Below are 72,089 nucleotides of genomic sequence, written 5' to 3' on the forward strand. Positions count from 1 at the left end.
AAGCAAGAACAAAATTGCCTCATAATCTAGGTACATCACAATGAACAATATTATCCTGCTACACTGCTAAATTTGTAGGCCCAAAATTAAAATGTGTATATCTTTTATGCAACCTTTTTATTAAGATTTACTTTGAAATAAGTTGATTTATTTATTAACAGGAGTAATATCAATTACAGGAAAAACAGAAAACTCAACACACTCTCACATTTCCAGAGCTATTTAATGACTTCTACTCATCCACTAATCTCATTTTATTGAGCAAACATTCAGTCTATGGTTTTGAATTCTTATATTTAAAAGGAAGAGGATCATTTCATAAAAGAATCTTGTGCTTAATTAAATTATAAATTTCAGTTGTAGTTCATTGTGTGACACAGTGGTCTTTATCTCTCTGATTCTCTAATTTAAATTGAACTCACATAAACATTCCTAAAACCCAAAGTGATATCTTGTTTGTAAAAATGCACTTTGGAAAAAGATGTTGTAAATGTCTTTAGCTCATTTGAAACATAAAGCAGTTCAAGTGTTTCAAAAAATTCAGAATAACTTACGGTTTCAATAAGTATTTTTCATTTGTGTACATGAGTTACGACATTTTTATTTCAAGAAAGTAAGCACTTTGTAGAGTTAGCACTTTATGAAAGCTTTTAAAAGCTATCAAATTGTCTGTTCTAAGATTCTGAATAGTGGGAGATAGTCCAGAATAATCACTGTGAACGTGAAATGTGGATTAGAAAACCGTGGAGCACTATGGCACAGAAGTTCAACCGTGATCTTAATTTTTGATTGCTTTTGCCAGAAATTCTTTAATCAGTCTATGGGAGTGATTTATCTAGAAGGAAATTTATGATTTTAAGGAGAAATGCTTTCATATCCTCAGGGAGTCTAGATAATATTTTGTGTATCTGAAGATTGTGACTGTCATTGGAAGGGCCAATCTAGGCCTTTCTCCTGGATAACTTAAGCCTCAACTTGCAGAAAAAGAATGTAAATAATTTTGTTTCTGGGGGCCTAGAGCAAAAGGAGGGTGCTCAGAAGAAATGGGTGGAGGAAGAGAGGGTTAGAATCTCACGATTCAGAAGTAAGGGTCTTCTTTCTGAGAGGACCCTCATTCACTTCCTCAGTTTGAGACTTAGAAAACACCAAGTCCAGTAGATGAAAAAAGACTCCCATGTGAGAAGCACAATCTGAGACATCAGGATCCATGGTAAATAAAAAATGCCAGCTCAAAGCTTTAGCCAGGAATGATTTTTTTTTAAATTTTAATTTTATTGGAATAGTTGATTTATAACCTGAAAGGATACACATAGCCATGAGAGGAGTATTTCCTTCTCATCATCCTGGGTGACCTTTTCTGGAAATAAATGAATTATCCACAAACTAGGATGCCAAAAGTATTTTTGAGACTTGGAGTGGTCATGTATCAAATTCATTGGCTACCAAATGGGATGTCCTATGCCTTCATCCAGAAGCTGGTACATTTCATGGTAAAATGTGGAGGGAGAGCAACTTCCTAACTAGAATCTCATGGCTGGAATAAGACAATTCCGTGTAACTGAGAGGGGGACTTAGGGAAGATAATTCTACTTCTACACTATTGTTAGCTTATGCTCTTTTCCTTTCCATATCAACTAGGAATAGCAAAAAAAAATTGATGTTGCACATGAATAATGCTGATGGAAATCTCAAATCACTAATATATGTGAAATAAAAGGCCAAATTTATTTAACTTTTTTTTTTTTTTCTTGACTAAGGGAGAAGGGCTTGTACATATAGGAATTCTGCTTGTAACTGAACAAGATGAGAAGTAATTTAGATTGGGGGGAAATGTGGAATTTGAATTAGATTTCAACAAAGCAGGGTTTTAATTAGAGCTTATCACCGAACAAGTGCATTCCACAATCCAGAATGGATCTGTTCCTCGGGTTTACTGATTGAGAGGGATTCAATGCAAAACAGACTTTTACAGCTTCCTGCATATGTATAAGTCACATCCTTCAAGAAGAGCAGGATTTACAGGTTCCTCTGTGTGTGTGTGTGTGTGTGTGTGTGCAAAAGAAGTCTTCAGGCAAGTATAGAATTCCATTGTTTTCAGTCCCTCCATTTATCCCTCTTTGACCAGATCACAGAGGAGACCATCAAATATTGCCTAGATCTATACACTGTCAGTCACAGTTGCACTTAGGAAAACGCCATATAACATATAGAAAAGGGTTAAACAAAACAGAAAACAGGTAGAACAAGCGATTCTGGAACTTTCACTTTTCTTAGTGAAAGAAGGTGACAATGTGGACAGACAGTACTTCAAGTAAGAGCAATTTTTATCACAATTTTCAATTTATAATTGTGAAAGTCTCAAGGGTCAAACAATGCACACAGAAGTATAAAGATTAAAAAAAAACCTCACAAACAAACAAAACCCCCCAAACTGTAGACTTAAAGCCCACAAAATTTTAGGGTAACAAGATAAATTTAGCCAGATTCAGTTGATATGACTCTACAGACTTTTTCTGCGATTTGAATTACCATGTAGACACCCACCACCTGGGATGGAGACAAGGGATGGTTGGATTGTGATTACTAAAGGCTCAGGAAATGTATGTTATGTTTGCAGGTCTCTCTTTTCCAATGAATGAATCAAGTAAATGTTAGTGGAAAACCTCACAATCCACTGAAATCTGCAAAAAAAAAAAAACCCAAAAAACCCTGTATTTTTTCATAAACAATGTAGTTTCTCACTAAACAAAAATAAATGTAATATTAATACAAAGAAAAGGCAATACAGGATTTGGGGGAGAGAAGGGAAGGTTTAGGCTATATTTAAACAAAGCGAGATTTGAATCTGAGCCAAGTAAAACAGGTCGATTCTTTAAATAAAATTAAAAACAGATCTGTTCATGACCAGGTAGTGTGTGACTCTACACAAAACCAATCTTAACCTTCTTATGTGTCAGTCATGTCCTTAGGGTCCTCAACAATATTTTTTAGCATTTGATTAAATTTTGAAGATTCTTTTAGTTATGTTGTACACATATCTGCAAGAACTAATCTTTGGTAAAGGAAGCTAAAACCATTGGTTAATTTTTTGTTGCATTGATTTGTTTGTAAAGTAATCATACCTTTCAGGAATCAGTGGTGATTTGGTGATAGGCATGTTTTCCTCTGTTACAGGGAAACCTTTGTTTAAATGGTCTTTATTCAGATGTTAACTATTTTTATGCTTATAATAATACATTGTAATCATGTGTAGATCAAACTTGTTATATTTCTTGATTCCCTTTCAATGTTGTTTAAAAATAAGGCTGAATGATAAGCACATAGGATGGTAATTTAACACTAAGTAGCGAATGAAGTCATATTTTTATGAATGATTCATTATTATTTTAGTGTGCTGTAAAATTATATGCAATATATGAACTTCTAGGTCTGCATTCTACGCCTCTGCTAAATCCCCACAATTCCTAAGACAAGACTTCACCTGTAATAGCAACTTGGTTAATGTTGATTGTTAGATTGACCAACTAGCTGAATGAATACATTGTCTTTTTTTAAATGATCAAATTACAAGCAAGGTTTGGTTAGGAAAACAGAAACAATAAAGAATTAGGGCACAGATAACCACTGGAAGAGCTGGGAGAACAAAGGTCAAGGGTTTGACACGTACACACTGCTATATTTAAAATGGGTAACCAACAAGGACCTACTGTATAGCACAGGGAATTCTGCTCAATATTATATAACAACCTAAATGGGAAAAGCATTTGAAAAAGAATAGATCCATGTATACGTATAACTGAATCACTTTGCTGTACACCTGAAACGAACACAACATTGTTAATCAACTATACTCCAATATAAAATAGAAAGTTTAAAAAAAAAGAGTTTGGCAACAGTGATGTCACTCTGAAGCTGAAGCACTCAAACACCAGGTATTCATGGTCTCTGCTGGACGTTGCTGGTTCTGAAGCTCATATCTGGTTGCACATGTAGCTGCAAGCGCTTCCGGAAATTGATGGTCTATTCTCTTGGCCTTCCAAACTCATACACGATCCTCATTGTAAACATTATATTAATGGTAAAAAATATTTCATTGTATCTTTTTCAGATTGCCATATTAAGAATGGGTGGATATTGGATTATCTTAAATCCATGGCAAAAATTAATTATATTGTTTGCAATATGGAAAGTGACTTGAAAATATAATTTTATAGGACATTGATGCATAGCATCCTTATGGCTTATACCTTGAATAAACAAGAAAGCCCACATTAATTAAAAATCTAAGTATTTTCTAATAAATATCAAGTTCTGTCCTTTTCCTGCTCCAGCATTCTTCCTTCCCCACCGTGCCAAGTAGTTCTCTAAGGGCTACTTGTTATCACTACAAGTTATCACTCATCTTATAGATTAAGAAAATAAGCCATAGAGAGATTGAAGAATTTGTCTAATCTCATACAGTTCTAATTGTCCAAGTAATAAGTGAAGGTCAAGAAAAGTTAAAAATCAGAAAAAAACTATAAATATCAGCTATTATGGGGTTCCACCGTTTAAATGCCTGAAGATTATACATGGTGAAAAGCTATATATCTTGTATTAATGTCCAACATATTTAAACAGTTTGCTATGTTTTTCGTCCACTCAACTGCCTTAATAATGATATTAATAACAATAACTTGGGTTTCTATGGCATTTAATTTTTTTTACAAATTATTTTACACTTTTTTTTTTTTTTTTTTGCCACATGGCTTGTGGGATCTTAGTTCCCCAACCAGGGATCGAACCTAGGCCCTCAGCAGTGAAAGCGTGGAGTCCTAACCACTGAACCATCAGGGAATTCCCAGTTATTTTACGCTTTTAATGTGTGAACACACACACAACTTAACAGCCTACTGTTATCAGTTTTAGTAACTTGGGAAATTAAGCTTTAAAATCAGGATTAATAACATGGTATTTATTCCCTTTCCTTTAGGAATTTATATGTAGAACTCATATACTGACTATATATCAAATTATTATAATCTTATAGTCATATTAATTAATTACACATAAAACAGGTGTTTTCCATGGGCTTCAAAGTTATATAATCACTCATATTTTTCTATTCCTATATAGAGTGAATGAATTGATTATATTTTTAGTGGCTTTTATGGACATTTAAAAATCAGAACGTAGACAGTTTTTAGCTTGTTTTTGCTTTTTTTGTCATTGGTACTAAATAAACCAGAAATGTCAACTATTTTTATGGAGTTTTGAAGTGCATTGGTAGAAAAATGCTCCAAAGATATACACAGTGAGGGAAAATGTACTTTTGCTTTTGGTTTACCAAATAAATAATACAAAGGGAAAAGGCATGACATATAGTAGTTCTCAAAATTATGTAATATATAGCCATATTTTTATGGAAAAAAAAAAATATATATATATATACCTATATGTAAACGTAGGTACATTCCACTTGACTTAAATCATTTATTTTCATGTTACTTAAGAAGTTCAAAGCATAGACCTGGATATAAAATCCATATGCTTATACAGCTATATAACCAAAACTAAATTAAAAATTAATTATAAACACTATAAAATTAATAATACTCAAATTAAGAACACTGATTTAATGTCACAAATAATATTTTGCTGAAACTTAATTGCAATAACCAGCTGTGCTGGGCACAGGTTATTTTTTAATTCAGCGTGCCTAAAGCTTGTGCTCTGTGATAGCTAAATTTTCTTACCAGTATTTCTATTCAAACCTTGGTGGAAACTTTACCAACCTAAATCACTAGGCAGAAATGCAGAATTTACATTTAATATACCCTGTCATTGTCTCATTATTAGCAGAATGTGGCAACCTTTCCTTTTCTCATGAAAATAATGCTGTGTGGATTCAAAATATCTTTAAAACCAAAATTCAAACCGAGAGGCAAGTTATCAGTTCCTATTTTTAAAAATAGATCATAATAAAACAAAAAATATACTATTATATATTTATTCATTTATATATTAAAAATATTGACTAAGTGCCTACTTTGTAGCAGAAGCTGGGTACAGAAGAAAATTTATACAAAGTCCATATTCTCATAGGGCTAACATTCTAATGTAGGAAAAAAGAAATTAAAATAAAATCTATGTCTGTCTCTATATATCTATATCTGTATATTCTAGAATTTTTTAAAAAGGCAGAATAAAGAGTCTCTCTCTTTTCCTTGCACTATTAGATATAAAAATGTATACAAGTGATGTATAATGATATACAAGTGATATCTATAAAGGTGTATATTATGTCCATATATAAATTATAATACCATTCAGTGTAGTATTATTTTTAATAGCAAAAAATGATAAACATCCTAAATGCCAATCAGTAGCAACTAGCTGATTAAATATCAATGAAATGGAATATAACACAGTCATAATAAAATAATGAATGTGCTCCTGCTGTAACAAAATGGAAAACTATATAAATTTTATTAGTAAATGAAAAGGCAAGGAGCAGATTATTTTATATCATTTGTTAAAAAACAGTTCATATCTGTCAATCCATCTATCTAGATATTTAGAAGAACCCACAGGAAAATAGTAACAGTTGCTATCTGCTTGCAAGATAGAGAAAGAAATATAGGTAGAGACATTCCACTGCATATACATTTTTCTACTTTTTTCTTTGTAAGTAACAAGAATTTTTCATCTATTCAAAAACGGAATCAAAATGTAGTTGTATAAAGATCTTGCAATGGACTTGAAATTGTGGGGTTCAGAAAGACCAGATGGGGTAATACTGTAGTGCTTGCATTGAAATATGAGGGAGATAGCAGTGGACATATTCAGAAGAGGTTTTCATATTCTGGATACCTTTGGAAGGTTGTCAAAGGAGCTGGCAACCTACAGACCTTGATTGAAATCATGGTCAGTGTCTGTTTTGTAAATAAAATTGTGTTGGAACACAGCTACACCCATTCTTTTACATGTTGTCTATGTATGCCTGCTTTCACACTGTATAACAGCAGAGTTAAGTACTTGTGACAATTATCACATTGCATACAAAGACTGAACATTTACAGTCTTGGCTTTTACGGAAAGAGCTTGCTGACCCCTGGTATAGATCATAGAATTTTATAGTGGACAATTTGTGTGGTATTAAGTAAGAGGGAGCAAAGAATGACTCCACAATTTTTAGCCTAAGCACCTGGCAAATAAAGTTGCCATTTATTGCCATGTATTTAAATAGGATACGGGTCATCTGAAGTGGAACAAATTCGGGGTGAGGAAGACTAAAACATTCAATAAGATATCAGTGAATTCCTTGAGTGCGTCTGCATGACCACATGGGTCCACAAACCCCTGTTTGAGAAGCAGTTAGAAAGTGGATAATTATAGGTTCTAAAACTAATAACACTTTGAGCAATCATTTAAACTTTCTGATTCTCAATTTTCTCGTGAGTATAACAGTAGGTGCATCTTAATAATCACTAAAGTCCTTTCCCAAACCAAAATTTGTGAAATAATTACTGAAATTTTACTGTATAAGTCCACTAGGTGTTGCTTTGAAGGACTTTTAAGTTAGTGAAAGATGAAAGGTATCTAGTTAGGACAATAGGTAACCTGTCCACTGAAGGTCACAGGGTAGATATGACTTTTTATATTTTGTAGATTTTGATTCAAATAAATACATCATCAAAAATTTTTGAATTTGTTTATTAAATTGTATGGTATTACACTTTAAAAACACTTACATTTAAACCTTAATAAGGGAAAAAAATAACCAATCTAGATGTCACATAGACTGCCATCAAACTAGCATCACAACTCCACTTTGCATTTTAGTTTGATAACTTTTCATAAACGTAGAAGATTTTGATGGAAAGCAATTTCAGAGAGTTAATTTGTGAAGAACATAAGGCATTCCTTTGCAAGTTTAAAACCTTACTGAGATGTTTGTCTTAAAAAATAAATATAGCAAGAGTGTAATAAAAACCAGAGAATTTCTCAGCATTTCCTCTCTTCTCTCTTTTCATTAGAAACTTCAATTTCTTTCAAAAAATTTCACACTTAAAAGAGATTTGAACAGATATGAAGGCCAAGAATCATTTCAGCATTTCTCATTGCCAGTCAGTTTCTGTCACAATGAAACTTTCAGGTCCTTTTTAGGTCTTTCCAAACTATTGAATACATTTAAATCTCACCTGACCTATTTTGTAAAACTGCTAACCATCATTTTTTAAAATGATGCTCTCTTTATGATTATTTTTTACCTACACACATTCTCTTTCTTGTTCCACATACCACTGTGAAGAAATGCTGCTAAATATAGAATTTCATTATAACCAATATCCATGAGAGTAGAAGTGAGTGTTATTAAGGCTCCATAATAACTAAATTTTCATCCCCCAAAATATAAAGTGGCAATGTCATCACTATTGCACACCTTCAGTAAAATTCCACTTCCTTTATCTGTAAGTTTTTCCCCTTTTCTTTTCTCTACTTGATCAAATTATATTCTCAGATCAGTCAGCGATTGGAACTACATGGAGCTTGTGTGATCAGTCATGAAATTTGAAATTGCACCCATGTGTTATCTGAAAAGTTATCATGAACATCTTAATAAGTTATATTAAACAAGTTTATGAACATACATGCAAGTATGCATAATAGTTATTTGCTTTTCTTGTCCAAGTTCCCTACCTTATCCTCTGGCACCTTCTTACCATCAAAATTTCCTTTATTTTTATCTACTTCCAAAGGTATTATTTATAAATGCATAGAGAGATTCCTCCTTGGGCAGGGGTAAATCATTTATACTTAAAATTATACAAAGATATCAGAATATTTAATAAAAATTTTGGGAAGCAATCTATGGGGATTGGCATAGTGGGTGACACTCCAGGAAGGTGAGTTTATAAGCGAGTTATTAACAGACTGCGTGTTCTCTCCTGCCTGCAGCCACAGAGTACAGAAATATACCTGTTATGATTTCATAAACAGGCTCAGTTTCCTCACAAATAAATACCTCAAATAAAACAAAGTATCTCATGCTTTATTTCAAAGTAAGTGATTTTCTATTAATAAGCAAAAATATCAACATCATTTTTTCTTTCTTATGTTTTTAATACAATATTAAACAGGACAATGTGTGGGGTTTTTTTAAGCCAACACAAATACATAAAGATTTCTCAATTTCCCTTTCCCTGTTTTCTCCTGTCCCCTCCCACCCAATCTCAGCATCCTACTCACCCTCCCTCAGGTAACCAGTGTATCCTTCCAGAAATTTTGCTATGACTTTACATATATATTTTTCATATACGTATCTAGTTATTTTCAATACATCCTGTTCTACATCTTGCTTTATTTTTTTCACTTAGCGATAAATACATGGAAAGTATGTTTCCGTGTGGGTACATATAGGTCTACCTCATTCAAATAGCTGAATTTTCCATATTAAGTATGTACCATAAGTCATTTGACCTTTACTATTTTAGGACATTTTAAACATGGCAAACAATGCTACATATTTTTTTTTTTTCTGTAGTTCAGTGTATTGTTTAAGAGTATAGGCTCTAGATTCAGAACTATGTTATCAGTTTTGTTCCTGTAAAAATGAGGATAATGAAAGTGTATATCTCATAGACTTGACATATAATGACATAATACAAATAAAGTATTTAAGCAGTGCCAGGAATATAAATAGTCAATAAAAGTGGCTACAACTATTAGCATATTCATGATAATAAAACTGTTATGAATACAGAGTTACTGGTTGTTTAAATTATTGGAGTATTTCCAGTATGTTCTGTAATACCCATCTCTCTGCGTCCTGAAAGTGGTGCCCAACTTCCTCAGCTGCTTGCATCCCAGGGGGCCCCAGATCAATACGGCCTGCAGAGGTCCCCATTTTCTGCTATTCTGCAAATCTTCCCACAGCCTACGAGGCTCCTGTGTGAACCCCAGGTAACAGATAGCCTTCACCCTGGAGGCTGATAGGAGAGATGACAAACTAGAAGGTGCAAATATCCTGCCTGTCCTGATGCACCTTTAAGTCCTCCATCAGTCACTTGTGGGTGCTAAGACCCCCCACAGTGTGCTAACTTAAATATTAAATGCTTTTTACTATTTCTATACATTATTTATAGTATTATAAATAGTAATTAATACACATACAATTATAAAATATTGCTATTACTATACACACTTCATATAGACAATCTATGTGGGGGATTAATTATATATATCTTTTTAATGATAGTTTGCTGGATATAGAATTCCAAGTAGGCAGGTGTTTTAAGGATTTTCTTATAGCAGTTTTAAAGTACCATTCCATTTTTCTTTCAGCTTCCGCTCCCCACTTTTTTTTTTTTTTTCTGAGTTTGAAATCTTAATCTTGTCCCATTGAAGTAATCTGTCTCCTTTAATTGCTTCCTTTGAATTTTTTTCTCTAGCCATTATACTAACTTTCACCACTTTTACCATGCACCTATTTGTTGTTTTCTTTCAATTTATATTTCAGTGCTATGGTCTGAATGTTTGTGTCCCCCCAAAATTCATATGTTGGAATCCTAACTCCTAAATTGATGGTATTAGGAGGTGGGACCTTTGGAATGCGCTTAAGTCATGAGAGTGGAGCCCTTGTGAAGGGGAATCATGATCTTATAAAAGAGGCCTGAGAAAGCCATCTGAGATACAATGAGAAGTAAGCAGCCTAAAACTGAAAGAGGCTCTCCACCAAACCCCAACCATTCTGACTGACACTCTGATTTGGACTTCAGCCTCCAGAACTGGGAGCAGTAAATTTCTGCTGTTTATAAGCTGCCTAGTCTATGGTGATTTGATAAAGTACCCTGAACAGACTAAGACATGTGCCTATTTTTTTCTTTTCATTTATATTTCTCACTTTTAAAATCTGTGAATGGAAGTTTTTCAGCAATTTTGGATAATGCTTTGACTTTATCACTTCAGATCTTGATTCTACTTTTGTTTCTCTATCTCCCCATTTTGGGCTCTGTTTTAAGTAGAATTCTAAGAGGGCCCCCATGATCTGCATTTCCTTTTGATCCTACCATGATTATATTGTGTTACAAGGAAAAAAGGATTTTGCAGTTATATTTAAGTTTTTTAAACAGTTAACGTTAAGATAGGAAGATTATCCAATTAGGCCCGACCTATTCATATGAGCCCCTTAAAAGCAAAGTTTTCAAAAAAAAAAAAAGCAAAGTTTTCTCTAGCTGGTTGCAGACAGGAAGTCAGATATTGGAAGCCTGAGGGAAATTTGCCATGAGGCCTCCTGCTGCAGCTGTAATGTGACAGAGCATGTAAGAAAGCCCAAAGCAGGAAACTGCAATCAGCATGTAAGAGCTGAGAGTATTTCCCAGCTCACAGCCAACAAGAGAAAGAAGTCCTCAGTCCTACACCACAAGCAACTGAATTTCACAAACTAACTGAATGAGCTAGTTGATAACTTATTTTCCAGAATCTCCAATTAAGAGTTTAGTCCTGTTGAGGCCACCCAGATCCCTAATCTACACAACTGTGAGATACTAAACAGATGTTGTTTTAAAGTTTCTAGATTTGTGGTAATCAGAAAATAAAATTAAAGAGCTTTTCTGGACCACCTATTCTCTCTGCCACACTGCCCACAGACAGGGAGTGTTCCCCTGTGCTCTCTGCTCACAAGTAATATTTCATACCTGCATAAACACCCATGCATTAAAAAGAATCATAAACAGATCATTGTTTTATCTTCTTCAATCAACTGTAATCTCTTGAAAGATAGGAACCATGGTCTTCATTTCTTTTTTTTCTCCCCAGATAGAAATAGCCACAGGTGGCCACAGAAGAAATTTTGTTTGAATGAGGTCTTCTGATTTCCTTACAACAAAATTTACTGAAGTATTTTAACAGCCTTTAAGAGATCAGATTTTAAAGTGGTAAGTTTTGTCACTAAGGGAAAGAGGAAATCCTCAAGAATTGGAGGGTTTGAGTACCCTAGGATACTCAGAAAATAATATTAGATTTTCTTTTAGCATTTTAGGTATGCATACACATATTAATTAACAATTAATGTTATTAGATAGATTCTATTTTCTGTGTGTTTCTCACACTTGTTAAAACAATTGCAAAAACCTTTATTGGTTATCATCTGCGTTTGTACTTTCTTTTCAGTGACGTTTCCTAACTGGCTATTAGTCATTTATTTTTATCTCTGGGAAGACTTCCAAATCCAGTGCAATTTACCCTGATCATTTTCCCCAGTGCTGAATTATTCTGAACTTCTGAAGCCTTTTTATGTGAGTTTAGAGAGATAAAATGCATCAAACTGAAACTTTTAATAAAACTTCAATGAGGTGATAAGTAAGATGACTATTGCAAACAATGTAGAAGCACATTTGTACCACTAATAATGTAAGAAGCATATCTAGTCTAAATGGGTTGTTTGAAAATCAAAGAAACATCAATCTATTTAATTTTTCTTTAAAATGATTCTTTTAAATCTATTTTTTAAAGCAAAAAAACTTGTTTCAGTTGAGTTGTGATTTTTTGCAAGCATTTATCAACAATCAAGTTTTCAAATATACTAACTCTCAAAAATTTCAAAGTACAACCAGGTTACTTTATATTTATTGTTTTATTTTAAAATCTAATCTGTACCAATGAAGCACTCCAATGCCTTTTTTATTGGGAACTGATATTAGTACTTTCTTCAAAACATACATATCAACATTGTTGGGATCACTAATGTGACCAAATTTGCATAAAATAATTGATGGAATTATGTTACTACATGCTTACCTTCATCAAAGGGTGTAACTTTTGAGATTCAGTATGCTTTTGGTGTTTTCAAGATTGTTGTGAAGATGTTGCTGTTATTATTATTTTTTCATGGTATATCGTCTCTAGTCTCCCCAAAGACCTATTGTAAAAGGATTGAGGAAGAAATTTATTACTAAAAAGAATCTTCTTTTTCTAACATGATTGACAATAAATAAATAAATAAGTTAGCCCTTTCTTTTTTATCTCCTATATATTAAAAAGAAATGAGAATGCATAAACTTAGGTTTTCTTGACACCCATCCTGGCTCTGTGTAAAGATTGCTAGCATATATAACAAAATCCAATAGGTTCAATATTTAAGTTGTTTACACTCACTATTAGAGTTCACACTGTGTAGTTACCTAAGGAAGCTTTGCACTGTGTAGCAACATTCCCGGACTTGATTAGTGTGGTTTATGATCCTCTGTGATGAGAATCTGGGATTCTTGCTGGGATCCCTATATACCTCAATTCTTACACTGTCAAGACAGAGAAATGGGTTTCCATACCTGGAAGTGGCAACACCTCCCTCCTTTGTGTATCACCCCAAACACATGTTAAGCCAAAAGAAAACTTTCTTGGAGTAAATGTACACTCTAGAGCTGAAAACATAATCATTCATTTTTTAAGAATTGTTCCAGCAAAAGGGGAGGGCGGTAATGGATGGAAAGACTAGAATTAGAGCACAACATAGCATTTATATCTCAAGAAATTCACTGCTCCCACTTGATTACCTGTCTGGGTTGGTTTCCCTTCAGTCCTCCATAAAGTCCCATCTCTAGATGAAGTGGGAATCCACAGTATGGCAAGTCTCCAGGCCTACTGAACAGAGAGATCTGACCTAGAAATGAAATACCCTCTGTTTTATTCCCTATGGGAATTTCCACTGAAAAGCAGAAGAAAAAAAAGCACTTCATCTGTTGTAGCAGAATTTGTTTATTCATGCTTTTAGATTTCTGTTGCCATTTAAAAGCACACCTTCTTCAAATAAATATAATTCTCAAATTTAGAGAGTCCTAGCAGGTATATCAAGTATTCTTTTTGTTGTCCTTGCCATACAAAATAGTATTGCTGGCTTGCTTTATGATCTCAAGTTTTTGTGGTAAGGCATTCAATAAAGCAATGTTCTAGTGAATAACTATTTTATTAAAAGTCTACGGATATTCTCAGGCATTATTTCTCTGACAGGAATTTGCAGATAAACTTTCAGAAATAGAGGTAAAAATCACTACTCTAAACAAATTATATTTTAGCTCTTTAAATTTAAATAAGTATGGCATAAATAAAATCTGTACAAATTATTAATTTTCAATTATTTTATTCTATTTGAGAAGCTATTAAATAGCAGTATAAGTCTAAACTTGTATCTGATATTTCAGCAGCCACTTGTATAGGGAAAGAGTGGATTTGAACAATATTACTTCACTGTAAATATATGGAAAGATTATTACAGTGGCTAAAGACCTAAGCCAAGAGATAATTTTTCTGGAACATTCAACCACCTCTGGGATTGACTCGTATTCATGTTTTAATTTTACCATTCTACCATTTTAATATTAACGTACAGAAAATACGTTTATTAAAAGTCTCAACTTTATATTTGTAATGAGGTGAATGGACCTAGAGTCTGTCATACAGAGTGAAGTAAGTCAGAAAGAGAAAAACAAATACTGGATGCTAATACACGTAAATGGACTCTAAAAAAAGGTACTGATGCACCTAGTGACAGGGCAGGAATAAAGACACAGACATAGAGAACGGACTTGAGGACACGGGGGTGGGGGGAAGGGGAAGCTGGGATGAAGTGAGAGAGTGGCATTGACATATATACACTACCAAATGTAAAATGGATGGCTAGTGGGAAGCAGCCGCATAGCACAGGGAGATCAACTTGATGTTTTGTGACGACTTGGAGAGGTGGGATAGCGAGGGTGGGAGGGAGGCTCAAGAGGGAGGGAATATGGGGATATGTGTACATATAGCTGATTCACTTTGTTGTACAGCAGAAACTAACACAACACTGTAAAGCAATTATACTCCAATAAAGATGTTTTTACAAGTCTCAACTTTATAACTACTGGGTATTTGCTATTATTGTCACTTTCACTACTCTTATCCAACAAAATAATGGAAGTTTGTCCAAAGTTTGTCTGCTTACCTTACATTCCAAACCGTACCCTTTCATAAATGTGTGCAGTTATGAAAATCTAGATAGTTTGCATTTGTTTTAGCTAAAGGATGACCAGAAACGTGAGCTTTTTATACATACATGGAAGGATGGGAAATTGTAACATGAGAATATTCCCAAATATTTGACAAGTTATTTCAAAATTGTAGACAGCCATGACCATGACAACTAGTCCCTATACCTGTCATTTTGTCAATGTTGTTAAAGAAAAAAAAGCTATGCAAAATCAGCAACTACATGCCAATGAAATTTGGTAGATCAAACTTTTCAATGAAATTTTTAATGTCGCTGTAGGCCAATCAAAAGAATATGTAATCAAATTGGTCACAAATCACAAACCAGAAAGGAAGTAGCTATATATTTTAAATAGAAACCTATTTAAAAACCCCTTTAGTTCCATAAGCATTACTTCCTGGAGTCCTTTATAGTGTAGGATAGATATTCTACAGCACATTCTACAGATAGATGCACTTTGATCACAGGTAAGATTTCTAATCTTATACTTCACTTGATATCTCTACAGTGCTGTAGACAGTATTTCCTGTGTTCCTGTTTATTATTTTTTTTTTCAAACTGTGTCCTAAGAAAGTATACATAAGAGTAATTTTCTAAGTTGTTTTAGGATTAAAAATATTTTTATGTCCATGTTTGATTAATACATTGGCTGTATATGTAATTCTGGCTGGAAATCATGTTTCCTCAGAAATTTGAAGACGTTGCTATATTTTATTCTAGCATTTAACACTGTTTTGAGAAATCTTATGGCTTCTGCTTCACATGCTTTTATAGAATTATTATCCCTGAACCTGTCTCTCTCAGAAGCTTTTAGCATCCTCTAACCTCACTGTTACAGTGATATGTTTTAGTTACAAATTAATTTGTGATGTATGCCATTATACTGTAAACAAAACAAACCAAAACATAAGCAAAAAAAAACAAAAGCCATAGAAAGCTAGCTGCAACTCAACATACCGTAGAAAATATGAGAGCAGAAATCACAATAACAGATGAATGGCTTATCTTCTTCAGCGTGCAGAGGCTTTTCTCATATTATGAGAAAATCCACTTTTGGTAAAAAGCTGAATATGGATTTTCCATGAGTTTTGTCCATTTTAAGAGTTTTAGAAAATATATAGATCTAGGTTATGACTTGAACATATTTACTGAGTCTAATTTTTTAAAAGAAAAGTTGACTTCAATTTCAAGATCAATAAAAAAAGAAATATGTTTAGCTTCTTCCAATTTAAACTTCACAGTTTGACTTTTTATCAATTTGACTGATGTAGACATATTTGTCTTCCCTGCTTCCTTTTTCAAGGTAGGAATGACTACTGAAGATAAAGATTTCCTTCTTCAAGGCACACATGAAAATGTAAACTAGCAGATCTGCTAAATTCATTTTTTCCTATAGCTATTTAAACTTTTTGCTTTATTTTAATTTTAAGTTAAGTAATTTTCTTCTGTCAGCAATAATTTCTACATGACAGGCATGTTTTCTAAAATATTTATTACACTGTGTCTTGATTTAATTTGCCCTAATTCTTCAAATATATATTTCAATTGCAGACTAATTAATAACTTCTCTTTAATTATGGTCTTTAATTATGTTCTTTGTTTAATTATGTTCTTAAAATAATTTTTTACATGCCTTTTTTTGCTCATCTTAACATATGTAAATGAGAATTATCTAAACTACCTGAAGATCTATGTCAAATTTTCCACATAATTTGGCCATTACTGCATTTCTAAGACTTACAGATACTATTTTCTTTTAAACTTTATATTGCTTAGTAGTGTTATTACTAAATTAATTCATTAAAAGACATCAAAATTTAAGATACTGAATGTTTTTTCATTGTAAAAATGAAAATGATTAAATTATTTAAATTAAAAATGCTGGGCTTCCCTGGTGGCGCAGTGGTTGAGAATCTGCCTGCCAATGCAGGGGACGCGTGTTCGAGCCCTGGTCTGGGAAGATCCCACATGCCGCGGAGCAACTAGGCCCGTGAGCCACAACTACTGAGCCTGCGCGTCTGGAGCCTGTGCTCCGCAACAAGAGAGGCCGCGATACTGAGAGGCCCGCGCACCGTGATGAAGAGTGGTCCCCGCTTGCCGCAACTAGAGAAAGCCCTCGCACAGAAACGAAGACCCAACACAGACAAAAATAAATAAATAAATAAATAAATTTATTAAAAAAAAAAATGCTGTATGTTTGTATTCTTTACACTAAAAAAGTGTCTAATAAGATAAGTGGCCAATTTTGTTGAAAATATAGCTTAGTCAAATCTACTAAACCTCCTGAAGCCATAAACATACAATTTTATTATTTTCTCATACTTTTAATATAGGATGGTTTAACATCTATATAAAGTATGCAACATAATACTTAATTACTTAACATTTTTAAAAACCCAACTATATGTATTAGAATTATTTAATAAAAAAGTGGAAACGTTTGCTGTCTTAAACAGTAATCAGGTCCACTGGTGGTAGAACTTATAAGTTGATATGTATGTTATTTGGTTTGACAAGGTGACATTTACAATGGATAAATTTTCCCTCTGCAGCATCTTTGCTTCACCATCGTGAAGTCAGATATTTGGTTTTTGACAAGAATGAGGACTTCTTTCACTAACAGGTGGAACTTATGTTAACAAAACTCATTGACATTGATATAAAATCTATATTCTGAAATTATTAACATAAAACTTTAGGAAAATAAAACCTCACTACATTTTTCTGTGCTCCTTAAAAAGCACTAGCTTCTAAGCCAAGGAAACATACATACTATATAGCTTATATAGTATGTTTATATAGAAAAGAGTGCTTCTTTCCAAGAAACAGCCTCACATACTATAAAACTTATATCTGTAGCCATTTGTTTGGTTAAATTCTCTGATCAAAATGGTTAATAAAACTTCTCTGTCCCTTTCTGTTACAGCCAGGAGAAGGTGCCTAAGTTAAAACCAGGGGCCAGGAAGACTGGAACAGTATCTGTCCAGTATTTACATGTCATAAAGCCAGAGACTCCAGGGTCTGTCTGGGTCTTGGAGAGATTTTACATGTATACCAAACAGTTGGAGTTAGAATTCAGGGTATTTATGTTTCCTAGGAGACCCTTTAGGAAGGGAGGAGAACAACTGCCTTCTTCCCCTTTGTAAGCACTGAGAAATCCTATCTCTCATTCTTAGCCTATGGGGTATCTGGCTACTCCTGTAGGAGAGTTGACCTTAGTCCCATGACACCACACTAGGCAAAACCACTAGGGCAAGAGGAGCCAGTACACTTATAATTTACTGTGTGGTATTTCATAAGAAATCTGTCTCTGATCCAAAATTTCTCATATATGCATTCAAGATGAAATTCATGAAGATGAATATTAAAAACCTGGCAGTAGTCAGAAATAGGACTAGAGTATTTGTGTTGATCAAAAAAAAAAAAGCACTTAGTTGAAGATTCAAGCAAGGGGAATTAATTTTAAATGCTAATGACATCAAGGCTCTTTGCCAGAGACTTCATCGCCATGATGGGGATACATCTGATCTAGAGATGTCAATGTCTGCACCCATGGGACAGACATCTACACATTAATTGTGTTTATTTTGTCCAGATTGTTTTCTTGACCAGCCTTAGGTAAATATATATTGTTTAATTCTTAGAAAGTACCTTATTTTTCTTTTCTTTTTTTTTTTTTTTTCCTTTGGATGATTTTATTTTGCATTTCATATATTATCCAGTTTCACATTCTCACAGGATCAGCAATTACAACAGCTTCCTCGTCTCCCAAGTCTGAAAACGGCAAGACAGCCACAACTGCGGCCAGAGGCAATGCACTGATGCGCTCACGAACCGAAAAATTGCACAATTTTTCCTTCATTTTTCTTAAACGAACGGCTGACGCTAAGGCTCACGGCTGGAGAACGGAAACCCTTTTCTTCTTCATGCCGCAAACTAAAATGTTAAACTTACCTGACAGGGCGGACGAGGTCTCTTCAATAATTAACTGCACACACACATGCAAAATCCTTTATGTAGCAGAACTACTGTGTTACACAGGGTACAAAACTACTTTCACTTTTTGGTTGGTTTTGAAGTTTGGAAAGAACGAGGAGCCATGGCAGGGCTGGGGCGCGCCGTGGAGAGAGAAGAGAAACTGGGCAGAGAAGCAGTTTTCTTAATGGCTGTTGGCCCATCTGAGGGGAAAGAAGCAGAGGACCCCAGTTTGAAAGGACCGAGAAAACGCTCTGTGTGGCTCGGTGGTCCTTCCTGTTGAGCCCGGAAGTGTGTGGGGTGGTGGAGGCCGCCAGCCGCCGGGCGGGACTGGCTGCAAGGCTTGGTCCTCACTGCAGCAGGGTGGGTGCAGGGGAGGGGGTGCGGGGAGAGCGACCGGGAATGAGGAACCATTAGTGGGCGGGACTTGTTGCTATAGTGACACAACGTGAGAACGAACTGTACGCTCACGTATATACCAGTTTAAGGGTCTTAATTCATGCTAGGAAAACGTGCAAAATTAAACGCCTCATTTCTTTGAGGCGAGGCTACGGAAGCAAATTTGGACGGGAGGTCAGGCCCTGCTCAGTCCCAGTGAGACCTCCGAGCTGGGTCTGGGTGTCCCGGCGAGAAGGCCCCTGAATCCCGCCCTGAGGCCTTGGAGAGGGGCTTTGGGGCAGGACAGGGCTGAGGAAAAGGAGAGAAAGGAAACAGTCCACCGAGTCAGGCTTAAGACTCACAGTCTTTGGAGGGAAGCAGCAGCTCTGCACGGGCCACCTGGGGGCAGTGGAAGCTCAGGGTGGCTTCCTCCCCACTGCGGCGGGGGCTTCGAGCTGTGGTGACAAGACTGAAGAACTAACAGAACTGACGATAGTTCCATCCTTGCTGGGTGGTATCAGAGGAAGGGTACCTGCGCACCTGAGCATGTAGGGCGGCAGCGGCAGCAGCCATGGCGGCTGGGTAGGTAAACGCAGCACGTGAGACGGCTGGGGGTCAGCTCTGTGGTAGAAAGTACCTTACTTTTCTTGCTTCAGAGTTTTTGTTTTAGAGTGAGATAAAATAAGGGGTTAAAAAATTCTATCTGCTCTCATGTATCCCCTTCAAATGTCTTTCCAAAATTTTCTCATTAACAAACAGATCTGAGTGACATTAGTATCATGGTGGCCTCCTTTTTGTTCCCCTTTTAACAGCTGGCATCCATCCATGAACAAAAGTACCTCAATGGAGGCTGCTGGATTTGGCACCATACGCCAAGGGTCCCAGGAGGAGTCTTGCCCACCTGTGTACCAGGTAACAGGCAGACAGACCTTGGTCAGAAACTTGGGTAACGGTCATAGTATTGTGATAATAATGACAATGACCATATCGATCTATCTAATTATGTTTTTTCATTTCAATGTGTTTGTATTTTCTCATTTAATTATTGCTAAAACTGGTGCAATATACAAAACAACTGTAATCATTATGTGATTAAGAGATTAAGGCTCATTTTGATTCACATATATTTCTTCAAATAACTTGTTTAGAATGAGGCAAAGTCAAGACTAAAAGTTTCAATTACCTGAGTTCAGTAAATAGCCCTGAGATAGCGAAATTACACCATATTAGAATTCTAGAGATCTAGGTTTTATCAACAACCATTTGTGTTATTTAAAACTTCACTTAACGCCTATAACTTATCTTCCTTTATAAAATGCTCTGTGTTTATCACTCTCTAAATCATTTCCTTTGGCACTCTCACTACTCGTGTATACCTTCATATTCTTTATTTTGAAGACTTAGTTTAGTTTATACTAGAAAGTAATATCAATGCAATTAAAACTATGCCTTTCTACTATCATTTTTTTCTGCAGTTTTCCCATGGGTTTTATATTTAAACAGTTTTACTCCTGCTTCACCTGGTGATCTAACATACCTCTGTTAACTTATTGTTTTAGAGTTATTTGAACCTCATTTAAGTTTTTATTTGTACTCTGAAAGACGAAAAGAGTGGAAAACTCAACCCAAATTAGGAGAATATTTCCAATCTCCATCTGAATGTCACTCATTGTGTAAACACAGAAATTGTCAGATGAAGCAACAAAACACAGAACCTGGATAAAATACTATTCTCTGCTGGGCAGATTCTTAGAAACACTGAAAGTCTTGAAAGAAAAATAAAGGGAGTTGACTTTGGAATATGTATGATGTTTCATGCTGAGACAAATCACATTCACAGGGTATGTGAACATTGAAAATAGAATGGCAAACCAGAAACGGGAAACAATGTAATGCTAGCTAGAGATTCTACCTCCAAAAAAATAAAAAGCAAAATTTTAGCACTTAGAGAAATTTAAGACGTGAAGTTAAAGCAAATAGGACAAAAACAACAACAACTCTTAAGGGTTATAAATGATTCCTTTAAAAAGAAGGAAATGACATTCTGCGTTGAGATGTGTACTACTATAAAATGTCCGTGCCAAAAGTGCAACAGTTGCAAACGTCATTAAATGAACCAGATGTGAATATGGTGAAAATCATTTCAGCAAAAACTGGTTTGGGCATGCCGGCTTCGAAATTTTCTCACCTCCTCTTGTTGAAGTGAGTGTCAATATAAGCATTTTTAATATAAATTTTTCTATCTCATATCCCTTTAGAACATTTGTTGTTTATATTTTGCCCAAAGTGTTGGTATTCACTTAGGTGACAGCAGTTTCATAAAATGTTGTCTGCCCAGAATTCCATGTACAATAACTTGTATTAATATCACACCCACACACTCCTACAAATGAAAGATGAAAAAGAAATAAATCATAATAGCTTGAAAATCAGTCACTACATAGTGGATTCCAAACAACAATGATCAAATTAAAAGAGAAATATATTTAAGGATACGTTTATTTTCATCATAAGTCTTCTTAAAATATAGAGGGGATAATATTCCCATTCTATTTTTATTTTTCTACTTTTTTCACAAATATCTCAGACTTCAGTGTAATAGATAGACTAAGAGGTTGAAGAAATAAAATCTAAACATAAGTGTTTAATATGTTATGTGAGATATTAAAGCTGTGGGAAATTAATTCTTGTCCTGTGCTTTATCTGAGAAATGATGCAAAGACTGCACATTAGAGTCAGTTATTAGAAATGTCTAATTTGTAAAAAAATTAAAATAAAAACAAAAATAATGAAAAAATAATATAATTATGGTTTATATTTAAGATATAAGCTCTACAAGTAGAGCACTTTATTTTCCCCTTTTATTGTACTATGCCACTCTTTTAGGATCACAGAAATAAAGCAATAAAAATTAAGATGAACTAGAAAATATTTCAGCTACTAACAGACTATAAGAAATGCCTGTGTATAATTTAGATGCCTTTAAGGTATCCCTAACAGAGTGTCTTTCATATAATAGAGTTCAATCAGTGAATGAAGATAATATGTAAGATTACATAGCAAACAATTTATTGCTATGTGGTTTCTTAAGAATTGATATCTATTCACTTATCCAATCTTTACAGAACCTATAACGCAAAATTTCTTCTAGAAACTATGGGAGATAGGATACAGCCTTGTCCTCAATATACTTATGATAAAGTTGGAAAGGCAGAATTTAAAACTTTGTAATTTTAAAATAATGCTATATGGCTCAGTATGAATAAATGTTCTCTTTATATCATACAGTGTTTGGAAAACCTTAAAGAAACAATAGACTTTAAGGTGTATGTGTAAGAATAGTTAATATTTACAAAGAGAATGCAGTTGATGCAATAAAGCATTAACAGAGGCATTGAGGACAAGATTGATGGCCTAGGAGATGAGTGATCTGGATGACACTGAAGATCATATTAGACCAAAGTATCATATGCCTGAGAAGGTAGTGTGAAAGCTGCATATGGTGGTATAGAATGCATAATGGTCAGTTGCATGGAAGCTGGAAACATCTTTTCTGGTTTCAAATATGGCTATTCTGGGACTTCCCTGGCTGTGCAGTAGGTAAGACTGTATGCTCCCAGTGCAGGGGGCCTGGGTTCGATCCCTTGTTGGGGAACTAGATCCTGCATGCATGCCGCAACTAAGTAGTCCGCATGCAGCACCTAAGAAGCCTGCATGCCACAACTGAGAGTCTGCATCCCGCAACAAAGATCCTGTGTGCCGCAGCTAAGACCCAGTGTAGCCAAAAAAAAAAAAAAAATCTGGCTCTCCCACTTATTAGCTGTCTGACATTGGACAATTTGCTCAAGCTCTCTGTGGCTCAATTTTCTCGTACATAAAATAGGGAAAATGATGCTTTCTAGCTCGTAGGACTGTTGTGAGGATTAAACAAATTTATATATGTGAAGTGCTTATAACAGTATCTGATATTAAGAAAGATAAGTATTAGTTATTGTAATTATTTGGCACTCTATAAAAAATACTAAATATGTGTGCTTTGGGAGAGGCGGAACTTCCTTTAATGGTAATGTGAGAACTTCTGTAAATTCTCCCCTCCATAAAATTAATAATAAAAAAATCTTGAAGATGATCAAAATGAACTTTTTCAGAACTCTGAAAATTAACCAAAACCTTACAACAATTAGAACAGTATTTCAGAGAAAACCGTAATTCAAAAAGACACATGCACCCCAGTGTTCACTGAAGCACTGTTTACAATAGCCAGGTCATGGAAGCAACCTAAATGTCCATCAACAGAGGAATGGATAAAGAAGATGTAGTACATATATACAATGGAATATTGCTCAGGCATAAAAAGGAATGAAATTTGTAGAGACATGGATGGACCTAGAGAGTGTCATACAGAGTGAAGTAAGTCAGAAAGAGAAAAACAATTATCGTATATTAATGCATATATGTGGAACCTGAAAAAATTGGTAGAGACAATCTTACAAAGCAGAAATAGAAACACAGACATAGAGAACAAATGTATGGATACCGAGGGGGAAAGGAGGAGGTGGGATGAATTAGGAGATTGGGATTGACATATATACACTACTGAGACTATGTATAAAATAGATAACTAATGAGAACCTACTGTGTAGCACAGGCAACTCTACTCATTGCTCTGTGGTGACCTAAGTGAGAAGGAAATCCAAAAAAGAGGGGGTATATGTGTACGTATAGCTGATGCAGTTTGCTGTACAGTAGAAACTAACACAATATTGTAAAGCAACTATACTCCAATTAAAAAAATAATAAGGAATAAAAGAAACAAACAACAAAAAAGAACAGTATTTATTCATTTGAATAAAAGTCCAACAGACATTTCATCAAAGAAGATATATGCAAATGGCTAAAAAGCATAAAAATTTGCTCAATATAATTATTCATTAGGGAAATGAAAACTAAACCTACCTTTTGATAACAATTTAACCTCTACTAAAATATCTATAATAAATAAGGCAGACAATGGCAAACGTTGGTGAGAAAATGGAGAAACAGAAACTCTCATACTATTGATTGGCGGGAATGTAAAATGGTAAAGTCACTAGAAAATAAGTTTGGCAGTTTCTAGAAAAGTTAAACAGGAAACTACCCCATGACCTAGTATTTTGACTAGTAGGTGTCTAACCAACAGAAATGAAAGTTTTTGTCCACACAAAGACTTGCATGTGAATGTTAATAGAAACATTACCATAATAGGCAAAAACTAGTAGCAATCTAAATGGAATGGAGAGATAAAATGTGGTTTATCTATACACTGGAATACTATTCATCAATAAAAAAAATACTGTCATATTCCATGAACTCCAAAAATGTTATGTTAAATGACCATACACAAGAGACCACATATTATATGATTTTATCTGTATGATATGTTCTGAAAAAAGCAAATTTATAGTGACAGAAATTAGATTAGTGGTTGCCTGAGGCTGGGGGTGAGATGAGGACCAGCTGTACATGGATGTGAGGGATCTTTTTGGAGGGATAAAAATGTTCTAATGTGTGGTGATGGGTGAAATACTCAGTAAAGGTAATAAAAATTACTGAATTGTACACTCAAAATAGATGAATTTTATGTTATATAAAAAATACCTCAGTATACCTGCTTAAAAATACAATGTTTTAATAATGTTTGTGGAAGGACGTGGAAGCTAGATGTAAGTTTTAGTTATACCTGTTCTTATTTTTGATACTATTTTAGAATGTGTGCAACATCATGATTTAATTTATCACATTTCATCTCACACAGCCCAGTACAGGAAAATAGCAGCTAACTAAATATCCTTCATGAAATTGATTATTAAAGTGAAGGTAAATATAGACTCCAATAGTTGAACCCCACTATTTACCTGTACTTGGGTTTCGGTGTTATCTAGATTGAATTGGATTGAGTTGGAGCTGAATGCAGGATGTAAATTAAGAGAATATTACAGTAATTCATATTTTCTGTGTCAACAATAGCAGGAAAAATGGCACTATTCCAAGGGCATTGCTTTAATAATTAATAAAAATGACAACTTAAAGTCAATACTTGTTTAATTAGTCATATGAAGCATTCCAATATTTATAGCTCCTCTTAGCACCCTTTGACTCTTTACTGGGTATGATTTGCTCACAAAAGAATAAGAAGGATTTAACAACATACAAAAGAGCAGTAGAATAACTGTCTGTATAAGGTGTTTCAGAATGAATTTCATACAAATCCCAACATCAATGCCTATATTTTAATTCTGTTCACTAAATTCAAAATGTGCAATTACTACTTCAATGCTATTTTGATAATCATTAATTCTGTAAAATTTAATGTAGATGTTGCTGATAACCAAGCTTCAAATAGAGGTAACATTTTAGAAGCAACCTAAAATTTCAGCTGGAAAGTAGGCAGAGACAAACACTCATGCAAGACTTCAAAGCCTAATTGACTTAGTTATATTTCACTTTGAATGATAGAGATTAATACCTGTAGATTACAAGTTTTGTCTTAAGATTAGAGTAATGAGAGAAAAATTCTGTCAGATTCAGGCATTACTGAATGAATCAGATTTCTTTTCCATGCCATTTGAGAGAACTTGCTGAATACAAAATGGCTTTCCCAACATATCTAAGAAATGGAAAGGTTAACTCTTAGTGATTTTAATGACTTTATAATTGGACTATAAATAATATGCCTAATATGTTAATATGGAATTAATAGTAAGGTAGATGTTCTCAGTTCTTTAACTTTTCTTATGATAAAAACTTTTTCATTCAGTATAATACTGTTTGGAAAACTCATCAGTCTATTTTGGATTTCAAATACAGCCAAAATTTTTAAAACGGTAATTATTTCAAATTTTCATTTATTTATTAAAACATAAACATTAGTATCTTCCCTAAAATTTCTAAATGTTGCTAAGAATATAATAATAGCATGTAAAGAGAAGTAACCAGAAGATTGGGCCAAGCCTTTGTCTCTAGATCAAATATTTACCACAAAATGTATTAGCAAAATCATTTCTGAATGTTCTTTAGGATTACTATTATAACAACCAACATTGACTGAATATCTACTATGTAATGAAGCAATATAATTGCTCTTCTTTAATACATAAATTCATTAGACAGATATTTGTTTGATTTCTCCTATGTACCAGAAATTATTCCAGGGTTTGGGAATGCATGAGTAAACAAAATAGAAAAAATAATACCTTTACATTTATGAAGATTATTCCTGGTAGGGAAGGCAGCCAAGGGAAAAATAAGCATAATTTGAAGTCTAGATTACTTTAATGCTGCTGTTTTCATAATATTAGAAGGTATAACTAGAACATTTTTCACACTGTTGAGTCACTAATGATATTGGGCTGACAGTGATTATTAGATACATTAGGACTTCCATAATGTTAAAATGTAAAAAAAAAAAACCACACAAAACTGTGTACCATAGACATATTGAACTAGTAAATAGGCATATAGAATCAGAATGTAATAAACGCTGTAGAAAATAAAATTGGACACTATAACAGGCATTGAGAGTGTTGGGGGACTTGAAATTTTATTTTATTCTATTTTGTTTTTAATTAATTTATTTTTTTGGCTACGCCACGTGGCTTGCAAGATCTTAGTTCCCCGACCAGGGATTGAATCCCTGCCCTTAAAGTGTGGAGTCCTAACCACTGGAATGCCAGGGAATTCGGGCTTGGAATTTTAGATGGAACACTCAGTAGAAGTATCATTTGATAGAAGGTTTCCAGGAGGAGAGAAAGTGAGACATGAAGTTATTTGGAAGAAAATGGGAAAAGTAAGAAGAAGAAAGCTTGCTTCCAGAAAGCAGGAAGAGCCAGTGCAAAAACCTTTTATGTCAGAGCAAGCGTAGAATGTTCAGAAATGATGAGATGGTGAAAGTGTCTGGAGTGGAGTGGCCTAGGTTGAGAATAATAGGAAGGAAAGTAAAAAAAAAGGCAAGAAGGGAGGCGTGTGAAATCACCTAGGGCCTCAGAGGCAATTGGAAAGAACCATGGGATGATTACATCCCAGAGAAGGGATATGATCAGTTTCACAGGGCCACTCTGATATTTGTGTTGCGGATGAACAGTGGTAATACAGAGGTCAAAGCAGGGAGATCGGTTAGGATGTTAAAGTAAAAATCTAGGCAAGAATGATGGACATGTAGGCCAAGCTTGTAGAGGAGGAGATATATTTTGAAAATAACACCAAGAAGATGTCTTAGACGAACAATGCAGGGTTTGAGAGAAATACAGGACTCAGGTTGATTGCAAGGGTTTAGCAACACGAAGCGTGCAGAAGTTTGAAGATGGAAGTGCAAATTACTAAACTGAGTTGTAGGACACAGTAATTCCAATATAAACTTGCTGGAGATTTTACAAATAAATTATTGAAATAAGATGATTAAATATATACCATTTTGGCAGAATTAAAAATGTTTTCCCTTGCTATTTAAATTTGTAATTCTCTGATAACTAGAGTGACCTTTTTATCACTTAATCATCATTTACATGCTTTGAATTAGGAACTACATGCTCAATAGCTTCTAAGTTTTTCTGTTGATAGTTTTTTTTCCTTAATTTATGGAAATGCTTCATGTACTGGATAGGTAACCCATTCTTTCATCCAAAAAAAGTATGTAGCTCACTATATTTTAGTTTTTTATTAATTCATACTTATTTATAAACATTTCATGTACATAAAATTATATAATGATCTGATGCACACATTTATAAAAATCATTGCATTAATTTCCCATGGTGACTTTAACAAATTACCACAAATTTTGTGGCTTAAACAACACAAATGTATTCTCTTATGGTTCTGGAGGCCAGAGTCTATATGTGTTTCACTGGGATGACATCAGTGTCAGCAGCACCATGGTCCCTCTGGAGATTCTAGGAGAGAATACATTTTCTTGCCTTTTTCAGCCTCTGGAAGCTGCTCTTCATTGCTTGGCTCATGTCACTACATCACACCACATTTTTCTCCTGCTTCCATGGTCACATGGTCTTTTTCCTCTTCTGTCTTCAAGTCTCCCTCTGCCTCCCTCTCCTAAGCACAATTGTGATCATTTGTATGGCTCACCTTGATGATCCAGGATGATGCTCCCACATCAAGATCCTTAATCACACCTACGAAGTCTTGGCTACCATCTAAGATCACACTCACAGATTCCAGGAGTTAGGACCTGAGATCTTTGGGGACTAATATTCAGCCTATCACAATCATCTTCTTGAGGAGGGAGATGGGATAAAACCAAACTAGGGAACAAAAAATTACCAAAAGCCTTGAAGAACTCTCTACCAATCACTTCTAACTTTTTAATTCAACTTTATCTTAATTTAGTGGATCATGTAAGGTAAGCATATAAATTAATTATTTTCTGATATCATTAACCAGTTTTCCAGCAATCTTAATAATTGCTCATCACTGACACAAACAAGTATACTTGCATAGTAGTCTTTCTATTTTTGTCGCTTAGTTTTGGCTTGGAGTTTAAAGTCAAGGATCTGACTGTGAATACTTTTTCCAGGCTTGATTTCCTTCGAATTTTCTTGTTCTTGTAAAGAACAGGGTCGTTCATCTTTACTTGCCTTTGCTCATAAAGTTTCAACTGCATGATGAAATGTACCTTTTCCCTGTTCCAGCTTGAAGAAATTTTACCCCTCCTTTAAAGCTGCAACTGACATGCCTATTCTCTAGATGTATCACCGTTCTCTTTTGTATTATTAGATGCTTAAAGCACATAGCTTACCTTGCTTTTTATTAGTCTAAGGTTAAAAAAAATGCATGCTCTAAGACAGGTTTAGATTCAGACTCCACCACTTACTAGGTGTGAGATCTTGGGAAAATTATTTTTCCTTATTATGTCCTATTTTCCCCAACCATAAAAGGATGCAATTAATGACCCCCCCCACGCACTTCATATATAAATAATAAATAAAATAATCTACTTAAATTAAATCTACTTACTTTCACCTACTACCTATAAATAACATGCTTCCAAAACACACTTTCTATTCCTTTACTACTTTCTATATTCATTTTCATTATTATTTAGATGAGATTCATGTCATCAGGGCCCACAGGAATGACTTGCGAAATCCTCAGATACCAATTACTTAATGAACTTGTATTCAATTCATCTAATACCCATATCCCTTTAATATGTCCATTTTATTTATTTTTGTTTGTTTTTTGCAAATGTTCATAGCAGCTTTATTCATATTTTCCCAAAATTGGAAACAAAATGTTCATTAACAGGAGAATAGCTAAACAAATTGTGGTACATTCATACAATGGAATACTACTCATCAATAGAAAGAAATACATGGTTCAACCTCTCAAAACTTTATACTAATGAAAGCATTAAGTGATTCAATTTAGTTTCAGAGCTGGGGGGGGGAGGGAAACCCTAGTCATTGGTGAAAAAATATGGATAGTAGTTAAACTACCAACTAAAGTAGGGGTAGTGCTTTGTTGCTTAGGTAGGGGTATAAGGGAACCTGCCTTTGTCCTGATATGGCTGTGGGCTAAAAGTATCCATTTTCAAAATTGTAGTTAAGATTTGTGTATTTCAATTTTATAAATCTTACCTAATAAGAGGTGTGTATAGCGGACAGATGAATGTACCAAAGCAGAATTGAGGACTATCGAAGCTAGGGTGTGAAGGTTCAAGGTACTATTTTTTTTAATATACATCCAGTTAAGATGTTTAATTACAAATCTTGACCTATTTTTATGGGATCCTAGCTCACATACCCAACAGCATATTGGACATCTCTTGACACTGCCAGTGGTTTTCTTCCAATCTTAGTCACATAACAGATCTCTATGACCCTGCCTCAATTTCATCCTAGGTTTCTGGTTTGAACAACTCAGGAAAATGCTGGATTGCAAGAAGTAGTCTGAAGAGGGTTCAGTTTGGGGGTAAAAATTGACACTTGTCGTCTTGTAAAGGACTAAGAAAGTGGACCCTAAGGGGCAAACGTAAGTGGGAAGAAACTAGAAAAGTTTCTGATGGTGAGCAACAGTGGACATGCTTGCAGTGAACTCAGTTACAAAGTCTCTGAAGGTAGGAATGGGTGGATGGAATCCAAAGGACCAATACTTCTTCCATTATTACAAAAAGGGTAGATGAGAATGTAAAGTTTGAAGGTGGGTAGCCAGGAAATGGTGAGTTATCTGGCTAGGACAATAAAAGCCTTTTATCTTTCATAGTGTGATATCACATTTACCATATTTTTCAGATTATGTCCCAGAATCTGATTAACACCAAGTGTCTGCCAAACTCAGTTACCTGTTCATGTAAAAGAATCTGGTGCTGTAGGTATTGCACACATATGTAACAACCTGCTTTTCTACGATCAACCCTTTTTAACTCAGATTTTGGACAATATTCTGATAAGCTTATTCTGAGAAAGATCCAAATACACATTTTTATAAGATTCCAGTATTTAGCTATTGTAGATGAGACTGAAGAACTGAAATTCTGCCAGATGATGAGATATGTACCTGCATGGCACAATGATCAAAAGCTTATAACTCTGTTCTAGTTAATAGAAATAACCATGAATTAAACTCTGCCCCACCCCACCATCAAGAGCCTATTTCATAATAAATGTTAGACTATTCCACCTCCAAACTTTTCACTTTTCTAGCTCCAAACTCTAGCATTCTTATTCTTACTACTTACACCTTTTCTACTCTTTGATATCCTGGTATATAGCCCGGATGATTTCCTTTGAGCTTCAGGTATGAAGCCACTAACAAAAAAAAAGTTTAAATCTGTTCTCCCAGGACCTTAAAGATCTTATCTTTATGACAACTCCCATAAATCCTAAAAAATGATCATTAAATACTGATTTACTCAATTAATTATAAAAACTTTAAATGTTTAGTATTTGGTCATGTGTACTATTTAAAAAAAAATACATCAACAGAAAACTTTCTGAATGTCACTAGACAATGAATTAAGCAAACCTTTATTGAAGCTTAAATTACGGTACAGAGATACATTTCAACTGATTTAAGTCCAACACCATGAAGAGAGAAATTAAGGCACCAAAATTTTCCCTCCACTATCATATACACTAGGATTAATTTAGATTACTATTCAATCCATAGTTTTCATTTTTCTAGGCCTGGTTCCATACAAATTTGTGCAGTTTTTCAACATTAAATAGAAATCTTAAATCTATTAAGGGGGGGGGGGGAATCAGACCTCAAGCCAATAAATGTTCATGAAATCTACTGGAACACTGTTCAAGAACAAAATCCACTTTGAGCATTGGTCCTCATAATAGCACCAAAACATTAGGTACTGTGTGCTAATTACAGAATTTGACTGATCCATTGATTGAAAGCTTCTTCAATGAAGCTTTGAATCAACAACATGTTTAAAAGTCAAAAGTGTTCCAACCACTTGATTTCAAGCCAAGTAGAATTTATGTTTAGAAACACTAAAAAAAAAAAGTGTTTCATTTATAAATACAAAAACATCACTGCATCAATCCAGAAAGAATCAAAAATTGTTTGAGGACAAGAAATACAAAATTGAGTCAACTTTCCTCTTTTCTCAACTGCTTAAATGTCCATGTTAGCAAATACAGCTAAAAGATGCCAACTCTTTTAAGCCTGTATTTCTAGTCATTTCCCATTGACCATTTTGGAATTTTGTATGTTACGTTTTATGGGTAGCATTCTGCTTCACTGTGTAGTATGTCTGAATAACCTGAACAGTTCTCATTCATCACTTGATGTTACTCCATGGTGAAGGAAATACCAGTCAGAGGGACTGTCAGGACACTATCACATGCATCACAAAGTCCCAGAGGTTTTTAAGTCACAAGATGGCAAAGACATCGATTCTGCTTTAAACCAAAGTTTATGGCATATCCTTAATAGAAATCAGTGGAAATGGCTACGAAAGTAAAAGTTAAGGTGAATCATCTGAGCTGACTTGACTTGTTGAATCCAACACAACCTTTATCTTAAATCTCCTTGCTAACAAATTTAGTGGTAATTCTTTTATACTACCACTTAGCAAGTTAATAAAGGCATGGTACTCATGAGAAGCTAACCTCATTTAATGGGGGGCACAGAATGGCATACAGTTTCCATACAGTTCTGCCAATATTCCCTAGTATCAATCCACACCTTCTTTGCTAATCAACACCAGCTTATTCCAAAAGAGCTCACGGTAACGAAAAATGCCAAACTCCCTTGACCTTAAAAGAAAATTAAGCCCAGGGTCCATCCCCCCATTCCCCCTCTGGGGTATAAGGTTAGTGTAAACCCACAGTGTAACAGTGTATTGCTTTATGGAGGGGGTGTGGTTGGGAGGGAGACACCATGGTGAGGAATGAATCCATTAAAGTCACACAAGTATAGGAAGCAGTGAGCTATTAATACACAAAATGGATAACTGCAGTCATTTTCTTAGAGGACTCGACTCGTGGAAGAAGAACTTTGATTGGTGCTGGAAAAACATCTGTATGAAGTAGAAATTTGTTTCAATAACGTTAGTAGAGAATATGTTCTAGAAAGTGGAGGTAACTAGATGCAAAATCCTGGTAGCAATTTAATAGAACAGTCCCAGATGGCTAGGCTGAGGCCAACACCTAATGAGGATGAAAGCCTTGTCTGTGGGGAATTTTGGATGAACCTGGAGAAATATTACACTGTGCATAAACCAAATTGAATTGTTTTCACAAGTGTTGTAAAGTTTCATATAGTAAAAGGTTTTTTCTACACGCACTTCAATTTCATAGCAAGAATGGCATGGGATACCTAAACACAGAAGAAAGCATTCATGCAGATATCTAACTCCGTGATATAATATGCATACAATTCAAGATGATTACACTATCGTCACATCTAGGGCTTTCTGCAACTACAAGGTGGTGGTTATGGAAAGCATGGCCCTTGGTATCAAAAAGCAGCCACCACCTTCTTCTATGTGTGTTCTCTTTTTGCGTTTTCTCTTCATTTTTCTTAATCAACTCTGCTGTTGTTGCTGCTTCTTAGCAAAACTGGTAAAAACAAAACTGTAATCATTGAAATAGCTCTCTGGCAATCAAGAGGTTTAAAACCTTCAATCTTCTGGGGCGAAGAAAGCACTGTGCGACATTTAGAACTCTGATTTACAAACAGTGTGGTCACGAATTTTCCTGGCTTGAAGACTTCCACAACTTTCCTGATCAGGTCATCATAGGAGGTCTGACTTAAGTTTGTTTCAAGCTAACATAAGAAAATTCTGGTTCTGGAGTGATGTGAATAGTCCAATAAGTTCCATCCGATTTCATTCCATTCATTGAATACCCACAAGGATTGAACAGTGTGGCATCAATGACAGAACCTGGTATCAGGTCACAAATTCCACTCTCATGAATGACATCCTTTGCAGTAACACCATCTTTCATGTAGAACTGGTCCATAACCACTGGGTCAAGCTCACTCATCAGAATTTCCAGGGTTTGATCTGGCTGATTGATCACCCCACTCTCTGGGAAATCCAAAGTATACAAGTACCAACAATCAGAATTCATGCCTCCCATACAATATGCTGCTCCATTTGGGAAAATTGCATTAAGAAACTCTATTTCTTCCTGGAAATTCCGGTGTGGGTACCCTTGGTGAGGCGGCTTCATGAAGTTCTTAGGAGAATAAAAGAAGCTTTGAATTGAGTCAAACCCACTGTAATCCCTAGCAAGTTTCAACAGGGGAACCAGTGCTTTCAGCAAGAGGGTGGTACCACATGTCTTCAAAATGAAACCTCTCTTGGAGACAAACATGCTACTCTCACTGAGTACACAAGCTTCCTGCTTGCCAGTTTTTGTCACACTTATGATTGAACATTGCACATCCTTCAAAAGTATGTCCCACTCGGATCTTGGGATGGTGCGAAAATCCCCAGATCCTTGGTTTGCGTCAGGTTGCTGCCTGGAGAACCAAACCTCCAGCAGCTTCTCGGTCCCTTCGAAAAAATGTGCAGCTTCCGTCACCGTGAGACTAGCGAACAACCAAGAACCACAGAAAATCAACTAAATTAAATTTCTTCTCCCGCCGCTGCCGCCGCCGCTGCAGATTGTTCCAGCTGTGTTACTAAAGTTCAGGTTCCTTTTTTGCTATAATTTTACATTAACTTTTTTTTAAAAAGGGTTAATAAAATTTTCCCAGCTTTTTTTTTTTTTTTTTTTTCGTGAGCGAAAGTTGAACGTGAGTCTGTTGGAAGTAGAGGCAGATACAGCTCAGTCTCTTGCAGTCCGCTGTTTCCCCGTTAGAGAGAGCAGAGCGAGCTCTAGCTAATGTCGCCGGCCATACTGTGGGAGCCTAACATGTCCATTTTATAAAATAATCATAAACTTTAGAAAGCACAACCTTTCTCTATTCTTAGTTTGTCTTTATAACCTAAAGTCATATAACTTCTCTATTTCTAAGTGCCTCACTGCTAATACACCTTCCTAATAAATTATATAACCCATCATCAATTGTATTCATCAAGGAAAAATATGCAACTATGTAGGTTAGAATTTAGCTTATCACATAAATCTTTTGTTTACTCAAACACACTTCACAAGCACACTTCAGTCAAGTCACACTTGGCTACCCTATTTATGTGCTAAAATAAGTGCATTCAGAAAATGAATTATAAGGCTGTGTTCTAAAGACAAACATTTACAAGTTTTCTTGCTGAAGTTTTCTTGCTGGATGAACATAATAGGTTGACTGGTTGAATTTTTACTCTCAAATAATTGTGAGAGTTGATTTTTTCCTAAACTCATACTGAATTAATGGCATATTTTAGTGTTGTAGTCACATATACCGCCAACCACACTCCTTCACCTAAAGTTCCCCTAACTTGTTATATTTCTTTCACAGATACAGCACTTTGTATATTTCATTTTGATTTATTTTCTGGCAAAATATATTTTTTTGCAAAACTCCCTGTCATATATATTTTTCTTTTGCTTTTCCAGTGTAGATTAAAAGAAAAAAAAAATCCCCAGACTAAAAAGCCAGCTCCAGTTATCATATAACTTCTATGACTAAAAAGTACAGATAATTTGCTTGTTTTCCCAGGGAAGTGGTCAGGCAGCCAAACCTCACAACCAAAATTAGTTCCCAATTTAGTGTTCGATGTCATTTCACAAGGACTAGAATGAAAGATGAGACATTGGACATGTTAACTCTGAGGAAAATTATCACTTCACCTTGTATAGGGCGTCTTTACTGGATGAAATCAGAGGAGATAAATCATCTGTCCCTGTGACAGATCTGCCTGTCATCGAGGGGAAAGATGTCCCCTAGTGAGAGGGCAGGCACTGTCTGAGTTTCCCTCAGGTTATAACCAGATATATTTTGTGCCTCAAAATAATTATAGAAATTTGAAAATGGAGATGATGTATGCAGGACACACTTCCCAAGTCGATTTTTCCAAATGACATTTTAAGTGTATGTATATAAATACAAATAGTAATGCATTCACATTTGTGAACTGCATATACCCTTGAAATTGTTACTGGGTAAAGAAAACATTTACTGAATGCTTACTATGATCAGGCATCAGAGTGGCTGGTGGTCATCAACCTAAGTAAACACATATGCCCAAGTAAGATTCATGGGGTGTTTTGTCCCTCAAATTTTCCTTCAGAAAGCAGGAAATCAGCTTATATTTAAGTACCTACAAAGGCGGGAAAATTATAGTCAAATCTCTCACATAATTTATTTTGAAATCTAAAGTGCTTTTGGGAAAAGGTACATTACCTAGAAATGATATCACTCCTCATCACGTTTTAGATACATAGAGAGGTGACCTCGTGGAAATGCAAATGATGGAGGCAAAGATATTTTATTCAGACTTCGTGTTTATTCCTGTGCTATGGCGTTGCAATTGAGAGTTTTGGTTGCGGTTTTAATAAAGGATTTTAAAAAGTAGTAGAGAACATGTTAATGGTGAAGTTGAACACATGCCTTCAGAAGTAATAGCCCAAATGTTCAATGAATGAGTCTTTGTGACTTGAGATAAAATGCTTAATGGCAGCATAATGATCATTTAAAAAGGGCTGTAGCTCTCATTTTTGAAGGAAGTCAAAGTCTAAACTGCTAGATAACTCAACACTAGCTCTAGATTTAATAAAGTTAAAGCTACATGAGCTGCTAGAAACCAAAAAAAAAAAAAAAAACAAGTGGCTCTAGTATTATAAAGTTAAAGCTATGCTATAAGGTATCTAAATAAAATATTTATTTTCTTCTAAAATCCTATTCTAGTTCGGCCCCCAAAAATCCTTTTGAAATCATCTTGTAAAATAGGGACTCAATCACCTTATACTTCTGGTTACTGATATTTATAAAAATGCATTATAAAAATGAAACTTTAAAAATAAATTAATGCCCCCATGCAAAACTTTATGTAATTCTTTAAAAATTACACTATCTCAGGACTTCCCTGGTGGTCCAGAGGTTAAGACTCTGTGCTTGCATTGCAGGGGATAGGGCTTTGATCCCTAGTTGGGGAACTAAGATTCCCACATGGCACATGGCAAAAAAAAAAAAAAAAAAAAATTACACTATCTCTAACATGGAATAATACATTTTTAATTAAGAAATTAAAATAAGTCAAAATAGTCATTTGTGTTTACTCTTCCAAAGAAAGCCAAACGTGATAAGCCTATCTGTGATTTTCTGTAAGGTTTTATTAAATCTCTTTTTTTAGCTCATAGTAATAATAGATCAGGCTCATTGATCACTTGTTTATTCATCATGCATGTATTGAGCACATCCTCTTGCCTGGGTCTTGCACTGGACACAAGATGTAAAAGGGTAAACAAAGCAGACTTGTCATTTCAGAGCTTGGATTGTAGTGATCACAGACTTAGTTCATATTGTTGATGAAGACTGTTGTAACTAGAACATGTTAGAGTCATATGAGCCAGACAGAGGAAAGTACAAACTGGGACCAGTTAGATTAGCAGGGAAAAGGAAATGATGAGACGCTCAAAAGCCAAGACCAGGCAGGCCATCAATACAGAAAGGACTGCACCAGTTGCAAACAAAATAATCTGGATTTATGGATTTTGATTTAGAGTGCATATTAATTTCAATACAACTGATAGAAGGCTGTAAATTAGGAAATGGCTCAAAAATGATCTAGGAGAAAATACATTTGCTGGCTCTCTGTCTTCTAAGGGTAAGGCAAAAACTCCATCTGATCGCATTCACACATTCATTTCTTCATTCTCTTGTCCATTTATTCATCAAAAATGTATTGAACACCCTGTATATACCAGGAATTCTTCTTTTTCATGGGCATAGAATGTTAAAGCAAAGAGTCCCTGCCCTCATGGAATTTAAAGTCTACTAGAGAAATAAAGATAACAAATATGCCATACATTTATAATATAGTAATTATTTGTAAATCTATAAAGATAGAGATTATGTACAGTATGACTTTTATACATAGATATAGATGGTTTGTTGTCTATATCCATATCTCTCTATATTTTTCTTTATCTGTAGAAACATACAGAAATAATAAAAAAGAAAGCTGGGATATAAAATGATAAGAGATGAAGTGGAGAGTTAGAAGGTTTATAAGTCTTTTCCTACTCATTTTTTGAGTAAGCTTTTATTTCCTAGAAATTTTTGACGTGATACTACACGTGTTCCCAGTTTCTCAAACACCCTACTCTCCCCCTGCCTTCTCCATGCCTTTAAATATCTTGCTCTTTCAACTTGGATGCTGTTCCCAAAGTTCGTTGAGACTGAAAACAAAACACCTGACTTTTACTTCCAAGCCTTGGTTAATATGACGCCCTCTTTAATGTGTCCTTTCATCCAGGCAGGTTTAGCTCCTCCTTCCTCAGGGGTGCCTGAGAGCCCTAAAGCACGCTCTTCAGTCCCAGTACTTGACTGCCAAGAGAATTCCCCAACTCACCCTTCAAAATTAAAACAAAATAACTTCTTTTTTTTTTTTTTATAAATTTATTTATTTTATTTATTTATTTTTGGCTGTTTTGGGTTTTCGTTGCTGCGCGCGGGCTTTCTCTAGTTGCGGCGAGCGGGGGCTACTCTTCGTTGCGGTGCACGGGCTTCTCATTGCGGTGGCTTCTCTTGTTGTGGAGCACGGGCTCTAGGCGGGCGGGCTTCAGTAGTTGTGGTGCATGAGCTTCAGTAGTTGTGGCTCGCGGGCTCTAGAGCGCAGGCTCAGTAGTTGTGGCCCACAGGCTTAGTTGCTCCGCAGCATGTGGGATCTTCCCGGACCAGGGCTCGAATCTGTGTCCCCTGCATTGGCAGGCAGATTCTTAACCACTACGCCACCAGGGAAGTCCCCAAAATAACTTTTGAATGTTGCTAAATATTTATTGATTGCCTAACATCATCAAGTTCTCTATCAGATGTTTTGTCTTTCCATTATGTGAATTCTTAGTTCAACGTCAGTTGTTTGGAGAAGAGACCTTTATGTTTAAAGGACAGTAACTTTACCCCAGAAATCATCAAAGGCCATTGTTATGGTTCCCAAGCCTGTGGCAAGCAAGAAGGATTCAAGATACAGAAGACTCCCTTTATGAAAATTTACGTTCTTTGTTTGTTAAAAGTAGTTGTATGATTATTTATAGTAAATTTCAAGTGGTACTATGGATATTGACAAGAGGCTTCGACATAGAAAGAAAGCTATAAAATTCCCTCTTACCTGCCAAATACTGAATATATAGCATAATAAAGCCATTTATGACCATTATGAGCAAAGGTAATTATGAGAAGTTAGCAACTGATAAAATTTAGGCTGCATTTTCTCATATACCAGCGCAAAAAACATGATTGCTGTTAATTTCAATAACAACTTTAGCAAATGGGACTGGAGTTAACATAGGGTAAGTGATTTTTTGCCTTAAGAGTGCTTTTTATACATAACATTAAGCAAAAATTATACTGCTTTGCATCACTATGCAAGTAATATTTCACTGGCAATTTATCTCCTTGCCTTCAGAAACATACTATCCTAATCTAAAATCTGTTTAGAAGACTGATCTAAAATGCAGATCTGATCATTGTACAATTTTGTTTAAATTCCATCTTTGGTTTCCCCAAATCTCAGGAAAAAAAGTCAAAACTTCTTCCCTTCAAGGCCTGTCAGTGTGACACCTGTGTACCTACCTTGCCACTTGCATTTCTTCTCAATGTCAGAGAAACAGTTCTCTTTCCAGGACTACTATAGTTTTGTAACTACACCTACTTCAGAAATTCAGGCTTTTGTGTATGATATTCCCAGGGCTCATAAAGCTTATTCCCTCCTTCTTACTATTCTTTCTCCAACTCCCTATATTTTAATGTCAGCTGACATTTTATTTCCTTCAGGATTAGCAATATGCTTTCCACACTAGCCATCTGTTATTTCCAGGATGGGAGAAATAAGCTCCCCCAGTATCTTGTGTGTGATCTCAGTTTAATTGTTGTCACGAGTACAATTTCCAGATTATACTTGCATATTTCCCCGTCTGTCTCCGGCATTGTTGCGTGACATCCCATAGCTTTAGTTTTCGATTTTTAACATACATATTTTTTATGATTCCTGACTCAGTCCCATTCCCAGAGATTTTGCTTAACCAAGTCTTAAATCATGCCTGAGTCATGAATTTAAAGGAAGCAAAAGAAGAAAGGAAGGAAGAACCAAAGAAGTATTTGAATATAGTTAATTGTATCAAATGTTTAGAACCACTGTCCTGAAAGGAATTCTGTAATCCTAATGCATTACTTTGTTACTGGGACAGTATAAGAAGAGAAAAAAAATATCTGAAAAAAAAAAAAAAGACCTTCTTCAGTATAAGCATCAACTAGAAAAAAAAAATGATTGTGCTTCAATTGAATTAAAAATATTCAAAATATTAGATTATCTTATTTCTCACCTTTATCCAAAACTCTGTGACCAACAGTGCCTACCATATTTGTTGTTTTCAAATTTATCTTAATAAGACATGATAAAGACAACACAATTTTTGGTAAGGTCATTCGAGGGCAAACTGGTCACATGGATATAGGAGATCTTAGACAACAAGGCCAGGAATAAACCTCCCCCCTGCTCCAGAGGCCACAAAGTTCTAGAAATGTCCACGGGTCTCTAGTCCTATTATCACAGGCCACTAACAAACTGTCATCTCTCTACTTCTCATCAAAGTTCACCTATCAAAAGCCCATTCACCCAGGTTCTGTTTTGGCTTAGATAAGCAGCTTATGTTATAAATACAGAGGTAAAGTATATCAAAGGCTTATGTAGGATACTTTCCTTATCCTACTTTTATTATCTCCTAATTCTACTTTAACAAGAAATTTCTGGACTTAGAGCAACTTAATGGAAATCAGAACATCAATGATAACAATACAGGATGAGCTCTTGAGGTTATTTTTTAATTTTTATTTTATATTGGAGTATAGTTGATTAACAATGTTCTGTTAGTTTCAGGTGTACAGCAAAGTGATTCAGTTATACATATACATGTATCAGTTTTTCAAATTCTTTTTCCATTTAGGTTATTACCAAATACTGAACAGAGTTCCCTGTGCTGTACAGTAGGTCCCTGTTGGTTATCTATTTTAAATATAGTAGTGTGGGGACTTCCCTGGTGGTCCGGTGGTAAAGAATCCACCTTCCAATTCAGGGGACACGGGTTCGATCCCTGGTCAGGGAACTAATATCCCACATGCTGCAGGGCAGCTAAGCCCACACGTCACAACTACTGAGCTCGCACGCCTCAACTAGAGAGCCTGCATGCTGCAAACTACAGAGCCCATACGCTCTGGAACCTGCATGCCACAACTAGAGAAGAGAACACCCACACACCACAACTAGAGAGAAGCCCACGTACCACAACTAAGACCTGACGCAGCCAAAAATAAATAAATAAATAAATAATCTTTAAAAAATTATAAAAAATAATAAAAAAAATAAATATAGTAGTGTGTATTTTGAGAGGAAAGCATTTCATGTCAACAGTTAGACTACATATATAGTCTAACTGTTGACTTGAAATGTCATATATATACATGTATATGGCCACAACTAAAATGTGATTGAATATTCTTAATTATTTATGTCTGCAATTAATTTTAAATCATGTATGTATATCTTCTAGATCATTTAGTGTTTCATGTAACTGCATATTGGCTTTTTTGCATGGCACCATCACTTGGTATTTGGTTTGGCAGAAAAGTAACATAACAGAGCAGGTAGTACAATAACATGCTAGTCACCTTTTAGCCACCATGTAGAAGTTAAATTTAATTCCAATCTAGGAAACACTAAAATGTCTCAATTAACTTAGCATTGAGTAATTAAGAATATGAATATTTTTAATATAAAAACACCAGGATCGATTTTATAAAAGTTGTTTAAATATAATAACAATCAACATTAAAATAGATTATCACATAAAAGGCATACAGAGCATACTAATAAAATATAAACTATAATGATAATGTAATGATGATAATGTTGTAAGACTAAAATGTTTTAGAATTAGGAACATAAATTTATTTTCTAACATATTGTAAAATTAACATATTCCACAATGCAGTCACTGGCTTATCTTTTATTTTGCTAAAAACAAGTCCAGAAGTATAATATTTAATTACAGCTATTCAGTAAACATTAAAACAGAAAAATATATTGACTTATTAATTTTTTTTGATGAAGTCATAATATCAAACACATATGGCACATCTCTTAGAGATGGAAAATGAAAAAGAACAAAAATTGCATTAAATCATGGAGTAAAATTCAAATTCCCTGGATCAAAATACATTATTTGTCAGAGCTTGGGCAATTAATTGCTTTGTTAAAAACTTATGAAATTGAGGGGAAACTGCCTAACTCTAGTGCTTGATATTTTAACTGACACCTTTCACTATTCACCTTAAAAGAGACATTTCTGTGATTTTGCTTGCTTGTTGATTTGATTTTTAGTGTTCTCAAAAGTACTGTAGCCAGGTTACTGCAATTTCCTTTGGCATCTGGTAATCACATATTAGATCACTAAGGTCAAATTTTGCTACAGCCAGAGCTTATTAACTCTTAAATTTTTTTTTCTTCACACATATCTCAGTTCATATTCTGCAATAAACTACTGCAATTTAAATCCATCTCCTGTGATACAGGCTACCTTGCCCAAATACAAAAATGGCTCTTGGAATCAGATAAAAATTTGTTAAAATTATTAATCCAGAAAAGAGCTTTCAGTCACATTATCGTCAATCAGTAACCTAAATTCCCTAACCACTGTATTAAATAATTTTGGCTTCCACTTGCTCTGTAACTCATAGCATCCTACTCTGCATTTAAAACACTAAAATTTCCAGGAAGAAATAGAGACTATGAACAGACCAATCACAAGCACTGAATTTGAAACTGTGATTAAAAATCTTCCAACAAACAAAAGCTCAGGACCAGATGGCTTCACAGGCAAATTCTATCTACCATTTAGAGAAGAGCTAACACCTATCCTTCTCAAACTATTCCAAAATATAGCAGAGGGAGGAACACTCCCAAACTCATTCTACGAGGCCACCATCACCCTGATACCAAAACCAAACAAAGATGTCACAAAGAAAGAAAACTACAGGCCAATATCACTGATGAATATAGGTGCAAAAATCCTCAACAGAATACTTGCAAACAGAATCCAACAGCACATTAAAAGGATCATACACCATGATCAAGTGGGGTTTATCCCAAGAATGCAAGGATTCTTCAATGTACACAAATCAATCAATGTGATACACCATATTAACAAATTGAAGGAGAAAACCATATGATCATCTCAATAGATGCAGAGAAAGCTTTCGACAAAATTCAACACCCATTTATGATAACCCTCCAGAAAGTAGGCATAGAGGGAACTTACCTCAACATATTAAAGGCCATATATGACAAACCCACAGCCAACATTGTCCTCAATGGTGAAAAACTGAAACCATTTCCACTAAGATCAGGAACAAGACAAGGTTGCTTACTCTCACCACTATTATTCAACATAGTTTTGGAAGTTTTAGCCACAGCAATCAGAGAAGAAAAAGAAATAAAAGGAATCCAAATCGGAAAAGAAGAAGTAAAGCTGTCACTGCTTGCAGATGACATGATACTATACATAGAGAATCCTAAAGATGCTACCAGAAAACTACTAGAGCCAATCAATGAATTTGGTAAAGTAGCAGGATACAAAATTAATGCACAGAAATCTCTTGCATTCCTATACACTAATGATGAAAAATCTGAAAGTGAAATTAAGAAAACACTCCCATTTACCATTGCAACAAAAAAGAATAAAATACCTAGGAATAAACCTACCTAAGGAGACAAAAGACCTGTATACAGAAAATTATAAGACACTGATGAAAGAAATTAAAGATGATACAAACAGATGGAGAGATATACCATGATCTTGGATTGGAAGAATCAACTTGTGAAAATGACTATACTACCCAAAGCAATCTACAGATTCAGTGCAATTCCTATCAAACTACAAATGGCATTTTTCACAGAAGTAGAACAAAAAGTTTCACAATTTGTATGGAAACACAAAAGACCCCGAATAGCCAAAGCAATCTTGAGAAAGAAAAATGGAGCTGGAGGAATCAGGCTCCCAGACTTTGGACTCTACTACAAAGCTACAGTAATCAAGACAGTATGGTACTGGCACAAAAACAGAAATATAGATCAATGGAACAGGATAGAAAGCCCAGAGATAAACCCACACACATATGGTCACCTTATCTTTGATAAAGGAGGCAAGAATATACAATAGAGAAAAGACAGTCTCTTCAATAAGTGGTGCTGGGAAACCTGGACACCTACATGTAAAAGAATGAAATTAGAACACTCCCTAACATCATACACAAAAATAAACTCAAAATGGATTAAAGACCTAAATGTAAGGCCAGACACTACCAAACTCTTAGGGGAAAACATAGGCAGAACATTCTATGACATAAATCACAGCAATGTCCTTTTTGACCCACCTCCTAGAGAAATGGAAATAAAAACAAAAATAAACAAATGGGACCTAATGAAACTTAAAAGCTTTTGCACAGCAAGGGAAACCATAAACAAGACGAAAAGACAACCCTCAGAATGGGAGAAAATATTTGCAAATGAAGCAACTGACAAAGGATTAATCTCCAATATTTACAAGCAGCTCATGCAGCTCAATATCAAAACAAACAAACAAACAAAAAAAAAAACAAACAACCCAATCCAAAAATGGGCAGAAGACCTAAACAGACATTTCTCCAAAGAAGATATACAGATTGCCAACAAACACATGAAAGAATGCTCAACATCATTAATCATTAGAGAAATGCAAATCAAAACTACAATGAGGTATCATCTCACACCAGTCTGAATGGCCATCATCAAAAAATCTACACACCATAAATGCTGGAGAGGGTGTGGAGAAAAGGGAACACTCTTGCACTGTTGGTGGGAATGTAAATTGATACAGCCACTATGGAGAACAGTATAGAGCTTCCTTAAAAAACTAAAAATAGAACTACCATATGACCCAGCAATCCCACTATTGGCCATATACCCTGAGAAAACCATAATTCAAAAAGAGTTATGTACCACAATATTCATTGCAGCTCTCTTTATAAGAGCCAGGACATGGAAGCAACCTAAGTGTCCATCAACAGATGAATGGATAAAGAAGATGTGGCACATATATACAATGGAATATTACTCAGCCATAAAAAGAAATGAAATAGAGTTATTTGTAGTGAGGTGGATAGACCTAGTGTCTGTCATACAGAGTGAAGTAAGTCAGAAAGAGAAAAACAAATACAGTATGCTAACACATATATACGGAATCTAAGGGGAAAAAAAAAAAAAAGGCCATGAAGAACCTAGTGGCAAGACGGGAATAAAGACACAGACCTACTAGAGAACGGACTTGAGGATATGGGGAGGGGGAAGGGTAAGCTGGCACAAAGTAAGAGAGTGACATGGACATATATACACTACCAAATGTAAAATAGCTAGCTAGTGGGAAGCAGCCACATAGCACAGGGAGATCAGCTCGGTGCTTTTGTGACCACCTAGAGGGGTGGGATAGGGAGGGTGGGAGGGAGGGAGATGCAAGAGGGAAGAGATATGGGGATATATGTATATGTATAGCTGATTCACTTTGTTATAAAACAGAAACTAACACACCATTGTAAAGCAATTATACTCCAATAAAGATGTTAAAAAAAAAAACACTAAAATTTCATTATCAAAAATTCTTCTCAAATAAACCACCCATCCTTAATATTTAAATCGTATATGCTGGATAAAAGTAACCTGTAGAGAATTTTCCCTTTATATCTGGGCAGAGGTCTCTCTGGGTATTTCAGAAAATACTTGATTCTACTGGTGGTTTCCTCTCATAGCTCTTATACATTGCTTGCATGACAAATTTCAACTTCTTTTCTTTCCTCTTAGTATTACAGATTTTTAAGTAAAATGCACACCTGAACATTGCCTTACAGTTGCATCTAGCCACTACTCGTTTTTAATTCCACAATTTTATAATTAAATATTTCAGGTAGGGTATTTTCGATTTTAAGTTTCAGAAATTAACTTCAGCTGGCTTAAGAAAAACAGGCCATCATTTAATGTACGAAAGGATGTGTCATATCAGGACAGAAAAGCAGCTGGGGCTTAGGAAGGATTGTAAACAAAACAAGGATTGTAAACAAAAAAGAAAAACAGAACATGGGAGTTTGCTTTTTAATTTCTCATTCTTTTGAGTTGGCTTCATTCAGCTTTTCTAGCACAGCAGTGTTCTGTTATTTAATCCACATGACAAGAAAAAGGGAATCATCCAATTCTAGGCAGGTAGAAAGATTATTTTTTTTCCTTTTTCTCCCTTGGTCCCAATCCTACATTTCCAAGGCAGGGGCTCTGAGTAACCAGCCTGGGTCAGGGACTTCTCCAATGCACCAGCTCCAAGGGGGCCACATTTCACAGCAACATAACATGCTTCATTCTAGATGTAAACTTCTGGCCTTTCCCCTTGACCAGAACTAAGCATGGAAAATAGGGACCAATTTTCTGAGCTGAAATTTATTCTCAGAGAATGAAAAAAAATTGAAAAGTAGAACAGTTATCAAAGGAAAAAAAAAAACAACAACAGAGAAAATGGGACCATAGAAAACAGGGCAATGTATAAACAACAGAGTTTATTAATAGTTAAACCTATATTCACATCCTGGCTGTGCTATTTTATAGTTGCAGGTTGCATGGCATTTAATTTATTTGAGCATCATTTCCTCAATTGTACAAAAATAATACTATCTCCTAAAATTGTTTTGGGGATTAAATAGCATGATGCATATAAGTTTTATGGCTGATACAGTACATCAATTCAGTGTGTCAATATGGCTGGTCCTGCTAATGGTTCAGGTCTCTAAGTCTATGAAATCTCTTTAGACAATCATTCCCAGATTATCTGACTCCTTACTTTGCCTTTTCTCTTTAAATTATGTCATCTCTCTGTATCTTTACTTATTAACTATCTCTTCCATCAGATTGTAAAGTTCACGAAGCAGGGTCTCTGTCCAAATTGTACACTAATGTAGTCCCACTTTCTGGAACAATGTCAAAAAAATACAGATTTTTTTTAATGAAGGAAATGTGTACTAAGTACATAATGGTCATTATATTTCAGTGAAATTGTAGAGCATGTAGTTCAACTTCCAGATCTTTGAATACAAAGAAGTATTCTTTAATAAAATTCTGATAATTTTCATGGGACTTCTTAAGGTTTTAAATGTAAAGAGACTGCTAATAAAAAAGAAAAAGAAAAAAATAATTAGATTAGAAAATGGAGTCAGTATAATCTCCATTATTCCAAAGATATAAGAAGTACAATAAAATATCTAAAAATGTTTTCTTTTTCTATCTTCTAAACCAAAGGAGATATTTCTGGGTGTTGATTTCATGCAAAAATCTAAACTGATTTTGTAGTTTTCTGAACTCTCTATGTTCTCAGTACGGAGTATGTAGTACTAGTTTATATTGGAATAAACATTTTAAATGTAACACAGTATATTTGAAATAATGTTGTAATCCACATAAAGCTATTAAATCATACAATCAATAAATTGTAAGGGATTAATTGAGCTGCTATGAGTCCTTGCCCACCAGATGAGATGAAACGTGTATACCAATAGGAAGCAAGAATATCTATCATTAAAGGATGGGTAAGCATTTTTTAAATGGAATGAAAAAAAGAGTATTGGAGTGGAGGTAAAAATAGGAACTAAGACAGAGAAATAAGGCACATGTGAGCACTGACATGTAGACAATATTACCTATAATTGCGTGAAAGACTAGTTATCCTCTCCTGGAATGTGAAAGATCCATTCCAGAATGTTCTCTAAGTTTCTCTTTAGCAGGGTAACTCAATGATTCTATATTTTTAAAGCCCACAAAAAGCTTGATGAGATTAGAAAATGCACAAATACCTGACAAACAATAAGAGAATGTGAGAAATTAGTGAAGCAACTGTTTCTTCGTACTTACGAAGTCAATCATGCATAAATATTGTAAAGCAAATTTACTTACCATCATGGTATCCAACTTCATTCTTTATTCTTTCTGAATCTGATCTTCAAACGCCATTCTTTTTCATGTTCAGTACGGTTATCCTGAAATGTTCCTATCTTGTTCTGAGAAGTGAGGCTTTAGGATAAAATTCATTGGCTTTCCATCTGCAGTTTTCAAAAGCAGATGTGGAAGAGGAAGACGTGATGGAATCAGCCTTCAGAAATGTATGACCTAAATGGAATGGAATAAATATACACTACTTGAAAAACATACATTGTACAAATAGACATGAAATATAGGCACAATTTCTGATGTTACATGTAATCATATACCAAGGCTATTTCATGATAAAGTTCAATTTATGCTAATTGTATAATGGAAAGAAGAACAATTACATTAAAAATACTTTATAATGGGAAATGTCTTGGCTTTATTAAAAAGGGATAATAAAGTTATTTAAAATTATATACTATCCATGCAATGTATAATATATAATGTATATAAAGCAACAAATTGTTCTCACGGTCTGAGAATATTTTTTAATTAAAAAACACAGTCTCTCCTAAAAAGAGAACACATAATGTTATTGAGACTTTTTTTTTCAAAGTTATTCTCCACTCTACCTGTACAGAATGACAATGTATGCTAAGGCATGAAGATTAAAAGAGGCAATGTCTACAAACATTCCCTGGAAAATGCTCTAAAAAGAAAAGAATGTGATTTATATTAAGAAGTGTTGGAGGAGACCATCAAAAAGATATGATCACCAGTTGACCCAAGAGCTGGACCTTGTGAACTGAAGGCTCCACGACCCCCTCTCCTGTCCTTGGAAGTTGCATTCTGCTGGCCTTCCCCGTTCCCAGAAGTTGCTCCAGGATAAAGCCTTGAAACAGAAATGTGTTCAGACCATCTGGACTGGGTACCTGACTGAGCCCAGTTAAGGCCTCTATATCAACTTTGAAGATGTGCTGTGCAGGTGGGGACATGTACTCTTCTTGTGGCTGCCTAAGAGAACCCTGGTAAGTAAGTTCCCCTTTTTATTAAACACTGCTGCCTATCAATCTGGAGCGGTCTTTGTTTGCTCTCTCCCTGCCCTCCAGGGCACCCCTACCCTCTCCCGCTACCACTGCCAATAAAGGGGTTGGTTTCAGATTACACTGAAGAAGATCCCTAGGAGGCTGCAAACCAGTAAGAATTTAAGGTAATGCAGTGAGCTAGACATGAACCAGCTAAATATTGGTAATAAGAACAAAGTTACACTATGTTTGAAAAATGAGAATGTTTCTTTGGAATATCTAAGTCAACATTCATTTTAAGCAGACAGAAACATGTGTCGAGATTATCTCTGTTCTGCCAGTACTATTTTTCCAGAAATAATAATTAGCAAGCCCCAAACTATATTTACACTAACCAAGCTTTCATTTAGGTCTTTTACAAAGACAGTATTAGAATAAAAGAAGCTTCAGGCACTTCTATTATAATAACCGATGTCTCCCAAGATGTGCTGATGTGCAGGTTACAACATTCTGATCGTAATTTCTAATGCATTACAGGAGAGCATGGACTCTTGAGAATCAGATGAAATTCTCTTTCATCTAGATTACATTTTCTCACTGTCCCAATGTGCCTGATATGAACTGACACAGCCATAAATATGTTTATATGAATGGCACGCTGTCATAGTTAGAGAAATATATAGCCCTGTGGGAAAAATAATTTCAGATACTTTTCAAGTGCTTTTTTTGTTGTAACAGTAATTCTTGCAAATCACATAGTAGGGTATATAAAATAACAATTCTGCCTACAGGGTTAGTGAACTGTGTATTCTTCGGGAAGATTGAAAATTTGTGTTCAGATCGTACCTAAAGGTAGTATGTAGGATAATTTAACTTTCTGGAGGTTTATAGATCTCCAAATTCCCTACACTACCTCTTGAGAAAGAAACCAAGTGCTCTTGCCCTTCTAATAAATTATGAATGTACCAGTGATCACTGAATGTATACCCAATTAACTAGAGAAATAAGCTCACAATATTCTAAATTTATACACAGAGGACATACATAACTGTGCTGTGGAGAGAGAAAATGCGAATTTCAATAGCCTTCATTGGGTTGTTATCAACACTAATGAAGTTAAAACGTATCAAGTACTTAGAACAGTGCCTGGCACTTAGTAAGTACAACACAAGCTGTTGACAAAATTTGAAAAAGTTAATACATGAAAGTTACAAATACCTTCAAAATTATTACGTTACCTGCACAAATCATTGCATAAAATTTATTTCATATTTTGGATATGGCTTTCCCTTTGTTCTTTTACTTCATCTAAATAACTAGTGGTGTTAAGTATGATTGAGCCCTGTGATTGATTTGATTCACTAAATGTATTATTCAGGTTTCTCAAACAGCAAGGTGGTATTTGGAGGACTTTGCCATGTTGTATGACTATTCAAATTGCTTAAATATTTTAGTGTCATAAATGCAAGTTGTAGCACTGGAGATATATTTTACATCCAGCAACTTTTCAAGGTAATTTTATGTCATACTCCTGACCACTGCGCTTGCTCTATTTCTCAACAATTTTAAACTTGCCATTATGTAAATCTTGATTAAAACATCAACTCCATCATAAACTGTTCTCCAAATTCTATACTAATTTTCCTCTTCCTTAAACTCAGTGCTAAATATAAAGGTGGTCTGAATATTTTTGAAAAACTTGTACATTTCCTTATCGAATCTCTTATTTCATTTCCACCTTTGCTCAAAAAATCCAAGAAAGTCTGTAGGAAAATTTGCAAATGGACTCTAGAATTTATAAGAAATTTCAAAAGTCCAAAAATGTCAAAGGAAATCTTGATGAAAGAAGAATAAATTTGTACATAATTTATTGAATTTCAAGATATACTATGTGTACAGTAAAGGATAAGCCTCGCCCAAAGTAAGGTTTGGCCCTTTGTCCTCATGTCTTAGTGGGTAAGCACTAACCCTGCCTGATAAAGTGTCTTTGTTTACCTGGAGGTCTTGGGCCATGCTACTTAATCTATGTTAACAATATGATTTATAGTGGGGGTCTTGGGCCACTTGGTGTCAGCTCCACCTCTGGAGGAGTTGGAGACTGAAATCACCTATGTGGGTGGTCAGCCATGTCTATAGGACCAAGCCCCAATAAAAACTATGGACACCAGGGCTTGTATGATCTCTCCTCATTGGCAATACTCCAGGAGAATTGCCAGATATCATTACTAGAAGAAATACAGGATGTTTGCATCACTCCTCTGAGACATGGCAAGAAGGCTTATGTCTGTTTTGTCCTGCACCCTACCCAATATGCCTTTTCCTATTGTTTATAATAATCTGTATCCTTTCACTGTAATGAACTGGAACCATGAGTATAACAATTCTTCTGAGTTCTGTGAGCGTTTCTGTTATTTATGAGCCTGAGGGTTGTCTTGGAGACCTCCTTAACTATATGGTAATTGTGGATTTGGTCCAGCCACATGTAGCTGTTGAAATTTTAAATTTAATGAATTAAAATGAAATAAAACTAAATATTCAGTTCTTCAGATGCATTATATACATATCAAATACTCAACAGCATATGGCTAGTGGCAATTGTATTGGACTACACAGATATAAAACATTTCCATCATCATAGAAAATTTTATTAAATAACACTCAAGTAGAGAGTCCAATAAAAGACACAATTAGGTAGATATTTGTTTTGGTAAATTTTACATTAAAATTTGAGAAGTAAAACTATAAAACTTCTAGAAAACCACATGTGAAGCTATTTTCATGTCCTCAAGTAGGGAAAAATTTCTTGAAAGAGGACAGAAATACTAATTATTAGTGGAAGCTATAAGTAATTGTGTTGCATTAAATAAAAATTCAGTTCATCGAATGGCACCATCAATAATGAAAAAGGAAAGTTACAGAGTGGGTGAACACATTTTTAATACATATAATTAACAAAGAGCAAATATCTAGAATATAAAAAAGAAATTCTAAAAAATGAAAAGACAAACAATCCAGTAGAAAAATAGCTGGGACTATTTGGCATTTCACAGAAGAGGCAATCCACATAGCCAATACACATACAAAGTGTACTAAACCTCAATAGTAATCAGGGAAATGCTGTATAAAAAATACAGTGAGATACTACCATACACCCTAGAATAGCTATATAGGAAAAACTAAGTGCGTCGGGTATTGGTGAGAAAGTGGAACTACTGGAAATTTCATATAGTGCTGGAGAGACTGTAAATGGCTAAAATGATCTCTTTGAGATCATTTTCCATGTAAAACAAATGCATACATGATGACCCAACAATTCCTTACCTGGGAATATATAAGTGACAATTATACTTCCATGTGCATCAAAGAGATATACAAGAATATTCATTGCAACATTATCCTTAATAGCTCAAAACCTGGAAACAATCCTATTACCCATCAGTAGTGGACTAGAAAAACTGTGGTACATAGATACCATATAATAATAAATATAAATAACTACTGCTGCATGCAACATGTGGATGAATTTTAATATTATTTGCTATATTGCAAACAATATTGTGCTATAGAGGTTAGATCCAAAAGAATATGTTATATATTTTTGCATATAAAGTTCATTAAAGAAGAAACTAATTTACACTGTTAAAAGCCAGGATGATGGTTTTCTTTGAGAAAAAGAAGAGTATGGATTTTGGGAGGCTGCACACAAGGGTATTATATATTGCTGGTCCTGCACTATTTCCTGATCTGGGGGATAGTTATAAAATACATTTACATTGTAATAATTCATCAATCCGCACACATGATTAAATGTCCTTTTATGATGCAGAATACACTTTAATAAAAATGATTTTAAAATCTTATAGTCTAAGTAAAAAGGAGTGTAACATCTGTTTGATGATAATTGTATACATTCTGGAGAAATACTAGTCCAGTTTTAACATGCTAAAATAAGTTGAAACAAAATGATTCTGGATAACCTTAGCAAATAAAACTAAAAATTAATTATTAATAATGACTACTTAAATATTTAAGGTACCGTAATAAATTGTCCAATCAGTTTAAACTAAATATAAACTAAGCAGCTTACCTAATTCATTCATTCATTCATTCATTCAGTGAGTTATTTATTGCACACCTACTAAATGCTAATTACTGAATTATATATAGAACACAATAATAAATTAGACTGACACTGCACATTTTAGTGAATTTAACAATATAGAGGAAATAGAAGAAAATTTAACTCCTTTAGGTCCTTAACGAAGATTATTATAAATCCACTGCATGTTTATCAACCAATGTATTATTGATATATTTATTACAGTTTTAAATAAGAAAGTCATAAGGGATTATTTGCTCTGGTAAAAATATTTAAAAGTTCATTATTTCAGACATGCCAATTTCAACTTGAGCAGTGCCATTTTTGCTGCACAATCAAGACAGCTCATGACCTAAGATATATGATAGGCATGGGCTTACTGTGTCAGCCACTGAATTGATAGCCAAGGACAAAGGAATGAACAAAACATTCCATGATCCTCACGGAGTTTACAACCTGGTAGTTTATATACACATTTGACAAAAAATAATAAACATAAATATAAAGCTACAATATTGATAAATGTTATGAAACAGAAGTTTGCTGTGAAAGCACATAATAAGAATGTGTACTGATACTCGTGCTAATACTAATGGTGAAAAAAGAAAAATTCCTTGAATTTCTCAGTGTTCTTGTAAAAACTGCTAGCTTCCTAAAACATTTTTGCATACCATGAGATGTGTGGACAATTGTCTAGTTAATTGCTCTGATCCAAAAGTGTAGTAAAATGTCTTTTTTTTTTTTTTTTTTTTCCTGGAGAGGCCCAAACTGTTATAGCCGTGAATAGGTCCTTAAGTTAAATACATGAGGTGCCTAGGGAGACAGGCACTTTATCTTCTTAGGATTTATATATAAATGAGGAATGAGGCCCAGACACTTGGAAATAACTCTGGGTCTTAAAAGCTGAGACGCACAGAACTATCAGACACAGAGATTCTACTCACATCTCAAAGGGCTCAAGGAAGGAGGAGAGCTTTTCTGGTGGAGAGGAAAATTTATAAGCAGAGGGAGATAATTTACTCATGGTTTGCTATAGGATTTCCAGTCATTCATGCAGGAAAATTCCCATCACTGGCTCACATGACATCCCCTTAGGGGTAAAGACTGGTGGAGGAGGGGGGAACACACATACATTTGCTGTGAAGTAATAATAAATCTGTCTTTGATCCGGTACAGCTTGTGTGTGCATTCTGGATAAAATTAATAAAGGTGAATATTAAAAGTCCAGTACTAATACTAAAACTAAAACTTTGTGAAAGGTTTAATGTGCCAGGCATGCATGTTAAGTTCTTTACGTGTATTAAATCACTGAATATCTGCAGCAACAATCTTAGTTACCATTTGTATCGCCCAATTTACATATGAGGAAATAGAGGCAGAGAGAAGGAAAATGTCTTGCCTAATGTGACCATCTCATAAGTAGTCTTTAAAAAAAAAAAAGATTCTGGGCTTCCCTGGTGGCGCAGTGGTTAAGAATCCTCCTGCCAATGCAGGGGACACGGGTTTGAGCCCTGGTCTGGGAAGATCCCACATGCCTCGGAGGAGCTAAGCCTGTGCGCCACAACTACTGAGCCTGCGCGCTAGAGCCCGTGAGCCACAACTACTTAGTCCGCGTGCCTAGAGCCTGTGCTCTGCAACAAGAGAAGCCACCACAATGAGAAGCCTGCACACAACAATGAAGAGAAGCCCTTGCACAGCAACGAAAACCCAACACAGCCCAAAATGAATAAATAAATTAATTAATTTTTAAAGAAGATTCTGATTTCAAACTCCACATGATTAAGATCAGTGGTGTAGATTGAAAAGACCTCCTTGAGAATGTTTCATTGAAGATGGTACTTGAAGAAATAAAACAGATGTAAGTGGTAGAGATGTTGCTCCCAGCAGACAGAACATCACCTGCAAAGACATTGAGGCCACAAGAGTTGGACATATTTAAAAAAGAAAGAAAGAAAATGTTGAAGACTGAGGAAGAAAACTATGAATTATTGTAGCGCTTCTGACAAGTTAGCATTGAGTTTCTTATTTTTCAGCCCCCTACTAAGAATCATGTACAAGCATTTTTGCTGTAACACTATATGGGTATTCCTGAATAATCTCACATTTTGCTGAATTGCACACTAATATAGGAAATTCGACTTTGAAAAAAAAAGAGAAGATTAGAAGTAGACCACTTAAAATTCATGCATCTCTACAACTATACCGCCCTATAAAAACAATGAGAATCCAAATAAAAACAGCAGCACAGGTAGCTCCCTGCTGGCATTCACACCCAGCATCCATCTTTAGTAGACTTAAAACCTGAATTCTGCTTCCTCCATCAAATGTGGGTCCTCAAGGGGATTCACATCCAAAAGGGACCACTGTCGTCAACATTTTAAACTATCAGATCCCAGATGTGTACCGCTCTTTCATCATTTTTTTTTAACATGGAGGAAATGTTTTCACATTGTCCTCATCTGTGCTCTCAGCTTCCCAAAATAACTTAACATAGTAGAATCAAAGAAGATCTTGAAGCAAAAACACAGTTCATATTTCTATGAAACAAAGGCGCTTCTGTAGGATATTTAGCTTATTCCTAAGGTTTTCATGTTATGTACCTTCCTTGTAAATAAGCTTGTCAACCCGAGCTTTAAAACATCAATGTCCCTGAAAAAAACATATACAACAACTTGACTTCTGAATTATACTAATATTATTCCCTATTTACCAATCATGTGTGAGCTAATTTGCCTTAGAGTAATATACTTTCTGGCAGAATAGATTGGACTCAGAATAAGTCTTACATGTTATTAGTCACTTATAAAATAATTTATGTATTAGGAAATTACAGCCTTTTAAATTTTTATGACTGATGGTTTATTTTCCAGATAAAATTTATGTTATTACTCACTAATGGATCTTTCCTCAGCCAGATGGGAACTGTTGTAATAATTTCACATCTTTGTCCTTACTCTTTATTCTGAGTTTAGTTCTCTTTGTTTACAGAGATAAATTCAGTGAACTTCTCAGATCCTCTATTTGTTCATTTGTAAATTGAGGAGGTTCAAAATGATAGGTATCTTCTACATTTTGACCAATTCCGGCCCAAGCTTAGAAGAGGACAAATACATTTAGTTTTTGAACTCACATTCTTTAGGAAAAAATTGTCCAAATTATATATGTTTAATATAGGTGTTTTAAATTATATATGTTTAGTTTTATATATATATATATATACATATATATATGTATATATATTTGATCTGAACAATAAAAGTGGTGGACATTCCTTCTAATCCATTTGTAATTGCATAAATGTATCTCGGGGGGCTCCAAGGAGCTCCAGTTCTTAATGTCTCAGCACAGAAAGAATTCAGCGAGAGACAGAGTGATAGATAAGAAGTGATTTATTAGAATAGGATGCTTGTGAGGCTTACAAGCAGGTGGGCGAGAGGGTTCCATGCTGAGAACTTAGTGGGCTACAGTTTTATAATCAAAGGAGAAGTGGGGATGGGGAGAAGACCACTTTCTTTCTCATTCTTGAGTAGACGTCAAGCTTCTATCATCAACTCCTCCTCCTCATCTGGCGGGGGAATTTTCTTGTCCCTACATAGTCAAGCGGGGACTGTCATGGCGCTATTTAAATTAGCAGAAGGGTGGTAACATGCTAAAAATGGTAAACCATCTCAGGTTTTAGTATAATGTCACCTTTTCCTTATATTTTTCTTTTTAGTGCATGCAGAGGATCATGTCTTAGGAATCATTAACTTACTGAGCTCACTGGGCAGGATGTAGATCTCATACCACCATTGTTGTATTGTTTTGGGGCATGTCTCATGCTTCTGTTACATGGTTTTGTTGCTAAGCAAGCCTGTTTGGTTTTGTGGTTAAGCAAACCTGCTTTCTTGAGGGATCATTAACTTACAGGGGTCTCATATACTTTTTTCTTTACTTACAATCCCCTAGTGGGATTAACTATTTAATTAACTACTTTGTCCCTTTACTCTGTCCCTATCAAATTTGCTTAGAACAAGGTCTAAGAAGGTCTCCCATTTCAGTTAGCTTATAATCCACACTCTTCACCATGGTCTTTTTATTTTGTAGATAGTGAAAATTATTTTAAGAAATTAGCACTTATTAGATGAACCACAAGAAACCAAGGAAGTGTAAAAAAGTTCCTGAACTTTCTGGGATATTTGCTGTTTTAAAGACATCTCAGATATCACATGTATGTTTCCTCCTAAATTAAAATGTAAAATACTCAGGAATATTCTGACTTTTTCTTGATTAAAATGTTGGTATATTCCTTAATCTAGAGCTTTCCTTACAATGCTGGGATATCTCAAAGCACCAGTAATGAATTGTAAGTCCCAGAGGGAAAAACAAAAATGAAATGGTGTTGCAAACACCTATCCTATTATAAGATGCATAAGACACATGCTATGAAAATGCATACAGACTTTTTAATGTCTTTTTCAATTACACTGTGCATCGTTTAATATATTCACTAAATGTCGTTCAGTTATAAATAATGAAAAGCAAAGAAGTGCTCATTGTCAGTATTCCATGATATTCTTTTATGCTGATACAGATTTATGTATTTTGGTTTGACAAAAATTTTTAAATATATAAAATATTGTAGAATTTCTAATAACATGAGAAAAGGAAATTTGCCATTTGCCACAAAATATGAGGGTGCCTCCTATATTATGCCAATGGTTATAGGAATGATTTGCATCTAATGTTAACATTCCATTGAGACTATGGTTTTTTTCATATTAAAATAATAATGCAAAAATTTTAATTTAATTTAATGAAATTTTGTATTGAAGCACTTCCTAGATACTTCTGAGAGGAATAAAATACTCTAAAGTAATGAGCATATTATGTTGAAAATGCAAAATACTGGAAAAATAATCATCTAACTAAGAAGGTGGGCAGAGGCACCAGTTGGTATTTTTTATATAATAATTGATTATTCATCCATCCAACAGTACTGAGCTGAAGTTCTCCGGGAACTCCCTTCATCGGGTTTAGAAGACCTTATTTTGGGATCTCCTAATACTCTGCATAGCTCCCTCCCAGTCCTTGTAGTTTACTCCTATCATGCATTTAGTTGCCTTTCTTTCTTTCTAGACTCTTAACTTCTAGATGGTAAAGAAAATGCCTACATTATCTGATTGTTGCTAGCACCTTAATCCTCTGTGCCTTTCAAAGAGTACTCTCTCAACATATACACACTACTATATATAAAATAGATAACCAACAAGGACCTACTGTATAGCACAGGGAACTATGTCTAATATTTTGTAATAACATATAAAGGAAAAGAGTCTGAAAAATATATATATACATATGTACATATATACATATATATACACACATATATATATATATGAATCACTTTGCTGTACACCTGAAACTAACACAACATTGTAAATCATCTATACTTTGTCAACTGAGAAAAAAGCACAATGTGAGAGTTGTAAGTTAAGTTTTATTTGGGGCAAAATCAGGACATAACCTGGGAGACAGCATTTCAGATAGATCTGAGAAACTGCTCCAAAGAGGTAGGGGAGGGGAGGTCAGTATTTCTGTGGTTTTTGTGAAGGGGGAGTACATGCAATCGAGCACATATTGTTTTGCAGAAGGTTGCTGCTAGTCTTGTGAAGGTTATTGCTAGTCACGAGGAGCAGACGTCACCATGAAGGATTTTAGTGCTTTTCTAGATATGAGGAGACGCAAGAATTGGGCTCATAAAACCTTCTCCTGAAAATATCTATCTGAAGACTTGTTCTGCAAGTTTTTCCCAGAGCACAGAGTGTCTCATTTCTGCTCTCCACCCTGAGCTCCTTTCAGAGAGCCGTTGAAGCTCAGCAGCTGCAGCTGCTCATAATTTGATCCTTGTAGAGGTAGATGGCAAGTGCCAATCTGTAGGAGATAACTTCAATTAAAAAAAAAAAAAAAAGCTGATTTAAAGTCAAAAACAAAACAAACAAGAAAAACAAAGAGTTTTACCCCCTTAGCATAGCATATATATAGACATGTATGGAGATAGTTTATTGCAGAGAAAAAGAGTATTAGAGTGGGTGTCTCATGATCATACCTGCAGATTTCAAATACAGGCTCCAATACAATTGTTCAGTGTGATTCTTGTCATGTTACTTAACATTTTATGATTGAATTTTCTCATTTGCAAATTAGGCATAATAATAGTACTGACCTCATTTTGGTTTTGCAAAGATGAAATCAGATACTAATCATGTAAGTACTTGTACTTCCTGACACATGATAAGTACTTAGAAAATGTTTCAGTATTCCATTATTCATATTAATATTATTTATGACCTTTGTCTTTGTTCTAAACTTTCTATTTTTGTCTTATGACTAAGAGAGTTTACAGTTTTGCACATTGTTCATAATGTCAGTGACTCACCAATTAAGATCTCACTCTTGGTCTCTACACCTTTTTCTCCAAATGCCTCTTTGACATTGCCCTTCAATATAGATTACTCAGGGCTACGGATTGTTCCCCTCTGCTCTCCAAGTAAGCCCATGCCTAACTCTGGCTTCTCCAACCTGAAAGGACTCTGTAATCTACATAGAAATTCAAATAAATACCAAGGCTTGTCTTATCCTCATCTACCATATTCAATTAATTTTAAAACCTTGGAGGTTTTTCTTCAAAATATAACTCATTTCCATTTATTTTATATAGAGACTACATATCATGTTGAAGCATCTGTAAAACTTTAAAATATTTCATCAAGTATTGCATCAAACTGTGGATAAGTTAGCTCTAAAAAGCAGAAATTATTCAAGTCAGTCTCTGCTCCCAAGACAACTAGATTAAACCATAAAAGTTGCAAGAATATATTTAGTAATTTTAGTATTTCCAAATAAGTTAGATTTATTCATAACAAAAAGTTTCCTGATAAAAATCCATCAATGTCACATCAAATTGCTAAGAAAAATCAAATGAAAATTTGAATAGGAGATTCAAAGATATTTTAAATATTTTTGCTTCATTTCCGATTTTAACCATTTTCTAAAAAATGAATAAAAGTTTACCTTTTGACTTTAACTTAATCTGTTACAATAAATATATTCATAGAAACTTCTTAAAAATTAACATTCTACATTATCTCCTCTATTATTTAACATTATAATGGATACTGTGAGATTATTGATATGATAACAAAAACAACTAGGGTGTAGTATATTTAATGCTGGAAAGGACAGAGGAGGGTTATCTATGTTTACTGAAAAAGAGACAAAACTGATAAGCTGCTAAAATTGTTAGCTTCTCCTTCAATACAAACAATATGAGTTCAAGGAATTATTTACCGCTCTCCTCTCAATTTCTACTGAATTAACCACAGACATACAAATTAGTGAACCTGCACTAAAAATTAGAACTACACACACAAAGAAAATTATGATTTCAATAAAAACATCAAAAACAAAAAGACTAATGGTGCCAAATCTAGGTGATGAACAGAACCATTTGGAAAGTTTCATAAAAATACAGTAGAACTAGGGTGCATTTTATTTTATTTTATTTTTGTACTTCTTACATATTCCAATGATCAAACAACTTTGGAAATGTTTAGTGTAAGAGAAACCTGATTGAGGAAAAAGCCAGTTCTATTGCAATTAGCAGTCTAAAAAAAGGTGTCTGGTTAATAAAGTGAAAGTAAACCCAGGAGAAATTCTCTAGGCCCCATAACATGGAGTGATTTGAGATGTTAGAGTAAAAGTGTCATAGGGCAACTGTTGGTGGGAAGGCAAAACTTATTCTATGGGCTTTTTCATCAATGTAACCTAGTACTAATGTCAACATGGCAGTTATGCCTTATGGTACATGCTTTTACCTCCTTATATTTGACCTTTTTGGCAAATACTGCTTGTTCTGGCTGAGTCATAAGGAAATAGTCAACATCTGATACTGGCAGCGCATCACTAAGAGAACATTACTAAGATTACAACATGTACAGAAATTAAATGTTTACAAAGGGGTAAATTTGCTCTTTCCTCCTTCCCCATTTCTTCTCTGAGCAGGCATATGGATCTTTAATCTTTAATTATTAAACTGCAATAATTTTACATTTCTCTATTTTCTTCAACTCTCCTAAATGATTTTGAACACAAACTCACAAAACTGTGAGAAAAACTTACTGAATCAATACCAGACAGAAACAAACTCTCCAGTCACTCCAACCTGCTCTCCTCAAAATTCTAAGTTTATATAAAGTGATTAGGTAGTTTAAAAGAAAACCACCAATTTAAGGAATCAAATTAAGATCCTCCGATTAACAGTTGCTGAAAGAAAGAAAAGTTAGCATCTAGAATTCCTTTTCCTATTAAGATGTGAGGTGCATGAAATCCAGGAAGCTGAAATCAGTAGGTTAGTTTGAAATTGAACCCATAATTGTCACAGCTGAAACATGTCAGAGGCATTAAATAACAAGTTGAATGATACAGAAAACTAAATCAGAGAATATGACAAAATGCGAGTTCTTATGTGAGAGAACTCTGTGAGTTCTTAGAGAACTCTGAAGAAATATAAATGTTAGAGAAGAAAAAATGAGATAACTGAAGGAGGACCCTCCATCACCAATTCACCATATACCAAAATAAATTCCCAAGAGTAAAAAGTGTAAAAGACATCCAGAATGAAATGTCACTAGCGCTTCTACCTTGGAGTGAGGTGTGCTGGGAATGGTGAAGGGCATAGGAAAATCACTAGCAGGAGGACATCTTTCCCAGTGAAATTTCAGAAGATTGAGAGGACAGACCTGGAAGTTTTAGTATATATTAGAAATAGCTCCATACCCATTTAAGAATAGCACATAGAGGATAAACAAATGTTCAAATGTGTAACTATTTGTGGAGGTGAATGGTAATTAGACTTATTGTGGTGATCATTTCACATTATGTACAAATATTGAATCATGATGTGCTACACCTAAAACTAAAATAATGCTATATGTCAATTTTATCTCCATTTTAAAAATCAAAAGTAAAAAAAAAAATTTAAGCAAGTTTTCTGAGCAAAAAAGTTGTGATATTTTTCTTAAAATATTACATCATCATTAAATTTTATAGCAGATAATTATTTAATGCTTACTACACACCTGGAAATATATTAGTCTCTTAGTCTATAGCAATGAACAAGACATGCCCTTGCTTTGGTGTCAGAGGGAGTTTACAATCCTGTGAAGTGTACAAACAAACAGGTTAAGTAAGTTGCCGTGCCAATTAACAGCTGTATAACCTGGAGCAAGTTGCTTAACTTCTCTATGTTATTTCCTCATTTGCAAAATGAGGTAATTTAACTTCTACTTGTGATGGGTTGGCTACTGTCAACTTGGCATCATTACCACATCTTTCTAAGGTCTCCTCTGCATTTCCCAAAACTCCTTTCCCCATATGTTTCCTTGTTAAGAGTTTGCCAACGATAGACATTTGTGTGAGATTTGGAAGACAGAAGAGCCGGAAAAGCTATTATTTCTGGAGGCTGTAACAGCCAGATGAATGAGCAGATGAGAGGATTCACTGCATCATTTCAGAGAGCACTGGGGAACTGCCTGCTTGGCTGTTGCACACTTAAACAATCAGTGAGGGTTTCACATAGACTCTTAGCACTTCCGCTGCTCCAAGACAGTTCTTGGGCGCTTCTGGCTGAGATCTCTGGTAGCTTTACTGAAATTTGTTGCTGGGTTCCTTACTTTTCAGAGTCAGATTTCTTGATCTTTTTTTCTTGCAGTCCTTAGACTTTTCTGTAAGTTTTTAATTCCTATATTAACTCTTTCATACCCAGAATATGTAATGTGGCTACTGTTTGCTGTTGGGTCTTAGATTCTTATAGTTTTGGTAACAGGAATGAGGTTGATTTCCTACTTCTGGCATACGTGTGTGGTGTTATCAAACATCTGGGATATTCAAAACTTTCTACTTACAAGTCTAATCACATGATTGTAGACCATCATTCCAAGAGCTACACACCAGATATTAGAGGCTACGGAGATTTATTCTAGTAAAGAGACCAGATTTTGAACAGTCATATGATTGGAAACAACATGGGATAGTTTATGATAACCCATTCGTATTCTCCAAGATCTTTTCCTCCCTGCATGTCCGAACAGGCTAGCTCAACAGGGGCGCAACTGGAATCTTCACCTCTCCATCTTTCAAAAACTTTATTGTGGCGCTAAGCTTGCAATTTCTCCAGAAATGTGATATGGCTTTGGTTTAATATTTTGAAGAGAGAGACAAGTCTAGGGGCCTCACGTGGCCCTTCTTACCATAGTAACTCCTACTCCATTCATCAGGGGACCAACATGAGTGTTCTGCCAATTCTTGTTTTATCTACATCTTCAAAAACGGGGGAAAACGCAGGTCAGGTTTATGACCAATGGGCCCACTCTGGGACAGACTTAAGCCAAAACTGGATCATCAAGCTTAAAACAGGTAATTATATATGATAAGAAAATTAAACAAATTAAACCTTTGAAAAATATGAATCACAATGTATTTTAGGTCTCCTGGAGATAACATCAGCTCACAGCCAGTGTACAGTATTCCCTTAAAATGCTAGTAGATGACTAAGATAGGTACCTTTGGAAATGTAGATAAAGATTATATATATATACCTATACAAATATATTAACATTGTGAAGTAATTTGATTAAAATATCAAAAACATATATAGAGTTTTTCTCTATAACTAACATATGTTCAATGTATTTTAAACTTGACAATCAAAAAACTAAAATGAAACATTCACATATAAATGTAGGTATATGTATGAAATAGATGAGAAATTAAGGGATTCATTTTTAAATATTAAGGGAATCTAATGTAATCTGCCTATCCAAAAGCCCATTACATATTATAATTGGTTTAAAAAATAATACATCTAATTGAAAAAATTAAATGTAAAAATTAAAAAATTAAACATATAGATATTATCTAACTTGTTTTCTGAAAGAGGCGATAAACCCAGCTAGGATGATCAAGGAAAGAAGTACAAAAAGTGAGAAGACACAAATTATCAATATCAGGATGAGACGAGGAGCACATAATGATAGCCCATTGTGGTTTATCCATGGAATTCAAAGTCGGACTAACATTTGAAAATTAGTCTCTAATAAATTGAGACTAAAAGAAAAAGGTAATATAATTTTTTCAATATTTTTTAAGCAACGATTTAAGAAAAAAGTTATCAGGCAATCAGGAATAGAAAAGAATTTCTTCAATTTGGTAGAAGAACATCTACAAAACTTGTAGCTAGCATAACACTATGATAAAATGTTTTCTTGCTCAGGAAGAAGGGAAGCATGCCTGTTTTCTTTTTCCATTTAACGTTGCATGAGGTAGTAAAGTAACAAAAATTAATAGAAATAAGAACCATAACGACTGGGAAGGAAGAAGTAAACATTTCTTTATTTATAGATAAAGGGTTGTTTTGTAGAAGATCTAATGGAGTCTACAAAAAGAATACTAGAACTAAATACTTTTAGCAAAGTCATAGGATAAAAGGCCAATATAAAATATCAATTGTATTTGTAAACTACAAAACATTGCTCAAATTAATATGAGTATCTTATATTAGTAAATATAGATATTTTATTACATAATAAAAATCTCTCTTTGAAATTCTCCTTTTATTGAAGTCTATCTGATATTCATATAAACAAACTAGAGCCGAAAAATATGAAATATTTTGTGTTCACATATTATTAGTATTTAGTATTATCATTGTTAAGATGTCAAGTCTCCCCAACCGATCCATAGATTCAACAGAATCCCGATAATTCTAGAAGTCTTTTTATAGAAATAAGGAAGTCAAATGTGTAAATACGGGTGCACTCACAGAGGATTCGACATTGCTGAGTGCACAAAGGTATCTAGAGAGCTAGGATGGATATTTGAAGCCCAGAATTCACAGTGGCCTAATGTGAATGAGTTTGAAATGATATAACATCCATCGTGGAAGGAGCATAAAGTCTTAATGAAGTGGGAATGGTATAATGAATATATTATGTTAAAACTTGAGAATCCTGTGATACTGCTATAGATATAAAACATAAAGGAAGCTGAGAAGATATATTTTTAAAAAATTATTACTAAGAAGGAGCATCCTTCATACTTCTGCAGTGATTGTTCTCTATAGTTCAGAGATTATGCTCTGATGTTGTAAAGGATTTAGGTTTCCTGATATCAGTAGAAATAGTAGCATCTTATAGCTGTAGATCATAGGTGGCAGTGGTGCCTAAGAGCCAAGGACAAAGTATAGTATAATTACTATATCCAACTACAGAATGGAAGGGTAATCAGGAGTGTTTTGAGACCTGCAGAAATTTGCGGTAATGGTCAAATGATTATTGGATTTGTAGTAGTGGAGTAGTTTGCCATATTATGGTGCAAAATTTTTATGCCTAGTGAGAAAAAAAAAAAGCTAACTTGTATCATCAAGTGGGCGTTCAAACTCTCTTATCCGGTCCCCATGCTTAGTCAAGTTTACTCAAGGACATCTCAAATTGGAGGGAGGCAAGAAAGGTCTGAGGAAGGATCCTGGGATACTGCAATAGTTATACACCATGGCTCATCCTCAAAGCTTTCCTCAGTGGAGCCTGATGCCATTTACTGAGGCTCTGTGCATGGGGAAGAAGGAATTGTCCTTCCCTTTCAAGAGTTATAAGATGCTGGCTTTTAAAAATGACATATATGTTTGAAGATCAAAAACCTCACTTTCTACCAGTCAGATTGGGGCTTAAAAAACACCTGGTGATGGTCCATGTGTCCCAGTCTTGGGACAACTCCATCTCACTCTGGGTTTAGAAAAAGTGTGGTTATTTCTCTACGTTCAGATGAATGGTGGGAGTAGATAATCTTAGTAACTGACCAAATCCTTGTATTACTAACTTTACCAATGAACTCAAGAAACAGTTAAGGAGCAATTCCTGAATAACATCCCCCGCAACTCCTCAACTAACAAATTAATAAATCAACTAAAAACAATACTGTATCCCTGGGTGAGATGCAGTGATTAGATTCATCAAGAAATACTTGAAAGATGCAATGACAATGATTATAACATAGCTGTTCTATAAATGAGCCAAAGGTTACCTCTGTATATTGGCCCCTAAGTAATTTATTTCTTCATATAGGCTGAGATTTGTTCTCTTAAAATCTTGCCAGTGCCAAACTCAGATGTTGACATATCCAGTTGCTTCAAACATAGCCCACAAAGCAGATCTTTAGCCGTGTAGAGACTGGTTGCTTTGTGTATCCCAGGAAACTGTTCCTCACATCTGCTAATCATAGATTAGATAAACCCTGCAGGTATGAAGACCCCGGCCATTGCTACCTTTTGGAGTTCTCTGGTCCAGACACTCCTCACTGTGCTTCTAAGAGTCATCACCTAGGTAGGTAAGTCTCATCTCTGATCCCTCTCTTTCCCTTATGCTCCTCTCCTTCTGAATAGTAAGACCTAAACTGTAGCCTCTGGATTGTCTCATACTATGCGGGACTTCCCTTGCACATATGTATGCCATACATGGTCCTTACACATTCATGGGTTATACTTTCCATTCTCCAGCACACATATAACTTAAGAAGGTATTTAGGTTACTTTATGTCAAAGCATTGCCCAAATAAAGCTGTTTGTCATACTGTTACCTTGTGATCATATCTTTTTCCTTGATTCCCAAAATTCCTTGAATGCCCTGCTATAACCACATTTAGCTTTTCTATTTGGCCAGCACAAAAGCCACGTGTTCCTTGAAGAATGGTGATTATATCAACATTAATCAATTGATAACACCAATCACAACTGTCATTCTGGATATAGCATCTTTCCTGGAGCAAATCAATAAAGTCTCTGTAACTGACATCAGAAATTAATCAAGTGCATTATTTTAATAAAATTCTTATCACAAAGAAAATGGGAGCAATTTGCCTTCATGTAGAAGAATGGCCACTTTCATTGCCTTTCATCTTCATCTATCAAATGCCTTGCCTTTGCTATAGTCAATGGTGACATTGATTACCTTGATATCAGACAGAACATCAACGTGGGCCTATTGAGCAAGACATAGAAAGCAGCCTAGATACCTTCTTAATTTATATGCATTGTGGAGAAGGAGAAATAAAATCCATGCATGTATAAGAACCTCATACAACAGTGAGCTTTCTAGGTTTCCATGATCTGAGGCTTGAAGAGAGATTCCCTTTAAGAAAAAGTAAAGTTGCATACCTTATGCTACCCCAAAGCAGAGAAAGAGTACAATGTATGATAGAATGTTTTTAATTTAGGAGGCAAAGCAGATCATATTTGAATATGCTTCTCTGACCCATCTTCTAGGTAAACTCAAGAGAGTCTTTAGTGACAGGCCGGATTACCATACTTTTCGTCTAACCAACTGATGGCATTGAAAATGTTTATGGTTCTATGTAGAGCCTTGGACAATAGGAAACTCATAGGTCAGACCCTTAAAGATTTTATGTAGTACAACTGTTTTCCATTTGAAAAGCAGCTTCTGGTTTGCTGCTGTGCTTCAATAGAAACTATAAACATGTTCAAGGGACACCAATCATAAAGCAACCTAAATTTACCCTCATGAAATAAATTTTATCTAATCTACAGGATAATGAAATTGGTCATGCACAGCAGCAATCTATTGCAAAATTGAAATCGTACATGCAACACCAGGTCTCGAAGGCAAAAACTTCACAACTGCGGGCCTAGATTTCCATTGTATCTACTCCTGCTGCTTTGCCAACATTCCCTCCAACCCATATACCTAGCGAAATTCACTATGACCAGATAATTGAGAAGAAAAGAAAAAAGATAAGCCTGGTTTATAGATGAATCTTTACCGTGTGCTGGTGCTAACTGGAATTGTCTGACTGGTACAATACACACACAGTGAGAAGTGAGGAGTGTCCCTAAAAGATAGTGGAGAAAGAAAGGCCTTTCAATGGACAGAATTTCGTGCAGACCTTTTAGTTGCTTACTACATTTGGGATGATAGATGGCTTTAAGTAGGAATCCACATTAATTCATTAGCAGTGGCTAAGTGTTTTTCAGCTGAATAGGAACATGGAAGATGGGTGGCAGGGTGTCTTTGTGAGAAGTATGTGGTTGAACCCTTCATGATGGGTCTCCAATGTGAAGATATGCAAATCTGTGCTGTCAGTTGCCAAGTTTGCATCACTAGCAACCACACTTAAGGACTTCATCGATTGCAAAGGAGAAGCCAGAAACGACTTTGCCAAGGACCCTTTTCCTCTTAAGATTCCATATTAGAGAGGAATGCACATAAGGTTTGGGAGCTGGAAGTGAGGAGAGGGCATTATTAAAAGATCCCAGTGGTCAGACAAATGAGCAACCACAAGCTATAGAGAGGCTTCTCCAGTCAACATTTTCCAGCGACTTGAGAATTACAGAGTTTCCCAGTGACATTTTGCAAAAGGCCCTCTTCAGCTCATTATGTTGAGGTTATCAGTGACTCTTCCTAAACTATCAAGTTCCAAGCTTTTCTCATATTTATGCAAGCTCTAATTCCTTTGTTAAATTCCTTTATTCATTCAATACTTAAGAGTGTCTCTGTTTTCCCAATCACACACAAACTGATAGAAATTTGGTACTGGAAGTAGATCCAGGGGAACGGAACTTTGATGATGGGAACTTGAAGTGTGTTCTCTGTTGTGATAGATTTAAAAGCAGTAAGGATTCCATTGACAGCAGTAAATGGGACAGTGGTGGTCCATGAAATGTCTCAGCAAATTGTGACTTACTACCTCTAGTGAGTATTACGTGGATTTGAGGACCTATGGAAAGCAAGGTTTTGGGAGACAAGGTAGCTGCGACAATAGAATATTGTAAGGAAAATATTGATACAACTAATGTAAAATGACTTTTCTGCTCCTATCCATGCTTAAAAACTTAGCAAAAGAAAATTACTAGTGTGGGGCTTTAAATTCCCAGCTCAAGGTCTAGGTGAGGAATCAGAAATCTTCTGTGGCTTTCCCAGAAAAATCCTTTTTTTCTTGAACCTACAGGATCGCGATTTCTAAAAACCACATTTGAAGTCTGATCCAATTGGAACTTGAATTACAGTTACAATAAAAGATGAAATAAAAGGCTTATATATTCTCTTAGGATAATGCTAGGGCACTGAGCTAGAGAAAATGCAGATCTCAAATGGGCATAATTGGCCAGATGCTCATGAAGTTGCATGCCTTAAACCCTCCCATTCAGCCAAGCCCATCTTGCCGCAGAAGCAGCCGTATCCGAGGAGGTTAATGTCTTCTTGCTTGAAAACTCTGTGAGGACTACACCTGGGTTATTCCCAATGAAGTAAGGAACGGCTACTCCTCACGGTGTGCTCTGCCAAACCCCTTTGCTTCTAGTCTAGAACAGGGGTCACCAACACCGCCCCCCCGCGGCCGGGGACCAGTAGCGGTGGTCAGGGGCCTGTTAGGAACCAGGCGCTCGGCAGGAGGTGAGCAGCGGGCGGGCGAGCGAGGGAAGCTTCATCTGCCGCTCCCTCCCCATCGCTCGATTTACTGCCTGAACCATCCCCTCCGCATCAGTGGAAAGATTGTCTTCCACGAAACCGGACCCTGGTGCCAAAAAGTTTCGGGACTGCGGGTCTAGATACAAAATTTGTAGCGTGTCTCAAATCTTGACATCCCCTAGTTGAATGAATATCATCTGGTCTAAAAGGAGTTACCACACATACCAAAAGAATTCCTTCACGAGGTGGCGACCATGTTCCAAAAGTAGAAAGTGAGAAATCCTCAATTTGTTAACATCCCACTGGCCTAAGGGAATCATAGACTAGCCCAGTTTTAAGAAAAGGAAAGACTTCATTTGTGAGATCCATCTCCCAAAATCAAAGGAATACTCATATGTAGATGAGAAAAACACCTGGCCAAAAAAATTTTTTTTTAATTAATCACAATTCTCAAGCTTTAATTTACCTCAGGGCCCCACCGGCCAACATAAGCTTCCAACATAGAAATACTCACTGGAGGAAAAAGTGAGCCACCCCGTGGCAGGTTGACTGCATTGGACCAGTTCTATTAAGGAAGTAGGCAGCAATTTTGCCTTCCCGAAAACATCACTTACTCTGTAAGTATACATGGATTTGCCTTCTTGCCCACGTGCTTTTGTTCAAACCACATCATTGAACTTGCAAAGTGACTTATTTTTATGACCAAGAAACTTATTTTACAGAAAATTAGGGGCAGCAATGGGCTCATGTCCGTGGAATGTGCTGGTCTTACCGTGTATCCCATTACCTCTAAAGCAGCTGAAACCTGGATTGCATTGCAACTTCAATGGCGTCTTGTCAGCCGCCACTTGCTGTTGCATTCCAGGCAGTTGGTGGATGTGTCATAAGCCTCTTGCAAATTGCAGAAGACTTTTTGTGAGTTTTTGAGAATTATCCATTATAGTGCTTTAGGCTTTTATTCAGGCTGGATCTAAAATGATATAGTGTCCCAGTTAACTGAACATGGCTGGTTATAAAGTAGACAAGGCTCTCAGTAAGCAGATGGAAAATGTGACTGCTCACTCTTTCCCCAGTCACATGGGTGTTTGTTCAGTTGACATGGAGACAGTGGCCATGATGACAAGGGTGGAGGCCATGCATGGACTCAACTACATGATATTTTTGCACCAAGACTGATCTGGCTACTGTCATTGCTGAGTGTCCAATCTGTGAATGACAGGGGCCAATGATGAAATCTACATGGCATATTTTGCAGAGTTCCAGCCAAGCATCTTCCGACAGATTGGTTGGTTTGGACTCTTCTCATCATGGAGAGAGTAATGGTTTGGAGTATGTGTCCACAGAGATAAAGACTTTCCTTACTGCCCATGGTGTTTCTGCAAGTATCCCCATTCATAAACTTACGGAAAGCTGTATCCATTGCCACAGTATCTCACACAGCATCTCTACCTATCAAAGAACCTTTTTCGTAGTGATGGAATTAGAGCAGCTGGCTCACAGCAACAAATGCACTGGTGCAACTACCTGTTTCATCAACCAGAAGCCAGTTGTTTGATAAAATTGTGAGATGGGCTCCTGTAGTCTTAGTTATGGGACCATCTTGAAAAAATAAAGTCTTTAGGATTATGGTGCAGTCCTGAAGGTGTCATATATGTCTTAAGCTAGTACTTGGTATATGATGGTCTTTCTGCCATAATTGGAATGTATAGATCCAGCAATCAAGGGATTGGGATGTGACTCTTTCACTCTAATGCCAAATAATCTGCTGAAGTAGTCCCCCCACCCCATTCCTAAAATATTGGGCACAGTGAGTTCTATTCCCAGGGGAAAAAAGCTTCCACCAGGAAACAAATCATGATTCCATTAAATTGGATGCCAGACTGCCACTGGCCATTTTTGTCTCCTTATGCTGCTAAATCAGCAGGAAGTAAAGGGGATTACAGTAAAAGTTAGGATGATTGATCAATCACTTTCAGAGAGTTCATTGATTCAATCTAGTAGCTGGCCAAATTGCCCTTCAGCTGTGTTGATTCTAATACTGAGCTCATTTATTGAGTTCTCTTTTCCAACAGACAGACAGCCATCTTGGGCCAATGCTGGTCATAAATATTTTATTGCTTTGAAGAGATGTTGGTAAGTTTATTCTTTCTTTTTTTAACACCTTTATTGGAGTATAATTGCTTTACAATGCCGTGCTAGTCTCCGCCGAACAACAAAGTGAATCAGCTATACGTATACATATATCCCCATATCCTTTCCCTCTTATGTCTCCCTCCCACCCTCCCTATCCCACCCCTCTACGTGGTCACAAAGCACTGAGCTGATCTCCCTGTGCTATGTGGCTCCTTCCCACTAGCTATCTATTTTACATTTGGTAGTGCATATATGTCAATGAAACTCTCTCACTCTGTCCCAGCTTACCCTTCCCCCTTCCCGTGTCCTCAAGTCCATTCTCAACATGTGAGTCTTTATTGCTGTCCTACCCCTAGGTTCT

At 35.3% G+C, this 72,089-nt stretch overlaps 1 pseudogene; it reads right to left on the minus strand.

Moving 5' to 3' along the window:
- Positions 1–33,330: 33,330 nt before the first annotated feature.
- LOC137761636 (S-adenosylmethionine decarboxylase proenzyme-like) lies at positions 33,331–34,221 on the minus strand (annotated as a pseudogene).
- Positions 34,222–72,089: the final 37,868 nt, after the last annotated feature.

This window comes from Eschrichtius robustus, chromosome 3 (assembly GCF_028021215.1).
Source record: "Eschrichtius robustus isolate mEscRob2 chromosome 3, mEscRob2.pri, whole genome shotgun sequence".
Classification (NCBI taxonomy): domain Eukaryota; kingdom Metazoa; phylum Chordata; class Mammalia; order Artiodactyla; family Eschrichtiidae; genus Eschrichtius; species Eschrichtius robustus.